The 72089-nt window shown below is 38.9% G+C and overlaps 1 protein-coding gene across 1 annotated transcript; it reads right to left on the reverse strand.

Annotated features, from left to right (window-relative positions):
* Positions 1–10075: 10075 nt before the first annotated feature.
* On the reverse strand, positions 10076–35533 carry LOC143746493 (uncharacterized protein C14orf132). The gene is made up of 2 exons (XM_077238314.1): positions 35415–35533; positions 10076–12231 (listed from the first exon to the last, which is right to left on the reverse strand). The coding sequence occupies exons 1-2, from the start codon at positions 35439–35441 to the stop codon at positions 12001–12003; spliced, it is 258 nt and encodes an 85-aa protein (XP_077094429.1). The 5' UTR covers positions 35442–35533; the 3' UTR covers positions 10076–12000.
* Positions 35534–72089: the final 36556 nt, after the last annotated feature.

A 72089-nucleotide genomic window follows, 5' to 3' on the forward strand; every position in this document is an offset into this window, starting at 1 on the left:
CTGAATTGAAATGAAGCCAGGAACGTATTAAAAAGTAGGGCTTCTGTGTTTGCTTTAGTTTTACAGTGTGCAACATTTTTGTGATTTCTCCTGCTCGTACCACCATCATCATGTTAGTGGAAAAGGAAAGTGGGTTATTGCATTTTGATTGAGAGATGAAGGCGTTTATATGGCACTGAAGGGTCACTTTCAGTAAGACTGTTGAACGGATATTTAAGCTAGATGTTAAACTTTGTTTAATTTCATTGTAATATGTGAACCTGGACCACAAAACCAGTCATAAGTCACACGGGTACATTTGAAATTGTGGCAATAGCCAACAAAACATTGCATGGGTCAAAATTATCGATTTTTCTTTTATGCCAAAAATCATTAGGATATTAGGTAAAGATCATGATCCATGAATATATTTAGCAAATTTCCTACCTTAATTATATCAAAAATGTATTTTTGTGAGTGGATGCAGCACAATCGCCCACAGAAATTGACAACTTTAAAGGACATTTTCTCAATATTTAGATTTTTTTGCACCCTCAGATTGTCTCTCAGCCAACTATTGTCCTTTTCTAACAAACCATACATCAATTGAAAACTTATTTATTCAGCTTCCAGAAGATGTATAATTCTCAATTTTAAAAAAATACCCATACGACTGGTTTTGTGGTTCAGGGTCACATTGAGTCCGTATCAGTGACATTCAGAGGATTGGACATCAGCTCAGAGCTGACGTGCTTTCATCAAAAACAATAAGAGAAGAAAGTCCAGGAAATACTGGACATATCTGGCAAATTGAGCAGGTGGAAATGATTTACAAAGTGAAATGAGTAAAATCACATTTTCAAGCTTGAATCACAAGTGCTTTGGATCGCTAACAAACACAAATGCTTGACCACAGTGAACATGTTGTGTAAATGTTTATCTGAGTTAACATGTTAAAATGCAAAAATTGTATTATGTCAGTAAATTCCAAGATGTTTTGGTCAAAAGTAAACTTCCTGTTGGATCACTGGGGACTGTTGGGTCACTTTCACTGCTCAGACTGGAAACTTCACACATACCAAATGTGTTACCATGAATGGCACTTTTTTTTAATGCCTTTTTCCCCCATCACATATTTTAGTAATCATCATAAATTAGGTATCATCCTAGCATATCACTAATCTCGACAAAGGTATGAGACTCATATTTGGTGACTGTTTTGTGATAGAAATGTAATGTTTGCCTTAGCTCTATTCAAAACGGTTAGCTTGTAATAATGTTTTTAATTCCAGCGGTACTGGTGGATTTCCGAGGGAAATTCGAGCATGTGTTTGTGTCATTACGTCACATCTGAACACATAAAGAAGAGTCTCGGCTAGTAGACTATGAGTGAGGACGTTGGAGGTGGAGATTTAGAGCCTTTTCTCACAGCACTTGATACACTTATCAGTTTGATGGCGGATCCAGAACGGTTCAAACGACAATCACCGGTGACAACTGGAGACTCACCCGCTGTAAAATGCAAAACAGAAAAAGAGAGACTGTAACCGGCCCATGCGGAAACAAGGATAATATCGGGAGGGCATTAAATGTAGTCACGCAACGCTGATGTTTTTGAGAAGAAAGTATAATTTGCATGGTTTGACGTGATATGATAAGCGATCGTTAGATTTAATCAGCGTGATTTACAGCAATGCTTTTTCCCTTTAGTTGCTCAGAACAAAAGTAGATGTTACTTACTTGTTCAGACGACATTTTCCGGTTAAAACTTCTTATGTTGGTCATACTTCCAAAAAAGTATAATCAGTGATTGCGAATTCAATTCAATTCAAATTTATTTGTGTAGCGCTTTCCACAATACTTATAGTTTCAAAGCAGCTTTACAGAATGTGCATTTCAGAAATGTACATAGAAAAAATACAGTTAATTAATCATGTAGTAATTTAGGGCATAACATATCGCCGGCATGGAGTCGTCTCTTCACAGGCGTCGAGTCGTCTCTTCACAGGCGTTTAGTCATTTCATCACAGGCGTTGGGGCATCTGAAGTCTCCTCGAGAGGCTGGATACAAACCGGAGCTGACGAACACTATTTACCTCGGGACTAGCGTCCCGAGATAACAGCAGAAAAGCAGATGGGAAATAATCAGCATAGATGCTGTTCATAATATTAATGCATTCGATCTGATTCAACAGTGGTATAAAGTAAGAACTCCAGCAGCTGTATTTTGCACTAACTGTAGCTTGTTTATTGAGGATGCAGGACAGCCAGCTAATAAAGCATTACAGTAATCTAGTCTCGAGGTCATGAATGCATGAACTAACTTTTCTGCATCAGAAACAGATAGCAATGTTACGTAGCTTAGCAATGTTTCTAAGGTGGAACAAGGCTGTTCTTGTAACATATGAAATATGATTTTCGAAAGACAAGTTGTGGTCTAGTATAACACCCAGGTCTTTTACTGTAGTGGATAAAGTAACAGGACATCCTTCTAAATTAAAGTTGTATTGTAGAAGGTTTTGTGGGTAGTTTTTTGGACCAATAAGTAATACCTCCGTTTTATCTGAATTTAATAGCAGGAAATTACACGTCATCCAGCATTTTATATCTTTGAGACACTCTGTCAATTTAGATGAGTTAGTGTTTTCATCTGTCGTGATGAAATATATAATTGAGTGTCATCAGCATAACAGTGGAAATTAATTCCATGTTTTCTTATAATATTACCAAGTAATATGAATGCCAGGATCCACACCGACGGCGACTGACAGCCACACATTCTCCTCAAAAACTTGTGTTCATCCGCACTGTGCCGTGCCGAGGCACAACCCACGGAAAGTTGATAATAACTGCTATTGCAGATTTCGAACAGAGATGGCGACAAAGAGGAAAAACTACGGACTGCAGCTTTAATAATATTAATTAGTTACTGGAAATGCATCAAAAAATTCAATGAAATGTGGGCATCGCCTGTTGTCGCTCTGTTTTTGGTACACTGCCTAAAAAAGTCTTATATTTTTGTGATATCAACCTCAAATTTGGAACACAACTTGTTTAGACATATGGCTTTGATTTTCTAGCAATTTTAGAGAAAATACTATTTTGTAAAATATATTTGTTTTAATGTAAACTTTATAACTTTTACACTTTTATTTTACTTCCGCAATAATATAGTGAGTGGCCAATCTTAGGTCTGTATTCCAAAGCATTCATGAATAACAACCATTTAATTTTGGATTGTCACATCTATGCTCATAAAGGGGGGTGACAGTTTGAATTTTTAGTTTAAGTGCATTTGATTAAAAAATCTTGTGCGCGGTGAGAGTCGCTTGAATGAGTGCTAGTGCTGCTAACAGAGTGAGTTTGTTGATTTTGTTCATTTGTTCTTGCATGAATTGTTTGTACATCAGTGACGAAAAAATGGAGATGAAAAGCTAGACGATTAAACGGATGTGGTTCAGACATAACAAAAGCTTCAGGACATTTCAAAGGAAAATGAACCCAACACAGAAATTCTGTCATTCACTTTTTGCTGGTGCTTTTGTTGTACGTTTTTTAAATCGTTTTTACAGCTCGACAGCCTCTAATAACCATCTGCTTTTAATAAACGGAAAAGAGCAGAAGGTTCTGACTGGTGTTTCTGTATGTGCTCCAGCAAACACTGTAAAATATATGGTTTAATAAGTCATGGCAACATATGTTTTCCCATTAACTTAACAAAATGATTTAACCAATTTAACTTTTATGTTATGCGTGATTCAACTAGGCAAAATTAAAAACCAAACAAAATAAAAACTTTAAAAAGACTTGTACAACTAACTGGATTATACTTATTTTAAAGCATCAACTGATTTTAGCTCTTTAAGTTGAATTAGGGGAACTTTTTTTTTTACAGTGTAAAGAAAAAAGTCATACTGGTTTGGAATGATATGAGGTTGAGCAAATGATGACAGACTTTTAATTTTCTTGGTGAACTATCATTTTAAATGAATATCAAACAAAGACAGAAATAAAAACTTTATTAAGTCAATAATCTATTTTATTTTCAAACTTTATGTATGATGCAGCTGAGAAAAATTATTAGAACGTGTAATAAATGATGATTGTTTGTTCTATTCTGTTCTGTTAATGAAAATTAATTGATAACGACAAATAAAATGAGACAAACAAGGGAAAACTGCACACAATAATCTTTATAATTATGCTGATTTTATAATGTAGCTCTATTTATATTTCTGTACAGAATGGAACATTTTAATGTGTGTTTTTGGTGTCTGGATTGTTCAGGAATATATATTTAAAGTGTGGTTTTGAAATTGTCTTCAGCTGTGGAAAGTTTTAGGGCACATCACGGCTTTCAAAACATGTCATGTCGAAACGTTAGACTTTCACACTTAGACAAACATGAAAGCAAGTACCAAGGTTATTAACTATATAGATTATTTTTTTGGCTAAAACTTGAAGTAAAACAGATAATATGAAGTATATTATCACTGAAGTCCCCCTGCAATTAATAATGTATCCGTTAAAGTCCCACTGAAGTGCCTTGAAACACAGCATTATTCAATGTTTTGACGCAATTTCCACTGAAACAGGAAAAGAGGGCGGGGCATATCAATCAGCTCCTCCCCTTTTTAAAATTAGCCAATTAGCGTTTAGTTTATATGGTAGCTCGACCAGAGCTGTTTACTTCGCCCCAATGGAAAGCATATTTACACTGTCTGAATTGTTTCCTATCCCCTATATAGTGCACTATGTGCCATTCACAACGTAGAAAATAGTAAATGTGTGAACTATTGGCAATAAAGCACTTTCTGATTCTGATTCTGATTCTGAACAAGTGACTGATTTTAGTCTATTTCTATAGATTAAATGCATACTGAGAAGCTGATGTGCAGAGTGATGTCATCTAAATCATCGATCCATATATTAAAATCAAAAATCAAAATCATTGATCCATTATTATTATTATCAGAATGGTATTGCGTTTTATGTATCACGCTCTACAAAGTCGGACACAAAACGGTAATTAAAGGGGTGGTAAAACACATTTTTTCGAAGGCTTCATTGTGTTTTGTAACATGTGTTCATGCTTCCTTTTTAAAAAATTGCATTATTTTTCATATATTTTATTCTACGCTGCTCTGTCCCTCCTTGTAAAAACGGTCAGATGGTTTCCTGGTTCTATGAAGCCAGTCCCTCAAAACTACGCAATGGGCTCAGATTGGTTAGCTGGCCAAGTGTGTTGTGATTCGCTAAACGACTAGTGCACGTTTTCCGGAAACGTCCCGCCCCTTACCTTTACCGGTAGCCTAGATTGTGCTTTGGTGTATTATAAACAATGGCGTCAATCTAACCCAGAGAATGTTAGTGAAGATGATCGAGCAGAACCTGTTCAAGAACGGCTGTTAAACGACGTTTCAGAAAGGTTTGTTTTTTGTTGTTGTTGTCTCATTACTTTTTAGATATGCTTCATAAACAAGAATTTCATATAATCGGTCTAACAAATTATACTACACCTTTTTTTGAGTAAAGGATCTATGATCGTTACTGACTGTATGGCACCGTTACTTTTGTATTTTTAGAACGATTGTAGCCAAATATTAACTATTATATTATAAACTATTAACCCAAAATGAACACTAAACATTGGCTTTAATACAGTAGCCAAATCAACACAGAACCATGTTTAACAATTAACAAACCAATTAACAATACGAATTATTACAGGAAAACACATCGACGAAAAATAAATCATACTTACAGATTGTGGACGTAAACAAAAGCTTCTGTTCTTAAAGTTGGAACTGCTCCATCTTTCAGGACAAGCCGTTGGGTGAATCCTGCATTGAACTTGCGAAGATTGTGGAAGCTTTCCTCCGTGTGCAGCACAGAGAGCGAGATTTGGGTAATAATTAACCATTGATCCCTAACTCCCGCGAGCCTAGGAAGGATGAACAAAGTGGACCTGCAATCCGGATGAAAATAACAGCAGCGTTTCGACGGCATTGCGGCAACATAATAGCACAACAACTCTTCTCCAAAGCAATATAAAATGGCCTCGCCCCCTTATTGAGTATTCTCGGGGGAGGGGTTTATTGGGGTTAGTGACGTCAGCAACCCTGGACGAATGTCGCGTAGTCCCTACCGTCCGTTTGCTGTAGTCCTTAGAAATCCTTTAAAAGCAAATATCTCCCTTTGCTTTGAACTTTGAGCGCTGTAACTTTGCAGATGTTGTTTATGCTCAAACAGCAACATTACACACTAGCTAAAGTTAGAAAAGTGAAATCGTGTTTTACCACCCCTTTAAAATTATAAACTTTTCCTAGACTATCAAACAGCTATTAATGTGTTAGTAGTGTTACACAAACCATGTTCCCGTTCAACATCTCCTTAACAATCAGCATCCGTATAAACACTTTGAACATCATAGAAAGTCCCTGTGGAAAAGCCCCGCCCACACGCGACGGGATTGGTCACATGTTTGTGATGGTAGGAGTCTAGGAAACTGGGGCGGTTCCAAACCGTGTTTTTGAGACTGTCTTTGGTTCACTGCAGTTTTAAGGAGAAAATACTGACTTTGCACATGGTTTGTCTTAAAACACCACATAAACATTAAAAACTTGATTTTTCACCCGACTATAACAAACAGGTGCTGTGCTGTAACAATGCTTAGGCTATTCTTCATAAAGGCACTCTGATTTTCATAATCCATGGAAATGGAAGGAAATAATAAAAAAAATGCATTCAGAATTGAAATATTGTCCAGACGAATGAAACAGTTACTGTATCTGCTTTAGTTTTCCAACAGTTTTCTAAGACGTTCCCCATCACTCAAAGCCACAGAGTCACATTTAAAGTCCAGGAACATGTTTGAAATGCATTATACGGGTGTGACCGCTGAACGTGCTCGTGTCTGGACGGCATGAGTCTGATGTGACGCTGGTTTCTTCAGCGTAATGATTTATGATGCCGTCTGTCTCTCGCTGAACTCCTGCTAACACAATAAGAGTCTGCCAGCTCTCCAGACCTCACCACAATCAACCAAACCTCCAGAAGAAGTTTCCACAGCACACTCATGACTGCTTTCTGACAGTCAAACCAACTTATGCAACCTATTATCTTGTTTTTGTTACATGCTACCATGGTAATACTATGGTGTATTTTTAAATGGTATTTTTTATTACCTTGTTTGTACATGCTATACCATGATAATACTATGGTGCTTTTTTAAAATTGTATTTTTGGCATGTAGCATGGTAATGCACAAGTAAAACCTATGTTGTTTTTATTTTTATTTAATTATTTTTGGTAATGCATAAGTAAAACCTATGGTGTTTTTATTTTAATTTGATTATATTTGGTAATGCATAAGTAAAACCTATGGTGTTTTTATTTTAATTTGATTATATTTGGTAATGCATAAGTAAAACCTATGGTGTTTTTATTTTAATTTGATTATATTTGGTAATGCATAAGTAAAACCTAAGGTGTTTGTATTTTAATTTAATTATATTTGGTAATGCATAAGTAAAACCTATGGTGTTTTTATTTTAATTTGATTATATTTGGTAGGCCTAATGCATAAGTAAAACCTATGGTGTTTTTATTTTTATTTTATTATTTTTTGTAATGCATAAGTAAAAACCCATGTTTCTAAAATCCTGTTTTTTCAAAACCACATGTAAAAAATTATATATATATTGTGGAAGTGTAGGATGGCAATACCATGTTCGTTTTTTTTTTTTTTTACAATTAGCATTATATGCACTCAGGTTTGCAATGATACCATGGTAAACCTGTGTAGTTGTTGTGGACATGCACCATGGTAGTTCTTCATATAGTGCCGGAGTCTCTTTTGTGTGTGTGAGCGGATCAGACGTTGTAATTAGTTTTCCTCTGCTGATTTGGTAATCTGCATATGGTCGTGACCGGAAGAGTTTGTAATGGTTGTAATGTCACTTCAGTTTACACAGACACACTCATCACGCTCCTCTCACCGTTATGTAAGTGGATATAAACAAACTCTCTAATGTCACGATGAACTCTGCAAAAATGAAGATTCTGTCATTATTTATTCACCCTCTGGCTCTGGATCGCCACCATCGGTCTTTCTAGACCCGTGTGTTTTTGTTTAAAGGGGTCCCATACTGATGTTTCATGTTCCTCTTTCTTCAGTGTGTAATGTTGCTGTTTGATCATGATAAAGTCCCTCCAGCGGCAGTTCTTCTCTATATCAGTGTCAGTGTTTCTGAACTCCTGAAACGCCTCCATGGCCTAGTCTTAATAATAATAATAGATCCTCTTTAAAGAACCATTTAATCACTCAAAGCATCACACGACTTCACAAGTCTTTTGACTTGAATGACCTTTACTGTCCATTGTTAGGATGCCTTTATGGTGTTTTTGTCCTATTTAGGGCTTTACAGTCATGATCCCCGTGAGCTTTCATTATGAGAAAGAGCCACATGAAAAAAAGTAACAAACGTGTTTGAAACGACGTTATTTTATATGTCATGCTGTTCCTTAATCATATGCTGTTGTGTTTTCTGTTTAAAACATGACAGATGTTTTATTACAAATAATTACAAATAATATTAAAATAATGCAAATCATATTTAATGGCATTGTTTTATTATTGGATAAACTGTTCCTTGAAGTGCTTTTACTTCTTCAAATCATCATTACTGTTATTAATAAAAAATTACACCTTCATTCAGCATTTGTTTGCAATAGTTATTACCATCATTAACCATTATCATTGTTATAACTGTCAATCATTTAAACCGTTATTATCAGTATTAATCATCCAGACTTTAGGTTGTGATTAAAGTTAATTCTTTAAGCATCAGCGCCACCTGCTGGATGACATCAAGTGTTGTAAATAACAGTACATAGATCTTCTGTCTTGAGCAGTAAATATAGTTACTTATTAATCATTTTAATGATTATTAATTTTTTTTTGATTTATTTACTTACTTACCTCTAACTCTTTGTATAAAACCCAAACCAATCTTTTGTTTCTCTCAAAAGCTCGACCAAAGGTGATTTATAAAAGACATCATCTCATTAAAAAGACATTTCTTCTTTTTTATTATTTATTCTCACTCTGTTGTTGTTTTGTTTGACATGTTCATTCCTCTAATGAGCTGATTATATGTGTGTTAGTTTTCATGTCTTGTTTCGTGAGGTTCTTCCTTTATCTTTCTGGATATAATTAAACCCGACGGACTGAATTTGTAGCATCAGCACATGAAACTCTTCCATCAGCTCATCAAACTGACAGCTTTAATGAATCATCCGGTCTGTATGAACCTAGAGATACGACGATGGACACATTCAGAGTTTCTTTTTTCAGTAGCAGAAGTTTCACGACTACAACTGACGAAAAGATGTTGCAATATGACAACTTAACCACTGTTATCATTATCATCAATCTGATGATATGAGAGGGGTTTAGATTGTTCAAGCTAAAAGGAGCAGGATAACATGTGTTATTTAGAGGTTTTAGATTTTGTTTTATGCACAGAAACTTGATGACCAGATTTGCTCAGGATTGCAGTGAGTTTGACGGTCTGTATTGGTTAAGTTTGGTGTGGACTCATGTAACATACAAGCTGTCAGCACAGATGCATCCTGGGAGGTTTGGAAATTATGTTAATCTAAATGATCTATAATGTATGTGGATAGTGATATCATGTCATTTGAGTGACAGCTGAGGAATATGAGAGCTTATGAATGACTCTAGATTGATCCAATGGCTGGTGCTCTGTATAAAAAGAGCTTGTTAAAAAGAAAAACATCATATTCATATGAGCTCATGAGGATATCAGGTTAATATTTCATCCAGCTGAGGTCTGAAATCATCACTGACTCCATCAGACGCCGCTGATGTAGACATAATCATCTGTGCATCGTTTCTGGATCGGGAAATAGATGACAGAGAAATTGAAGGATATTAGCTATTCAAATTGCAATAGTAAATGGCATTTTTCAGGTTACAACAGAAACAGCATCATTCAACTCTCATTTTGAAAAATCAATACGGTTCTCTTAAATACTATACACAACAAACTGAGCTTCCACTTTCTACAGATTTTCTATTATTTCCAGCCTGATTTATTTTGCACCATGAATACAGACAGGCTTTACAAATAAAGAGTCCATCAAAACCTTGTAAGACAAAATAATTATATAAAAGTTACACATTTTTGGTCGACGTTTTACTAGAAAATACTATTTCAGTCTTTCTATTTCAATATTTCGCATTTGGTTGTGTTAAAAAATGTTCATGCAAAGTAAATAAAAATAAGAAATGTTTCTTTGGAAACTGGTGAAAATGAAATTATTGTATGAAATTATAGAAGGCATTTCACTTAACACTGATTTTAAGTAACAAAAGTGTCTATTTATGTTTTTAGTTTTAGTTGACTACAATGGTTGGTGCTGCACAGAAATGCCACTACTGTTTAATGTTTAAAAATGACACTCGCTGCATTCGATTCATTGACCAGCTGAATTAAAATCTTTGATTCGTCCCCACAGGCGCCCTTGTGCAATTTTGTAGGCCCGTTTCAAAGAAATAGTCGGATAATAAACATTTGAATAAACTATTTAATGCTCATTGCGCTCCCTGGTGATCTCAGGAGACAAGCCTAGAGAGATCCCCCCCAACTGAAATTATGCCTTTTAAATTCTAATACAATTCAAATATTACTAATATTTATGTATAAAATTCGAATTTAGTTTTTCAGCCATTTTGACAGCCTTACTCTTTTATACAATGTAACTCATATTTCGCTCTTCATAGTCTATATTTATAAACTCATTCTATCTCTTTAAGCAAAACTATTGTTACAATCACAAACGAAAACAAAAACAGCATTCAGTCTTCGTCCCTCTGCTAAAATGAAATGATACTAAAACCACCAGTGGGTGGCAGCAAATCATTGTCTTAACGAGTTAGCCATTGAATCATTCAGTGGAACGATTTGTTGATTCTTTTAGGGACAAAGCAGAAGTGAGTGAGTCGTCGAGTCATTCAATAGAACGATTAGTTCAAAAGCACGGATTCATTCAGTAACAAAACTGAAACTGTGTTGCTCAGAGACACACCGTGGCTCTACTATTTCGTTGGCAAAAGAGAGGAAAAACAGACAATATTGTGTCTAAAATGTAAGTCGCCTAATATTGATTATTGACAACAATAAACAAAAAGTAAATAGTCTATTAGGTGACTTACATTTTCACATTTGCAAACGTGCTGATATTCGGATAAACAGCACTTTTGCTTGTTTGATACTGCTTATAAAATATTAACTTATGCAGAGACATTTTTTTGCACCATATCTTGGTTTATGGATGCATTTTTATTAGGAATGCACTGATATGAAAATTTTGACCAATACCGATAACCGATAATTCTTTATATTTGAAAGCCGATAACCGATATATTGGCCGATAAATCTAAATCCACATTTATATGTCATTTTGAGAGCCTGATTACAAAAACAAAAGTTTCACCATTAAAATCCATGTCTTAAGCACACAATTATGATGTTCTCATTATAATTTTATGTAGCCTATATGTCAGACTTGCGCTGCACATGTTGCACTTTACTGTATTTTCCTTTTTTGAAGTGATTCCAATCATATTTCAAGCAATTCATAATCATCATGATGAACAAGTTTCTCAGCTAAAGGAAATAATACATTATTTATCAGCTTTAATATATCGGCCACATTTTCTTATCGGGCCGATAATGAAAACATTTAAAATGAACCGATATCAGTCGATACCGATATGGTGGCCGATATATCATGCACCCCTGAGACCCTGGTGTGTGTGTGTGTGTGTGTGTGTGCTGCAGGGGACGAGGCTTTTTTCCCTTCAGTTGTGAGGCCGGTTTCAAGTGAAACAGGTTAAACATAGCGAAGGCCGCTACTCTTCGTCCCCCACGTGTGGGACTGCAGGTCTCTGGATGGTGGAGAGAAAGAAAATAAAAAGCCTTCTATTGATCCTTAGAAGGTAAAAGCATAAACGACTCCAACCACTACGATGTTGCCGATGGTGGCGATGATGGCGATCCAGAGCCAGACGGCATCGCTGGACACACGCTGCTCCTCCTGTGGTGTCGGCACTGAGGGAGCCGGCGCTGCGTTCACACTCGCGGTCGAGTTGAAGAGAGAGTGCTCTGTGCTGCAGTCGTCCACAGGAGACGCATCCATGAAAGCGCCGCTCATCATCGGAAGCTGAAAGACAGAGTATCACGCTTTACATGAGACTGAACTGAGCTGGACGATGACATGACTGTTTTCTCCAGAGCGGCTATATATATATAAACTAAATCAATGTATATTTTTTTACAACAAAAATGAACAATCACTGAATTTACTTAAGCTGGACTATGATGCTATTTTCTTCTAGATCGGCTGTAAATCAGAAACAAACTTTGTTGCAATATTTTCCTGTTATCTCTGGAAAGCTGCTTTGAAACAATCTGTATTGTAAAAAGCGCTATATAAATAAAATTTACTTGACTTGACTTGATGCTTCACTGGTTATGCTGCGTAAGGTTTTCAACTAGGTTTTTACGTTTTTATGTTGGGTGACTGCGGTTGCTTGGGTGGTTGCTATGCAGTTGCTAGGGTGTTCCTATGTGGATGTTCCTTTAATGTAAGGAATATGATTTTTTCGCCTGTTTTGCTGAGGTTTGATCTAGAGATGCACCGATATATCGGCCAATAATCGGTATCGGCCAATAAAAGCAATTAATTTCACCATCGGCCGATTCTTTAAAAACAACCAATGATCAGGGCTGATTAGATCCTGTCAACCAAAACGGGATGGATGGAGTCATTTTTATATCTGAAACTAAATACCAGTCGTCGAATATAATAGCTCTTTTTTAGTGTTAAATTTTAACCTCTAATATTATAGTAATGCACCAAATGAGAGGGTTCCCTGTATAGTTTACAGCATTATTTTGGAGAGTTTTTATTCTTTAAGCAAATCGAACTATCGCTAGATATCATTCTGAATAATCGGTTATCAGTATCAGAGAAATTTAGTATGCATCTTTACTTTGATCACATCACTAAACCTAGTAATAATGATGGTGATACTTAGAAAACACCACAAATAACATTTTTGAGTTTGTAATTTTTTTCATGTAGCTATTGCATGTGAGGAATATCTTTATACTATGGAAGCTGGTTTCTGGCTCTGGCTGTGGAAGCCACAGAAATTTTCTTTTTACAAGATAATTGCGACTTTTTATCTCACAATTGAGAGTTTAATTATTGCAATTCTGACTTTATTTCTCGCAATTTTAAGTTTATATCTCGCAGTTCTGACTTTGTAACACTCAAATGCAACTTTATATCATGCAATTCTGACTTTATAACTCACAATTCTGACTTTATATCACGCGATTCTGGTATGTAAACTCGCAAATGTGAGGAGAAAAAAAAGACAGAATTGTGAGGTAAAAAAATCGCAATTACCTTTTTTATTTTTTATTCTGTGGCGGAAACAAGCTTCCATATTATACAGCCTGACGCTGAGGAGTAAAACCATGTATTGAACCATTAAAGTACATCAACGTGAAAACTCGAAAATTCAAGCAGAATGTTGTTGTTCTGTCAGACAATGTTTCCCAGAGCATCTTCATGTCTGTTTTGAATGGCACCGTTAGGGAGAACTGTCTCATGACAACTGTTGCACATGAGATGAGTGTTTTTGGCCTCGAGTGTGTTTTCACACACAAGCACACGAGGCCTGCAGAGGGAACTGGTGCTTAATTAATGTGCCGTAAATATTTAGGAAGAGAGAAGTTAGAGTAATGTTTTGGTTGAGATACTCAGCTCTATATTTCTTCACGCCCTGACGAAACTTACCAATTCACAAAATTAATGGAATGCATAGCTGATATTAAAAACTGGATGTAGTAATTTCCTACAACTTAATTCTGAAAAAACTGAGATTCTAATTATTGGACAAAAAACTTCCTCACGTAATAATCTAGAATACCGTCTAACACTTGATGGCTGCTCTGTCAAGTCTTCGTAGTCGGTTAGGAACCTGGGTGTGCTCTTTGATACCAATCATTCATTTGAAAGTCACGTGTCTCCTATCTGTAAAACCGCATTTTTCCATCTTAAAAATATATCTAAATTACGTCATATGCTCTCAATGAGATATGCGGAACAGTTAGTTCATGCGTTCATGACATCAAGGCTAGATTATTGTAATGCTCTACTGGGTGGTTGCCCTGCACGCTTAATAAACAAACTACAGCTAGTTCAAAACGCAGCCGCTAGAGTTCTTACCAGAACCAGGAAGTACGACCATATTAGCCCCATTCTGTCAAAACTGCATTTTTATATATATTTGTATGGAAATGTGACTGTCTGAAGCTTATATTTATTTACAAATTACTATGGATTTGTGAATTCCATAGGAACTTGCTTGAATCCAGGTGATTATTGTTAACTAAAAACATATAAAAACGTTTGCGAAATTATAAACTAATGTGTTTTCTTTTTAAGCATGCATTATTAATAAAACTAAGAATATTTTATTCATGCACAATTGTAAGAAATAGAGATAGATTCAACATTAAAACTTGTTCTTTATAAAACACAGCCACTCTCAGTTTTATAATGTAATTTCAATATTTAAGCCTTTAAACCTGGAATAGAAATGTAACTTGCACACGACGGACAGACGGCAGTGGAAAGAGCTTTTAAACAAAAGCCTCATTACAGTCGTATGAAAAATGCATTTCTTTCAGAGGTGCCGTCACTATTCAGCTCTTAATGTGAATTAAATCCACACACCATTCAGCTCTCCATCACTCTAATGAGCTTTTCCAATATAATTGACCTACTTTTGTACTGAATTACTCGAGTGGAAAATACAGCAGCCCCGAAAAGTATTTTGACACTGAAGTCACCTTTAATGTATGAATGAATTAAAAATAAAGTATCAAAGAAAGTGTTTAAAAGGGACTCAAGTGGCCACTGTATATGTTGCATCATGACTTTACTTAAGGAATATATATATATATTCCTTAAGTAAAGTCATGATCAACAAGAATATATATATATATATATATATATATATATATATATATATATATATATATATATATATATATATATATATATATATATATATTCATTCTACCTCATGTATATGAGATTAAACCTCAAACCTGTTATCCTCTCTAATGTCTTTTGTCCAAGATGCTGCTGTGACTTTCAGAAGAACATTAGCCTGTGGCGTAAAGAAATGGACAGGGATGTGATGGAAAACCCTGAGCTGGTGTTGTGTTCTCCTGCATGAGCTCTTAGTGAACACACACACTAAAACTGATTCCCAGTGTCGTGCTCAGATTCAACTGAGCGTTTGTTTCCAAGGGAAAAAAGGTAATTTTAGGGCAGCGAGACCTGGACAGAACTGTAGTGACATGTATAACATTATGGCTGATAGAATACTAGCATACTAATGAAAGAGGACCTATTATGCCGTTTTACAAAGTCTTGATGTTGTTTTGGGCTCTACTAGAACAGGTTTTCCTGCTTGAATGTTGATTCTTTTCCTCATATTCTCCATTGTTGCAGCTCCTCTCTTCCCAGTCTGTCAGTAACGCTCTGTTTACTTCCTGTCTCTATGAAAGCCCCTCCTTCTGAAAAGCACATTGTGCTCTGATTGGTCGGCTGGATCAGTGTGTTGTGATTGGTCAAGAGCTTCGAGTGTGTTTGGGAAACCGAACCATAACCACCAGTTTAACACACTACTAACTAACTCAACCAGGCCCCGCCCCTTTATTCTGCGTATTAATTATTTAAATGAGGAGTATTGTGACGTGTTCGTTCCCGGAAGAAACTCAAGACTACAATGCAGGCGTTTCAGGAGTTCAGAAACACTGACACTGATATCGAGAAGAACTCAACAGCAACATTACACACTAAAGAAAGAGGAATGTGGGAAATAGCAAAATAGGACCCTTTAATGAGGAATTACAGCGCCGGCCTCTAGAGGAAATGCTATCGGGAGAGACCCGTGTTATAAAAAGCCCTAGATTTCAAAAATCCTGTTTATTGAATGACTACATCTCAACATGAGATGTGCGCTGGTGAACAAATCTGTTTTTATGGAGGATATTGCAAGCTCACAAGAGTGGATGTGGTAGATGAGTGGATGTAGTATATGAAGTGGATGTAGTAGATGAGTGGATGTAGTAGATGAGAGGATGTAGTAGATGAAGTGGATGTAGTAGATGTAGTAGATGAGTGGATGTAGTAGATGAGTGGATGTAGTAGATGAAGTGGATGTAGTAGATGAGTGGATGTAGTAGATGAGTGGATGTAGTAGATGAAGTGGATGTAGTAGATGAAGTGGATGTAGTAGATGAGTGGATGTAGTAGATGAAGTGGATGTAGTTGATGAGTGGATGTAGTAGATGAGTGGATGTAGTAGATGAGTGGATGTAGTAGATGAAGTGGATGTAGTAGATGAGCGGATGCAGTAGAGGAGTGGATGTAGTAGATGAAGTGGATGTAGTAGATGAGTGGATGTAGTAGATGAGTGGATGTAGTAGATGAAGTGGATGTAGTAGATGAGTGGATGTAGTAGATGAGTGTAGATGAAGTGGATGTAGTAGATGAAGTGGATGTAGTAGATGAAGTGGATGTAGTAGATGTAGTAGATTAAGTGGATGTAGTAGATGAAGTTGATGTAGTAGATGAGTGGATGTAGTAGATGAAGTGGATGTAGTAGATGAGTGGATGTAGTAGATGAGTGGATGTAGTAGATGACGTGGATGTAGTAGATGAAGTGGATGTAGTAGATGAGTGGATGTAGATGAAGTGGATGTAGTAGATGAGTGGATGTAGTAGATGAAGTGGATGTAGTAGATGAAGTGGATGTAGGAGATGAGTGGATGTAGTAGATGAGTGGATGTAGTAGATGAAGTGGATGTAGTAGATGAAGTGGATGTAGTAGATGAGTGGATGTAGTAGATGAGTGTAGATGAAGTGGATGTAGTAGATGAAGTGGATGTAGTAGATGAAGTGGATGTAGGAGATGAGTGGATGTAGTAGATGAGTGGATGTAGTAGATGAAGTGGATGTAGTAGATGAAGTGGATGTAGTAGATGAAGTGGATGTAGTAGATGAGTGGATGTAGTAGATGAAGTGGATGTAGTAGATGAAGTGGATGTAGTAAATGAGTGGATGTAGTAGATGAGTGGATGTAGTAGATGAAGTGGATGTAGTAGATGAAGTGGATGTAGTAAATGAGTGGATGTAGAAGATGAAGTGGATGTAGCAGATTAGTGGATGTAGTAGATGAAGTGGATGTAGTAGATGAGTGGATGTAGATGAAGTGGATGTAGTAGATGAGTGGATGTAGTAGATGAAGTGGATGTAGTAGATGAGTGGATGTAGTAGATGAAATGAATGTAGTAGATGAAGTGGATGTAGTAGATGAGTGGATGTACTAGATGAGCGGATGTAGTAGATGAAGTGGATTTAGTAGATGAAGTGGATGTAGTAGATAAGTGGATTTAGTAGATAAAGTGGATGTAGTAGATGAGTGGATGTAGTAGATGAGTGGATGTAGTAGATGAAGTGGATGTAGTAGATGAGTGGATGTAGTAGATGAGTGGATGTAGTAGATGAAGTGGATGTAGTAGATGAGTGGATGTAGTAGATGAAGTGGATGTAGTAGATGAGTAGATGTAGTAGATGAAGTGGATGTAGTGGATGTAGTAGATGAAGTGGATGTAGTAGATGAGTAGATGTAGTAGATGAAGTGGATGTAGTAGATGAGTGGATGTAGTAGATAAGTGAATGTAGTAGAGGAGTGGATGTAGTAGATGAGTGGATGTAGTAGATGAAGTGGATGTAGTAGATGAGTGGATGTATTAGATGAAGTGGATGTAGTAGATGAAGTGGATGTAGTAGATGAGTGGATGTAGTAGATGAGTGGATGTAGTAGATGAGTGCATGTAGTAGATGAAGTGGATGTAATAGATGAAGTGGATGTAGTAGATGAGTGGATGTAGTAGATGAAGTGGATGTAGTAGATGAAGTGGATGTAGTAGATGAAGTGGATGTAGTAGATGAAGTGGATGTAGTAGATGAGTGGATGTAGTAGATGAGTGGATGTAGATGAAGTGGATGTAGTAGATGAAGTGGATGTAGTAGATGAAGTGGATGTAGTAGATGAGTGGATGTAGTAGATGAAGTGGATGTAGTAGATTAAGTGGATGTAGTAGATGAAGTGGATGTAGTAGATGTAGTAGATTAAGTGGATGTAGTAGATGAAGTTGATGTAGTAGATGAGTGGATGTAGTAGATGAAGTGGATGTAGTAGATGAGTGGATGTAGTAGATGAGTGGATGTAGTAGATGACGTGGACGTAGTAGATGAGTGGATGTAGTAGATGAGTGGATGTAGTAGATGAAGTGGATGTAGTAGATGAGTGGATTATATTAGATGAGTGGATGTAGTAGATGAGTGGATGTAGTAGATGAGTGGATGTAGTAGATGAAGTGGATGTAGTAGATGAAGTGGATGTAGTAGATGTGTGGATGTAGTAGATGAGTGGATTTAGTAGATGAGTAGATGAAGTGGATGTAGTAGATGAAGTGGATGTAGTAGATGACTGGATGTAGTAGATAAAGTGGATGTTGTAGATGAAGTGGATGTAGTAGATGAGTGGGTGTAGTAGATGAAGTGGATGTAGTAGATGAAGTGGATGTAGTAGATGAGTGTAGATGAAGTGGATGTAGTAGATGAAGTGGATGTAGTAGATGAAGTGGATGTAGGAGATGAGTGGATGTAGTAGATGAGTGGATGTAGTAGATGAAGTGGATGTAGTAGATGAAGTGGATGTAGTAGATGAGTGGATGTAGTAGATGAAGTGGATGTAGTAGATGAAGTGGATGTAGTAGATGAGTGGATGTAGTAGATGAGTGGATGTAGTAGATGAAGTGGATGTAGTAGATGAAGTGGATGTAGTAAATGAGTGGATGTAGAAGATGAAGTGGATGTAGCAGATTAGTGGATGTAGTAGATGAAGTGGATGTAGTAGATGAGTGGATGTAGATGAAGTGGATGTAGTAGATGAGTGGATGTAGTAGATGAAGTGGATGTAGTAGATGAGTGGATGTAGTAGATGAAATGAATGTAGTAGATGAAGTGGATGTAGTAGATGAGTGGATGTACTAGATGAGCGGATGTAGTAGATGAAGTGGATTTAGTAGATGAAGTGGATGTAGTAGATAAGTGGATTTAGTAGATAAAGTGGATGTAGTAGATGAGTGGATGTAGTAGATGAGTGGATGTAGTAGATGAAGTGGATGTAGTAGATGAGTGGATGTAGTAGATGAGTGGATGTAGTAGATGAAGTGGATGTAGTAGATGAGTGGATGTAGTAGATGAAGTGGATGTAGTAGATGAAGTGGATGTAGTAGATGAGTAGATGTAGTAGATGAAGTGGATGTAGTAGATGTAGTAGATGAAGTGGATGTAGTAGATGAGTAGATGTAGTAGATGAAGTGGATGTAGTAGATGAGTGGATGTAGTAGATAAGTGAATGTAGTAGAGGAGTGGATGTAGTAGATGAGTGGATGTAGTAGATGAAGTGGATGTAGTAGATGAGTGGATGTATTAGATGAAGTGGATGTAGTAGATGAAGTGGATGTAGTAGATGAGTGGATGTAGTAGATGAGTGGATGTAGTAGATGAGTGCATGTAGTAGATGAAGTGGATGTAATAGATGAAGTGGATGTAGTAGATGAGTGGATGTAGTAGATGAAGTGGATGTAGTAGATGAAGTGGATGTAGTAGATGAAGTGGATGTAGTAGATGAGTGGATGTAGTAGATGAGTGGATGTAGATGAAGTGGATGTAGTAGATGAAGTGGATGTAGTAGATGAAGTGGATGTAGTAGATGAGTGGATGTAGTAGATGAAGTGGATGTAGTAGATTAAGTGGATGTAGTAGATGAAGTGGATGTAGTAGATGTAGTAGATTAAGTGGATGTAGTAGATGAAGTTGATGTAGTAGATGAGTGGATGTAGTAGATGAAGTGGATGTAGTAGATGAGTGGATGTAGTAGATGAGTGGATGTAGTAGATGACGTGGACGTAGTAGATGAGTGGATGTAGTAGATGAGTGGATGTAGTAGATGAAGTGGATGTAGTAGATGAGTGGATTATATTAGATGAGTGGATGTAGTAGATGAGTGGATGTAGTAGATGAGTGGATGTAGTAGATGAAGTGGATGTAGTAGATGAAGTGGATGTAGTAGATGTGTGGATGTAGTAGATGAGTGGATTTAGTAGATGAGTAGATGAAGTGGATGTAGTAGATGAAGTGGATGTAGTAGATGACTGGATGTAGTAGATAAAGTGGATGTTGTAGATGAAGTGGATGTAGTAGATGAAGTGGATGTAGTAGATGAAGTGGATGTAGTAGATGAAGTGGATGTAGTAGAAGTGGATGTAGTAGATGAAGTGGATGTAGTAGATGAGTGTATGTAGTAGATGAGTGGATGTAGTAGATGAAGTGGATGTAGTAGATGAGTGGATGTAGTAAATGAGTGGATGAGTGGATGTAGTAGATGAGTGGATGTAGTAGATGAAGTGGATGTAGTAGATGAGTGGATGTAGTAGATGAGTGGATGTAGTAGATGAAGTGGATGTAGGAGATGAGTGGATGTAGTAGATGAGTGGATGTAGTAGATGAAGTGGATGTAGTAGATGAAGTGGATGTAGTAGATGAGTGGATGTAGTAGATGAGTGTAGATGAAGTGGATGTAGTAGATGAAGTGGATGTAGTAGATGAAGTGGATGTAGTAGATGTAGTAGATTAAGTGGATGTAGTAGATGAAGTTGATGTAGTAGATGAGTGGATGTAGTAGATGAAGTGGATGTAGTAGATGAGTGGATGTAGTAGATGAGTGGATGTAGTAGATGACGTGGATGTAGTAGATGAGTGGATGTAGTAGATGAAGTGGATGTAGTATATGAGTGGATTATATTAGATGAGTGGATGTAGTAGATGAGTGGATGTAGTAGATGAGTGTTTGTAGTAGATGAAGTGGATGTAGTAGATGAGTGGATGTAGTAGATGAGTGGATGTAGTAGATGAGTGGATGTAGTAGATGAATTGGATGTAGCAGATGAGTGGATGTAGTGGATGAGTGGATGTAGTAGATGGAGTGGATGTAGTAGATGAGTGGATGTAGCAGATGAGTGGATGTAGTAGATGAAGTGGATGTAGTAGATGAGTGGATGTAGTAGATGAGTGGATATAGTAGATGAAGTGGATGTAGTAGATGAGTGGATGTAGTAGATGAAGTGGATGTAGTAGATGAGTGGATGTTGTGGATGAGTGGATGTAGTGGATGTAGCAGATGACTGGATGTAGTAGATAAGTGGATGTAGTAGATGAAGTGGATGTAGTAGATGAAGTGGATGTAGTAGATGAACTGGATGTAGTAGATGAGTGGATGTGGTAGATGAAGTGGATGTAGTAGATGAGTGGATGTGGTAGATGAAGTGGATGTAGTAGATGAGTGGATTTAGTAGATGAGTAGATGAGTGGATGTAGTAGATGAAGTGGATGTAGTAGATGAAATGGATGTAGTAGATGAGTGGATGTAGTAGATAAAGTGGATGTTGTAGATGAAGTAGATGAAGTAGATGAAGTGGATGTAGTAGATGAGTGGATGTAGTAGATGAGTGGATGTAGTAGATGAGTGGATGAGTTTATTGTAGTAGATGATGTGGATGTAGTAGATGAAGTGGATGTAGTAGATGAGTGGATTTAGTAGATGAGTGGATGTAGTAGATGAGTGGATGTAGCAGATGAGTGGATGTAGTAGATGAAGTGGATGTAGTAGATGAGAGGATGTAGTAGATGAGTGGATGTAGTAGATGAGTGGATGTAGTAGATGAGTGGATGTAGTAGATGAGTGGATGCAGTGGATTTAGCAGATGAGTGGATGTAGTAGATGAGTGGATGTAGTAGATGAAGTGGATTGTAGTAGATGAAGGTGATGTAGTAGATGAGTGGATGTAGTAGATGAAGTGGATGTAGTAGATGAAGTGGATGTAGTAGATGAGTGGATGTAGTAGATGAAGTGGATGTAGTAGATGAGTGAATGTAGTAGATGAAGTGGATGTAGTAGATGAAGTGGATGTAGTAGATGAAGTGGATGTAGTAGATGTGTGGATGTAGTAGATGAGTGGATTTAGTAGATGAGTAGATGAAGTGGATGTAGTAGATGAAGTGGATGTAGTAGATGACTGGATGTAGTAGATAAAGTGGATGTTGTAGATGAAGTGGATGTAGTAGATGAGTGGGTGTAGTAGATGAAGTGGATGTAGTAGATGAAGAGGATGTAGTAGAAGTGGATGTAGTATATGAAGTGGATGTAGTAGATGAGTGTATGTAGTAGATGAGTGGATGTAGTAGATGAAGTGGATATGGTAGATGAGTGGATGTAGTAGATGAGTGGATGTAGTATATGAAGTGGATGTAGTAGATGAGTGTATGTAGTAGATGAGTGGATGTAGTAGATGAAGTGGATGCAGTAGATGAGTGGATGTAGTAGATGAGTGGATGTAGTAGATGAGTGGATGAGTGGATGTAGTAGATGAGTGGATGTAGTAGATGAAGTGGATGTAGGAGATGAGTGGATGTTGTAGATGAGTGGATGTAGTAGACGAGTGGATGTAGTAGATGAAGTGGATGTAGTAGATGAGTGGATGTAGTAGATGAAGTGGATGTAGTAGATGAAGTGGATGTAGTAGATGAAGTGGGTGTAGTAGATGAAGTGGATCTAGTAGATGAAGTGGATCTAGTAGATGAAGTGGATGTAGTATGAAGGGGGTGGATTGGAATCCACTGCTGCTTCAATGTATATGTAATGATTGATTATAATTAAGGTATTAATCAATATTTTTCCTTCTAAATATCAAATGAATTGAATGACTTCTCTGGAGATTTTACTTTATTTTTATAAGTTACCAGTGTGATTACTGAAATGTTCTTTTCATGTATTCTTTAATGTCTGTATTTGATATCTGAATGCAGTGCTTGCTTATTTAACACAGCTTCCAGAAATGAAATAGGGACTTGCTTTGTGTTTGAGAAAGGTCTTCAATGTGTTAAAACATATAGGGGTCATTGAAGCCAATAGTTTAAGGGCCCATTTCTTTGTTGAAGCCTTACTTTCCAGTTAGACTAAAGTTTAGCTATCCTTGAGAGAAAGAACGCATTATCTTGATGTTTTGAGAGGACTCTCCTGTTTATAGTGAGAGCCTGGCCAAATCCAACCTTGGAAAAGCTGTGTGTCGGTGTGTGTGTTAGTCTTCTTGGTTACAGGTTAAGGAACCACTGGCATTATTGGAGATTGACTGAGTTGCTGTTCTGGACATGCTGGCGCCCAGCAACCCAAATCTGCGACCTGGAAGGTCATGACGTGCCTAACTTCAGCTGCATAATCGATGGAGATATGCTTCAGTCTATCTGTATATGTGTGGAAAATTACTGTGTTTATCTATTTCATAGCCAATGAGAATCATTCATCCTGTAAGCAATGACGTAGCTTAGACCTTGGAAATCGTATAACTGCTGTGATCTTTGTAACTGTAAGCGGGGCGGCCTACGAACTCCTGGGCGAGTATTGAAGCTGACTTCTGCTGATGAAACTGCAAACTATCTTCAGTAAATATTTTCTATAATTTTTTATAATTCTGACTCTGGGTCTTCATTCTTCATATCTGGTTCTGGGTCTTTAACTGTACACCCCTTACAAGTAGATGAGTGGATGTAGTAGATGAGTGGATTTAGTAGATGAGTGGATGTAGTGGATGTAGTAGATGAGTGGATGTAGTTGATGAAGTGGATGTAGTAGATGAGTGGATGTAGTAGATGAAGTGAATGTAGTAGATGAGTGGATTTAGTAGATGAGTGGATGTAGTGGGATATAGTAGATGAGTGGATGTAGTAGATGAAGTGGATGTAGTAGATGAAGTGGATGTAGTGGATGAGTGGATGTAGTAGATGAGTTGATGTAGTAGATGAAGTGGATGTAGTAGATGAGTGGATGTAGTAGATGAAATGAATGTAGTAGATGAAGTGGATGTAGTAGATGAGTGGATGTACTAGATGAGCGGATGTAGTAGATGAAGTGGATTTAGTAGATGAAGTGGATGTAGTAGATGAGTGGATTTAGTAGATAAAGTGGATGTAGTAGATGAGTGGATGTAGTAGATGAGTGGATGTAGTAGATGAAGTGGATGTAGTAGATGAGTGGATGTAGTAGATGAGTGGATGTAGTAGATGAAGTGGATGTAGTAGATGAGTGGATGTAGTAGATGAAGTGGATGTAGTAGATGAGTAGATGTAGTAGATGAAGTGGATGTAGTAGATGAGTGGATGTAGTAGATACGTGAATGTAGTAGATGAGTGGATGAGTGGATGTAGTAGATGAGTGGATGTATTAGATGAAGTGGATGTAGTAGATGAGTGGATGTAGTAGATGAGTGGATGTAGTAGATGCAGTGGATGTAGTAGATGAGTGGATGTAGTAGATGAGTGCATGTAGTAGATGAAGTGGATGTAGTAGATGAGTGCATGTAGTAGATGAAGTGGATGTAATAGATGAAGTGGATGTAGTAGATGAGTGGATGTAGTAGATGAAGTGGATGTAGTAGATGAAGTGGATGTAGTAGATGAGTGGATGTAGTAGATGAAGTGGATGTAGTAGATGAAGTGGATGTAGTAGATGCGTGGATGTAGTAGATGAGTGGATGTAGTAGATGAAGTGGATGTAGTAGATGAAGTGGATGTAGTAGATGAGTGGATGTAGTAGATGAAGTGGATGTAGTAGATGTAGTAAATGAAGTGGATGTAGTAGATGAAGTGGATGTAGTAGATGTAGTTGATTAAGTGGATGTAGTAGATGAAGTTGATTTAGTAGATGAGTGGATGTAGTAGATGAAGTGGATGTAGTAGATGAGTGGATGTAGTAGATGAGTGGATGTAGTAGATGACGTGGATGTAGTAGATGAGTGGATGTAGTAGATGAGTGGATGTAGTAGATGAAGTGGATGTAGTAGATGAGTGGATTATATTAGATGAGTGGATGTAGTAGATGAGTGGATGTAGTAGATGAGTGGATGTAGTAGATGAAGTGGATGTAGTAGATGATTGGATGTAGTAGATGAGTGGGTTTAGTAGATGAGTGGATGTAGTAGATGAATTGGATGTAGTAGATGAGTGGATGTAGTGGATGAGTGGATGTAGTAGATGGAGTGGATGTAGTAGATGAGTGGATGTAGCAGATGAGTGGATGTAGTAGATGAAGTGGATGTAGTAGATGAGTGGATGTAGTAGATGAGTGGATGTAGTAGATGAGTGGATATAGTAGATGAAGTGGATGTAGTAGATGAGTGGATGTAGTAGATGAAGTGGATGTAGTAGATGAGTGGATGTTGTAGATGAGTGGATGTAGTGGATGTAGCAGATGAGTGGATGTAGTAGATGAGTGGATGTAGTAGATGAAGTGGATGTAGTAGATGAGTGGATGTAGTAGATGAAGTGGATGAAGTAGATGAAGTGGATGTAGTAGATGAAGTGGATGAAGTATATGAGTGAATGTAGTAGATGAAGTGGATGTAGTAGATGAAGTAGATGTAGTAGATGAGTGGATGTGGTAGATGAAGTGGATGTAGTAGATGAATGGATTTAGTAGATGAGTAGATGAGTGGATGTAGTAGATGAAGTGGATGTAGTAGATGAAATGGATGTAGTAGATGAGTGGATGTAGTAGATAAAGTGGATGTTGTAGATGAAGTAGATGAAGTGGATGTAGTAGATGAGTGGATGTAGTAGATGAGTGGATGTAGTAGATGAGTGGATGTAGTAGATGAGTGGATGTAGTAGATGAGTGGATGTAGCAGATGAGTGGATGTAGTAGATGAAGTGGATGTAGTAGATGAGTGGATGTAGTAGATGTAGCAGATGAGTGGATGTAGTAGATGAGTGGATGTAGTAGATGAAGTGGATGTAGTAGATGAGTGGATGTAGTAGATGAAGTGGATGTAGTAGATGAAGTGGATGTAGTAGATGAAGTGGATGTAGTATATGAGTGAATGTAGTAGATGAAGTGGATGTAGTAGATGAAGTAGATGTAGTAGATGAGTGGATGTGGTAGATGAAGTGGATGTAGTAGATGAATGGATTTAGTAGATGAGTAGATGAGTGGATGTAGTAGATGAAGTGGATGTAGTAGATGAAATGGATGTAGTAGATGAGTGGATGTAGTAGATAAAGTGGATGTTGTAGATGAAGTAGATGAAGTGGATGTAGTAGATGAGTGGATGTAGTTGATGAGTGGATGTAGTAGATGAGTGGATGTAGTAGATGAGTGGATGTAGTAGATGAGTGGATGTAGCAGATGAGTGGATGTAGTAGATGAAGTGGATGTAGTAGATGAGTGGATGTAGTAGATGAGTGGATGTTGTAGATGAGTGGATGTAGTGGATGTAGCAGATGAGTGGATGTAGTAGATGAGTGGATGTAGCAGATGAGTGGATGTAGTAGATGAGTGGATGTAGTAGATGAAGTGGATTGTAGTAGATGAAGTGGATGTAGTAGATGAGTGGATGTAGTAGATGAAGTGGATGTAGTAGAGGATGTGGATGTAGTAGATGAGTGGATGTAGTAGATGAAGTGGATGTAGTAGATGAAGTGGATGTAGTAGATGAGTGAATGTAGTAGATGAAGTGGGCTTAGTAGATGAAGTGGATGTAGTATATGAGTGGATGTGGTAGATGAAGTGGATGTAGTAGATGAGTGGATTTAGTAGATGAGTAGATGAGTGTATGTAGTAGATGAAGTGGATGTAGTAGATGAAGTGGATGTAGTAGATGACTGGATGTAGTAGATGAAGTGGATGTAGTAGAAGTGGATGTAGTAGATGAAGTGGATGTAGTAGATGAGTGTATGTAGTAGATGAGTGGATGTAGTAGATGAAGTGGATGTAGTAGATGAGTGGATGTAGTAGATGAGTGGATGAATGGATGTAGTAGATGAGTGGATGTAGTAGATGAAGTGGATGTAGTAGATGAAGTGGATGTAGTAGATGAAGTGGATGTAGTAGATGAAGTGGGTGTAGTAGATGAAGTTAATGTAGTAGATGAAGTGGATGTAGTAGATGAAGTGGATGTAGTAGATGAAGTGGATCTAGTAGATGAAGTGGATGTAGTAGATGAGTGGATGTAGTAGATGAAGTGGATCTAGTAGATGAAGTGGATGTAGTAGATGAGTGGATGTAGTAGATGAGTGGATTTAGTAGATGAGTGGATGTAGTGGATGTAGTAGATGAGTGGATGTAGTTGATGAAGTGGATGTAGTAGATGAGTGGATGTAGTAGATGAAGTGGATGTAGTAGATGAGTGGATTTAGTAGATGAGTGGATGTAGTGGGATATAGTAGATGAAGTGGATGTAGTAGATGAAGTGGATGTAGTAGATGAAGTGGATGTAGTAGATGAAGTGGATGTAGTAGATGAAGTGGATGTAGTAGATGAGTGGATGTAGTACATGAAGTGGATGTAGTAGATGAGTGAATGTAGTAGATGAAGTGGATGTAGTAGATGAACTGGATTTAGTAGATGAGTGGATTTAGTAGATGAGTGGATGTAGTGGGATATAGTAGATGAGTGGATGTAGTAGATGAAGTGGATGTAGTAGATGAAGTGGATGTAGTAGATGACTGGATGTAGTAGATGAAGTGGATGTAGTAGAAGTGGATGTAGTAGATGAAGTGGATGTAGTAGATGAGTGTATGTAGTAGATGAGTGGATGTAGTAGATGAAGTGGATGTAGTAGATGAGTGGATGTAGTAGATGAGTGGATGAATGGATGTAGTAGATGAGTGGATGTAGTAGATGAAGTGGATGTAGTAGATGAAGTGGATGTAGTAGATGAAGTGGGTGTAGTAGATGAAGTTAATGTAGTAGATGAAGTGGATGTAGTAGATGAAGTGGATCTAGTAGATGAAGTGGATGTAGTAGATGAGTGGATGTAGTAGATGAGTGGATTTAGTAGATGAGTGGATGTAGTGGATGTAGTAGATGAGTGGATGTTGTAGATGAGTGGATGTAGTGGATGTAGCAGATGAGTGGATGTAGTAGATGAGTGGATTTAGTAGATGAGTGGATGTAGTGGGATATAGTAGATGAGTGGATGTAGTAGATGAAGTGGATGTAGTAGATGAAGTGGATGTAGTAGATGAAGTGGATGTAGTAGATGAAGTGGATGTAGTAGATGAGTGGATGTAGTACATGAAGTGGATGTAGTAGATGAGTGAATGTAGTAGATGAAGTGGATGTAGTAGATGAACTGGATTTAGTAGATGAGTGGATTTAGTAGATGAGTGGATGTAGTGGGATATAGTAGATGAGTGGATGTAGTAGATGAAGTGGATGTAGTAGATGAAGTGGATGTAGTGGATGAGTGGATGTAGTAGATGAGTGGATGTAGTAAATGAAGTGGATGTAGTAGATGAGTGGATGTAGTAGATGAAGTGGATGTGGTAGATGAGTGGATGTAGTAGATGAAGTGGATGTAGTAGATGAGTGGATGTAGTAGATGAAGTGGATGTAGTAGATGAGTGGATGTAGTGGATGTAGTAGATGAGTGGATGTAGCAGATGAGTGGATGTAGTAGATGAAGTGGATGTAGTAGATGAGTGGATATAGTAGATGTAGCAGATGAGTGGATGTAGTAGATGAGTGGATGTAGTAGATGAAGTGGATGTAGTAGATGAAGTGGATGTAGTAGATGAGTGGATGTAGTAGATGAAGTGGATGTAGTAGATGAAGTGGATGTAGTAGATGAGTGGATGTAGTAGATGAAGTGGATGTAGTAGATGAAGTGGATGTAGTAGATGAGTGGATGTAGCAGATGAGTGGATGTAGTAGATGAAGTGGATGTAGTAGATGAGTGGATGTAGTAGATGTAGCAGATGAGTGGATGTAGTAGATGAGTGGATGTAGTAGATGAAGTGGATGTAGTAGATGAAGTGGATGTAGTAGATGAGTGGATGTAGTAGATGAAGTGGATGTAGTAGATGAACTGGATTTAGTAGATGAGTGGATGTAGTAGATGAAGTGGATGGAACATCAACTTAGCATTTAAATCAACAGCAAAAGAAACAATCCTCAAGCTGACAAAAACACAGGAAAGTTGGTATAACTTTGTGCATTTTAATTTTACTGTCTTTTTCTTCAGGGAAAATAGGAGCACTTTTGGGTCGTCTTTTTTATCATTTGTGTTTGAAAAGCCATTATTACGGCAATTTCATTTGCAGAAGGTGTAGTTTTCAACCTCACTTGATCAACAGCAGGATCTCTAGTGAGGCGTTGTGATGTTTGTGACAGGAGACTACAGCGGGGAAGAAGAGATGGAAACAGACCTCAAGCCACAACATGACCGACTTCCACTAGAAGAAGAAACGAGGTTTGAGGGTAAAAGTGATATTTCCTTGAACGCACATCAGCTCAGTCAGACAGAGGCCATGCGACACATCTGTGAAGCATCAGGAACTTTTCCAGGGAATAAGATCAGTTTCAGAGGTTCATGATGTGGTTTATGCTTTGAATATGGCAGAGATCAGTTCTGATAGTCGTGCTTGTTTAATATGCTTATGTTTTCAAGAATTTATTTTTAATATCCTGTGCATCATCAGTGAAAACGGAGGATAAGTTGAACACTTTTCTGAGTGTTGCTGCACTTTTCATGGATAGAAAAGCATTAAATAAGTGCTTGAGATTTTCAACTGAATTATGTGTAAAATTTTACTCGCGTAATCTTTTAACGTCATTAAATATTCGTATGCAACCCACTGAAAAACAGAAAACAGATTATTCAATTGGGAAATTGATGGGATTATGGAAAGTGTCTCTATGGCAGGTCAATGAAAAATATCTGCCAAATAGGACAGTCTTAAAAGGAAAGATTAGATGATTTCGGCACACGACTCGACAACAAGAACCCGTAAAGCTCATATCTATGAATTTTCTATCCATTATTGATGTGTGTGAATGAAAAGCGCCTGACGTTGTGGGAAGGTCTGCTGTGAATCTGATGTTTTGTCGCCGTGACTCGACAGAGCTCTCGCTGATTCTATTAACTCCAGAATCGTATGAATCAGAGGAGAGAAATATGATTGGAATAATAACTCCATTTCCTGCTGGCCTAATAATGACTCTATTTCCTTCAGTTTGTCATTACGGGCTGTTTTTACAGGCGTTCGTGAAGTAATTTACCGCTCAATTTACCGCTTTTCAGATGAGATCTCAGTAATGTCTCAAAGCTCAGATTTGCTCAAGATACCAAAGACAGAAAATTTAGACTTCTCAATATGAGCTCGAATATTTCTCATTACATGATCTGAGCTGCTCTCCGAATTCATTTTATAGCTTTAAACTCTTACTGTATGACAACTATTGACTCATTTGTGTCTATTTTTAATTGTATTTTTAAAAATTTAAAAATTAGCATTTATTAGTAAAACAAATACCATCATGATAAAGATTTAAAATTGATTTAAACATTTATTTTTGCACTACATTAATGAGAATTTAGGTGTAAATATGCTTAATTTTTTATAAAAATAATGCCATAAATGAATAAATATAAAATATTTTTGTAATATAAACATTAAAATTTTATGTAATTTTGCATTATTAAAAAGTCTTAATTCGCCCCTTACACAATTTAAGGTCTTAAATCAGAGCAGAAAATCTTATGGCATTATTGAGGTTTTGTCATTAAATGTTGCATGCTGAATTGCATTGTATTTTTAATTTTATTTTCCAGTACCGATATCTAAACATTTTTATATCAAGATACATTTACTTAAGATGCATATGTAAAATTATGTCCTGAAATATTTGACAAAACTATGTGCGTTTATGCTTAAAACATGTACAAATACAGTATATGAATCTCTTGAGTTTGAAAACTTCCCTTTGAATCAAGCTGTTTTTTTTTAGCTCTTTGCCAGATATTTGTTCTTGTTTTAATCACAAACTTGCTCCATTTTGACAAATTTCACAGAGAACAAGACTTTATATTTTATGCAATTTTGCATCTCCAGTAAATATATTTTGATTTAAGAATCTTTAGACATTTGTAATGGAAAACAAGACAGAAATAATGAGGATGAACAGCACTTTTGAGCAGTATGATCAGAAGGAACAGTAAATTATAAATGATAAAATATTTATTTCAATATTCTAGTGGATGGAAGGTATTCAAGCTACTTTTTTTGTAAAATGAATCTGTTAGAAGTTGTATTTTCAAACTCTGAAGTGTTTCTCATAACTCATTGTGTTTCTCCCTAGACGTTTACATTTATATAACTTATTTAACTGTTTTCATTCATTTAATTCCTTAAATTTACTTTATTGGTCTTCAAAAGGTCCAAGTGTACCTAAATAAACCCATAATCCAAAAATATTCTGGGGTAAAAATAAATAAAAATACCTCTGAGATGTGATACTGATTTTTAAAATATTTTTAAAAATGAATTTACCATGGTGGTATTTACATGTCATTGTTAATGTTGTATTTGTGATACGAGCTTCAAGCCAAATAAAGTATAAATGAGTAGTGTTGAGTGCTTATGTAATGTATGTGGACGCTCCTCTTGAGATGTAAAATCAAACCTCAGGTGGTTTTAGCTCGAAGTAAACAGTCTCCCAACATCACGCCACTGAAATACAATTCATAAATTACTAAAGCAAGCAACTCCTGTTCTCGTGGCACTCCGTTCTCATTTTTCAAGCGCTGGATTCATGGTCAGCTCATAAATAAACTTGACAGCATGAAATGCATCAGTTTACATGACCCCTACATTACTGTACACTGTACAGTGACCGCTAGGCAAATTAATAATGTATGAATGCCATTGCATTAGATCATTTACTCACTTGGAAGCATGAACACACTTTGCAATTGAAACATTTGACCAAAAGAAAGTTATTTTTATATTAAAATGCTAAAATAATCGATGTAGTTTTGAAAATAAAGACATATTTATAAGTGTCCATATATTTCAGATTTCAGTTGAAGCATTAAAATGAATATATATATATTAACCTATAAATAAATGAAATAAGTGAAAAGTAAATTTAACCTAAATAAATGAAATAATTTTACTGCAAAATAAATAAAATTACTTTTTATTTTATACACTTCACAAAAATTAAAGGTGAAATATAAATAAACGTAACCTAAATAAATTTAATAATTTCTAGTTGAATCACTAAAATTGCTATCTAAAAATAAATCAAAAAAAAAATGTAACCTAAATAAATGTAATAAGTTTAAGTTGAAGCATTAAAATACTAACTGGAAATAAATAAAAATTAAAACTGAAATTAAAATAAATGTAACTTTAAATGTAATTAAATAATATATATATATATATATATATATATATATATATATATATATATATATATATATATATATTAATTTAATAAAAATTACAAAAATCGAATCACAAAAATATAAAACAAACAAAAACAATTAGAATAAAAATGAAAATATAAAAATAAAACCTGATTCAAAATAGTAATAAAAACTATAATAGTAAATAAATAAATAAATACTAAAATAACACTTTGCTAAGAAATTGCTTTTTCAAGTAACGCACTGAATTAAACATGCCATTTTGTAGTAGAACGACTGAAATAGCATTTTCTTGTGAAACACTAATCTTTTTGTTGAAAATCCTGCTGCTGTAATCGTTCCTATATGCTTTCATACACTCATGTTGTTATTTATCATGCACTTTCTGAAGAAAGAGTGAAACAGTGATTGTGTTGTGTGCCGCTGGTAAACAAGCGCAGAGGAAAGTGGCACTGAGGGTCACTGGTGCCACACTGATGCCCACTGATGCCCGCCGGGGCCGAACTGACACCAAGATTCCCTCCCGCCGCGTGAAACGTGAGCGCCGGCCGCTGCGAGACCTTCTCTGAGTGATGATGTTGGAGAGTTGTGATTATTCAGCATCTGCTGTCCGCTTGTGTTGCTCATGGGAGTTGTGTTTATTTGTGCCCGTCTCAGAGAGTTTGTGAATTACAGCGTTCGATTCATGAATCATGTTTCCTCCAGTTGGGTAATGGAGTGTGCCACGCTCATTTGCAATCACTTTTGTGTTATCATCACATTCAAAAATAGGTGCATTTGTTTAACCGCGTCTGACGTGCATTTCAACGACTATGATCAAACAATCACACATCTGAAGTGTCTAAAAATTAGCATTTTTCTTCTTCTGTGACATAAGGAGTGTTTAATCTTTTACACGTTCTGTCTTCACTGTGATGGACGTGGAAAAATCATTTTTAATTTTAAGTTCATCAAATAAGACATAAATGGTGTTTGCAAAGTGAGTTCAAATACAGAATTGGTTCAGCTGTTAAAGGCAGGAACACACCAAGCCGACGGTCGGCTGTCGGGCAGTTTTTGTGCGTCGGCCGACTAATGCTGCGTCCCAATTCGCGTACTTATACTACGACCTAAAAGTACTCTTTTTGTGAAGAAAAAGTACATACTTTTGAGTGTGTAGCAAAAGAGTAGGCAAGCTTTGGGACAAACTATCACGTCATCTTTAACGGACAGATCTGTCGCGTGCATCCAGTCACCCTAAACTGCCCTGTCAATCATCTTGTCACAATTAAAATCCTCCATTCAATCGAATTTGATTTCCTACCGTTTCGGAGAGAAATGTAGTCGCACATTCATCTGCCAGTCGTGGGTCTTTCATGCGGAGACTCTCCTCATGTGTTTGCAATTTGAATATAATGATGCATTTAAAAGGTAATGGCTAAACATATCTTTACAAAAGTTCACAATGCTGCTGCAGATGCAATATAATGTAGACAACATTGAATAAATACATTTTCGTCAGGTTAGATACTGATAATTAATCACTCAAACACCTTTATCTAAAACTCTCAACATAACCGCCGGACTCGCCGGACCTCCATGTCCTTAGTTTTTAACACTTTTCACTCGTGTTTGTAGTTCTAACCGATTCCTCGTCCAACGTGCCATGGGTTGTGGGTAATATTAGCCGTTAGAGTGTGCATCGATCTGCACTTCGGATTCTGACCGGAAATAGTAGACCATCCGGGTATCTTTGGAACACTCATTTCAACATACTACGATTTGGGACGTACTAATTCTATTTTCGAATACTATTTAGGACGGATAGTATGCGAATTGGGACGCTGCATAAGTTTCCTCAGTGTGTTCCGCACCGTCGGCTGAAATTGGACCTCGTCGGCTTTGTTTCGGCCGAATCGACATGTTGAATCGGCGTCGGGCCGTCGGGGAAAGAGAGGACTCTGATTGGCTGTTCAGCTTAGTGAAAGAGTCAGTGCAAGAGAATAAAAGCAAAACAGCGAGCAAAGAAGTCAAAACGGTACAGATAGAAGGCTGTTCTTATGTTACGTCATGATCGTCATCTTACCTGAGTGTTCCTTGGCGAATATTTTAATATTAACATGAGCGGAGTGGAATAAAGAAAGTGTTTAGCAGGATTGATATTCAAAACGGTAAGCACGCACTGCTTTGTTTACGGTATGTGTATCTGCAGCCGGCAGCGTCGGTTTCCTTTTTTGAATGACGAATATAGACTAATATATCTGCAGAAATAAACAGTTGTCTCATTTACACGCAGGCGCAGAACGCGCCTTCTAGCTGACAGTCGGCTGTAGTTCTCTCGATGTGTTCAAGTGCAGCTTTTTACCCAGACAAGAGGCGTCAACCCAGTCGGCTTTCATCGGCGCTATTTCGTCGGCGTCGGCTTGGTGTGTTCCTAAAGAACAAATGCACTTGTTCATTTCAGTGAGGAAGACTGTGATATAATCTGACCCAGGAATTAAATCAATTTATATTTATATTTATTTATATTTATGTATGGCTTAGTTGTATCATTTATAATGTTCATTTAACATTTTTTGTTTGTTTTTTCTTCCCATTTTGATATTATTTTAAATAGAATTGTCTTCCCCATTCTGATGCTCAGATGGAACTTCAGCAGATCGTCTTGACAATGTGTCACACACACACACACACACACACACACACACACACACACACACACACACACACACACACACACACACACACACACACACACACACACACACACACAGAATGAGAATGTAAGCCAGTAAAGTAAACGAGTGGTTAATCTGCACAGAAAGACATAAGATCAGGAATCATCTGAGCTCTAAACTGTCACTGCACTGTTTCAAAGTGAACAGGTTGATGTGCACATAAAGGGTGTATCTTTAAAATATAATGTCAAACATCTCATACCTGCGCAGCCATAAATGAAAGATCCATGACGATCTGTGTGTTTAATTCCTGAATGAAGTGTTTCTTCAGTTCCTCATGGGATTTTCACAGCAGGTTTGCTGACGCTCACAGAGTTCATCCTTACATATCCAGAGTTAAACACAGAAATCATGAACGAGTCGACGTGAAGAGAGAGAGGAACAGAGAGAGAGAGAGGAACAGAGAGAGAAAACAACAATGTTGTGGCAGTGAGAGACTCTCTCTCTCATAGTCTCTCTCTCTCTCTCTCGTTCTCTCTCTCTCTCTCTCATTCTCTCTCTCTCTCTCATTCTCTCTCTCTCTCTCTCTCACTCACTCACTCACGCTCTCTCTCTCTCTCTTTTATTCTCTCTCTCTCTCTCTCTCTCTCTCTCTCTCTCTCTCTCTCTCTCTCTCTCTCTCTCTCTCTCTCTCTCTCTCACTCACTCGCTACCTCTACCTTTCATGTTGTGTCACATCATACGTGATCACAAATGGCTGAATGATTTTAGTTGTTGTTAAATGTGTCAAGAAAATGTCCCACTCATATTTCACTCCAGGACCAAAGGAAAAATAAGAAAGTGTACTTTGAATAAGAAAATATGTGGCCTATATTTATGCCCTAAATTATTATCGCTGTAATGCAAAAAAAAGAAAAATTTTTTATATATGCTATTTATATTTTATTTTTTTAATTAATATAGAACAATTTAAAAATATTATATTTTGCTTTTTATTTTTCATTATTAATTTGAATAATAAATATAAGAGACCAGAAACATTACACTAATAATTTGAATTATTAATGAAAATATATTTACAATTAGACTAATAAATGAACACATTATACTATAATATCATAAAATGAATGTCTTAATACAAATCTTTCTTAACGGTTTTATCAGTATTTTGTGGTGTGTAAACAAGTCCGATTAGGAGATGACGGAGGTCTTGATCTGAGGAGGAACATCTGATATAAGCAAGAGACTCTCAATCGAATCTCACAGATGTCTGGAGAAACATTGAGATATTGAAGAGATGTCATGTGTGTTTTGGGTTTGGTTCTGTCGGGTCTGTTGTGTTTGACATGTTGGTCATCATCAGTGTTGTGTTATTGTGTTCGCTCTCCGGGAAACTCCACACGATGAGTAACGTGTGGAGCGGATTTCATGCTCCAGTGCTCCTCCTGTGGCTTCAGGTTTATCTGACCAGTTGCTATTATTTGAGGTTGTACATTAAATCTGCAGTTTGATCTTAATATCATCAACTTGTTGATATGTTAAATTATGAAGACACAATTTTAAATATACTATGCCAGTGTCCCAAATTGTCCATTTTCATCAACCCTAAATTCACCCTATATACAGTCGTGGTCAGAATTATTGGCACCTTTGATAAATATGATCAAAATAAGGCTGTGAAAATAAATCTGTATTGTTTATCCTTTCGATCTTTTATTTAAAAAATAAATCACAAAAATAAAACCTTTCATTGTAGTAAAACTGATAAATGTGGGGGAAAATCACATTATGAAATAAATGTTTTTCTCCAAAACACGTTGTCCACAACTGTTGGCACCCCTAAAAATGATTATGGGTAAAAAATCTCAGAGATATATTCCCATTCATATTTACATATTTATAGTACACCAGAACATAAAAGTGTCTAGCTATGACTTCTTGTTTCACAGAACTATAAATATGAGGAAACACAAAGCCCAAATTCCCATAATCATTCTTCACAATGAGTAAAACCACAGAATATAGTTCTGATATGCAGCAAAAGGTTGTCGAGCTTCACAAAATAGAAAGAGAATAATAACAGCTGAAGCATTGAAAAATCTCCGTTTCCACCATCAGGGCAATAATTAAGAAGTTCCAATCAACTAAAGATGTTCTGAATCTGCCTGAAGAAAACATGTGTCTATATACCGTCTTAATGCGAGAGTTTGAGTGGACAAAGACTCGCTGAGGATCACAGATGGAGAATTGCAGATATTAGTGAGTCTTGAGGTCAGAAATCCTCAAATATATCAAACAGCTTCTACATCAGCACATGCTATTCGGGAGGATTTCAAGAAAAATCCTCCTCGCTCATTCAAAAGCTCCAGCATATTCAGTTGTCAGACACGACTGGAGCTTCAAACGGGATTCTGTGGTCAGATGAAACTAAAAGAAGAGCTTTTTGGCAGCAAACCCTCCAGATGTGTTTGTACAAACAGGGATAAAAGTCCCCCATATACGGTTAAATACACAGTTGGATCTTTAATGTTGTGGGCCTGTTTTTCTGCTGGAGGTCCTGGACTTCTTCAGATTCAAGCCATCATGGATTCTAGCAAATACCATCAGATACAAAATCAAAACCTGACGGCCTCTGCTGGAAATCTTGGATCTTCCATCAGGACAATGATCCAAAATCAACACACAAATGGGACTGAAAATGAAGCTTCTGCCATGACCATCCCAGTTCCTGACCTGAAGCCTGTAGGAGACTGAAGAGGAGAGGGAATCAACATGGATCTGGGAATCTGAAGGATCTGGAGTGATCTGGAATGATCTCTGATCTCCAAACTCATCAGGCATTATAGGAGACCAATCAGAGCTGTTATCTCGGCAACAAGTATTGAATTAAAGGGTGCCGTTAATCGTGGCCAATGTATATTGGAGAAAAAACACTTGTTTAATAATGATATGTTTTCACGAGTTGTTTTAGCAGCAACAGACCTTCCTTATAAAATAACGTTAAGGCACTTTATGAACACATGCTGAAATGTGTTTTCTCAAACTCAAATGTTCTTGAATCTCGTACTTTTAATTGAACGTCCATCGTTTGTGTTTGGTGTTCAGATAACTCATCATTATAGGCTGGTTCTGGTTTGGTTCTTGCGCAGTCAGCCGTGACCTCACCTTTCACTTCCCATTTAGTGTTTGCAGCTCAAAGCCACTACATAGTGCTGACTGCAACAAATGAGAGCATGTTTTCATGGCATGTTACAGCTCCACATTCAGCTGGCCGAAGCCCTGATCCCCAGTGACAGGAATTATTTATTGAACCGGATCTGACCAGCGCTCTTCTCAGATGCGAGTCACCTTCATTTCAGCCTGAATCTGTGGATGCCCATTCCCTGGAATCACATTTGTGTTCTAACGTGCTTTCAAACGTTCTATTTTAGTTGTTGGAACCGTATTATGTCCAGTTTACATTCATGCATTCGGCATGCAAACTGTTCAAACGTTCATTCACACACTTCAGCTTTAAAGGTCCCATATTGTACAGCTTTCTGAAGTTTTATTTTAGGTTTTGATGTCCTTAAGAATATAAATTTGCTGTATAAGTACCAAAAACCATGTCAATATCTTTTTCCAGCTCCTTTCTCAGGAGCTCTGCCAAGAACAGGTCGATTTTGGCCGGCTCGCGAGCCGCGATAAAGAAGGAGACAACACGTTGGATATTGCTCAAAAGAGTAACAATAATTAAAGTAAGAATAATGAACTGAGAAGGAGACGAGACGGAACGCAAACAAGACAACGGAATCCAAGACACGGCACGAGGATGGAAGAGCGGGCGCCCGTCACAGCTGAAGGGAACTGCTTTTAATTGCCGGCTTCAGCTCCAACACAGGTGTAACTCCTTAATCAATAATGACGTCACTCACTCTAACTCCCTCCTGCAAACCAAACAGAAAGAAAAACACACAACCCACAAATATGACCCATACTGGGTTCATAACACCCTCCCCCATAGAAAAGTGTTTACACTTAATGAAACCCAACCTAAACACTTCACCCGATAACCCCCCACATTACTTTATAACACCATCTTCATCTTACCCCCAATGTCCTCAGCAACTACGGGCCCTGTAGAAGCAATTTAAAAGTAAAGGAAAGCAAGTCAAAACATTGTTCGTAAACAGTTAGGAAGAGTAAGGAAAACTAGACAATGCGTCTGCCACCACATTGTCAGAACCTTTGATGTGTCGAATTTCAAGGGCGTATGACTGTAGGAAGAGGCACCAACGAGTCAAACATTGATTTGGGCACCGCAAAGAGTGTATTTGGGGACACACAATAAAAATGTTGGCGAATGGGCTCAGCATCCCCAACATCAACATCATGCTCCGCCCAATGTGTACACGAAGGTACATCACCAAATAAAGAGACATGATGATTAATAAGAGCAGTCAAGCCGGTGCGTTCACTCGCTGTTAAATGGATCAGCATTTTATGCACATTTTTCAGAGTCTCTGAATTTTTAAGACGTCCCAACAGCACCGTTTGATGGGGGAGGGTCCTCGGGGAAAGAAACCCCTTCATCAATTACTTCTTCCAAAGGAACAGATGAAATACTCTCAACTACCAGTGCAGGTTTCACATCTGTTCTGGCCTCTAACGCTTTAGGAGAACGACAATAATAGGACTTCAACAAATTAATATGACACAGCTGTGTTGACTTCCTTCTCTCTGGGGTGGCAATAAAACAATTTAAGTCAGTAACTTGTTTCACCACTACATACGGACCAGTAAAACGAGCTTGAAATGGTGAGCCCTCCACAGGTAACAGAGCCAACACTTGATCACCAGGCATAAATTGTCGTTTCTCAGTTCGCCGATCATAAAGTGACTTCATACGTCCCTGCGAAGAATACAATTGTTCTCTTGCCATCTTACCTGCTTCATACAATCTGCGCTTAAAGTCGTTCACATAACTTAACAAATTCTGAGGCGGTGTACCTTCAGTCCGGTTATCGCGGAGCACAGCCAACGGTCCACGAACGGTGTGCCCAAACACCAAATCATTGGGAATAAAACGAGTACTTTCCTGGCTCACCTCACGCGCTGACAACATCAACCACGGCAATCCCTGCTCCCAATCACCCCCCAGCTCTGTACAATAAGCACGCAGCAGGGACTTCAGCGTCTGATGGAAACGCTCCAAAGCCCCTTGACTTTGACCATGATAAGCACTAGCTTTATTGTGCTTAATATGCAACAGTTTCAAAACCTGCGAAAACAAATGAGACGTAAAATTAGAACCTTGATCACTTTGCACAATCTTTGGAATGCCAAAAATAGAAATTAATTGAGTCAAGGCCTTCACCACCGATTTTGCAGTGATCGTGCGGAGGGGATAGGCCGCAGGGTACCGAGTCGATGCACACATCACAGTGAGCAAATAAATGCTACCTGATTTTGATCAGGCAGTCGGCCTACACAATCAATAATCAAGTGCTCAAAAGGTGGGCTAACAGCAGGAATAGGAAACAGTGGAGCAGGTTTGATCTTCTGATTCGGCTTTCCTGTTAGTTGACAGGTATGACATGTCTTGATATACTTTGACACATCCTTCTTCAATTTAGGCCAAAAAAAAATTACGAAGGATTCTGTCATAAGTCTTCCTTACCCCTAAATGTCCAGCAAGTTTATCATGAGAAATCTCCAACACCAATGATCGATATTTCTCTGTAACTACCACCTGCAAAATAGGGTACCCAGCAAAGTCACTTGCATGAGGAATCCATTTCCTCACCAACATTCCATCCTGCAAAAGATAACCCTGAGCAACATGCCTAATTTCATCAGGAGACATCAAACAATGTATGGAGAGAAGAATCAAGTTTCTGCTCCTGGATCAAATCAGAAGAGGAAACAGAAAAGTCATCAGGCACGGAAAATGCTGGTCTACCCAAAGAATCAGATGTTAACCTTGGCTGTGCAGAGGTCATGGATCGAATTACAGCACAAGCAGTAAATACCTGTGGAAAGTTCTTGTTGCTCTCATCAGGACCTGGAAGGGGGAAAAGATGAAACCACAGGAGGTGAAAAGGTACCAGGCCAAACCTTACCCCCAGCCAAATTATTTCCCAGGATGATATCCACCCCCTCCACTGGTAACAATGGACGCACTCCAACCACTAGTTCTCCATTCACAAGTTCAGATGACAACATAATTTTATGTAATGGGACAGATAGGATATTTAACCCCATTCCTCTAATAAGACTATAGTCTCGGTATCGCTCACAGAGGAAAATGGCAGCACATCCTGCAAAATAAAAGACTCCGATGCTCCTGTGTCCCTCAGTATCGTTACTGGAACATTTGTCTCTTTACCAACAAGCGACACGTGCCCGTAAGTAATAAATAGGTGCATAATTTCGATCCCTTAACTGGTTAACTGCTGTAGGAGATCCTTCAGAAGACAAGCTAACAGAATTCAACCATGGTGCCACATGGCCTGCTGGTTTAACGCGAAAAACCGTTCCTCCTTTACTCTTAACTTTAAGCACAGGGCACTCATTTTTCCAATGGCCTTCACCACGACGATAATTACAGATCAGAGATGAATCCCTGGGCATGTGATCTACTTTATCTTCAAAAATATCACCCCTTTTCCGAAACTCAAAACTACTCTTGTGCGTTAAAATATATTCATCAGCCAACTCAGTAGCTTTCGCAGTTGTTTCAGCTTTCTGCTAATTTATGTATGTTGCTATTCGAGCAGGAACAGAGTTCTTAAACTGTTCAAGCACAATTAAGTTAGTCAACTCTTCAAACGTGGTTACCTCAGATGCCATACACCAGCGATTAAATGCAGTAGTGAGCTCTCTAGCAAACCCCACATGAGCCTCCTTTACACCCTTAGACAATGTTCTAAATTTTTGTCGGTACACTTCTGGTACTAACTCATAAGCTTTTAAAACTGCCGCTTTAACGGTACAGTAATCGTTGCAGTCCGAAAGTGACAGGGCAGAATAAGCTTCTTGAGCCCTGCCTGTGAGCACACATTGTAAAAGCAGTGTACGTTCCTTACTAGGCCAACCTCTTGCCTCCGCTATTCGCTCAAACAATATAAAAAAGGTATCTGTGTCTCGCTCGTTAAATTTAGGCATTAACCTCAATTTTCCAGCAGTGTCAAACACTTGAGGAGCACCCTGCAAAGCATCAGTTGAACCATTTAGTCGACCTTTCCTCATTATTTCCAAGCGATATTTCTGCAGCTCAACATTAGTATGTTCATTTCTAGTTTTCTCACGCTCTACTTCCAATTTCAAACGTTCCTGTTCAAGCTGTAACAACAATAATCGTTCCTGTTGTTCAAAAGTTAAAGAGCCAACATGAGGTTTAACTTGAGAGGTGGTAGCTGTGTCGGACATTTCAAACAATACAGCCTTTTTTATTAGTCTTGATTTAAGTACCTCTCTAATTGTACTATCCTTTAACCTCTTATCTCCAAGTTCAATTTCGTAATAATCCACAATCTCGAATAACTGATCTTTTGTACACAAATCAAGCAAACCTTCAGAAGGAGATCTAATAAACTCTTCGACTAGATCAGACATCTTTCCACCTTAAATGCACATTACAAATAGAAAAAGTGTTTTTACAAACCACAGCAGGAGGAATAAAGTAGCTCCCTCTAATAAATCTAAATCAACCCAATAATCTTCATGTGGTTACTGGTGAGAGGAATTTTAAGCACCAACTCCCACTAGTACGAAGAAAAGCAACCAGGACGCTGGCGACTCACTCATACCATGGATATGCACCCGAGACAACTGCTCTACTCACGGTCGCCACACAAAAATAAAAAAAATGACATTACATCCACTCGTTCCAAAAGGGAACGAGCAGCTAAACCTAACCAGGGAACACAAATATTGTTAAATATTCCTCCTACAGCAGGATCTGCAAAAATCACTTACCTCCTACAAAAACAGCATGGGACAGCCAAATTACAGATAGCCTACAGTATTCCACTCATTCCGTTATCAAAAACTAAACAAACCCAACGCGTATATCCTTCAAAGTACGATGTATAAAAACATCCCAAACAATAACGCTAAACAAACAGTCTTACAATTACATTCGGATATTTAGCACGCCAATTTACTTTCAAAATAACCGAACGCAAAAAAAATCTAAAACAAAACCAAAGGGCTTCCAAATCATGTTGAAATACAACCAGAATTTTCAAACGTTGAAGGATGGACGAGCCCCCATTTGTCAATGGCCGGCTCGCAAGCCGCGACAAAGAAGGAGACAACACGTTGGATATTGCTCAAAGAGAATAACATTTATTAAAGTAAGAATAATTAAATGAGAAGGAGACAAGACGGAACGTAAACAAGACAACGGAATCCAAGACACGGCACGAGGATGGGAGAGCGCGCGCCCGTCACAGCTGAAGGGAACTGCTTTTAATTGCCGGCTTCAGCTCCAACACAGGTGTAACTCCTTAATCAATAATGACGTCACTCACTCTAACTCCCTCCTGCAAACCAAACAGAAAGAAAAACACACAACCCACAAATATGACCCATAATGGGTTCATAACACTACTTAATATGCATGAGCCTCTCTTCTGATTGGCCTGTTGTTTTCTGAGTGACCCACCATTGGTGACTGAGTAGTTCTGACATCACATTTATACGGAAGTCACAACAGCTTGTGAAAAGGCACAGCTACTTTAGGCAGGCTGTGTGCATTTGTCTGTTTTGAAACTTGTACGGTAGTTTCATAGAGCCTAGACCTCTGTTATCATGAAAACAGCCAGGAAATTTCAGTTTTGACAACATGGGACCTTTAAAGGCTTCTCAAACAAGGCCGTTGGTCTCAATGTTTTCTCTGAACATTGTGAGAGCCAGTGCAAACCAATTCAGTAGTAATTGTAGTTTTGAACTTTCCTAAAGTTTCATTTGTGTCACCTTGACATCTTGACGTTCTGTACATCTCATCCCAACCTGTTCAGTGGTCATGTGTGTGTACTGAAGGGGAACATTCACTTATGAGATTGGTGGCAGTTACTTCAAAGTCACCCTGTTTCTCAGCTGATTTCCCTGAGGATGCTGAACTCAATCCCAGATGGCACTGTGAGAGAAAGCAAACTAAACAAGACATTCATTGTTTTCTCATTTAGTGGTATTTCGACTACACACACACACACACACACACACACACACACACACACACACACACACACACACACACACACACACACACACACACACACACGCGCGCACGCACGCACGCACGCACACACACACACACACACACGCGCACACACACGCACACACTGTCCATAAAACACATTTACATTTATGCATTTAGCAGATGCTTTTATCCAAAGCGACTTACAAAATAGGAACAAGAGCAATTTGTCAAAGAGCCAAGAATATTTGTAATTTTTAAGTGTTGCATTCTGGTGATTTTAAATGGCATTTAGACAGAAATATGGATATTAATCAATCTAGTTTTAACAACTTCTATTTTTATAAATGCATATGCTGCTTTCACGTGCTATTGGAATTATTGTAAATACGAGTTTCCTAGTTGTAAATTGGACATGAATGCCCTCTTAAGACGTATCACTGGGAAGCTCGGGATCATTTTATCATAATCTTTAAATATGCCAGAGGGGAGAATGATTGCTGCTGTGACTTATTATTTATTCGTTTTTTCACAACAACATCACCTTGTTTTGTCATTAAACTGATGCATATTTACATATATGGATAAAAATTTGAAGCATGATTTATGAACAGCAAAAATAGCCTGTATTTGAGAAAATTCCAGAATCACCAGAATGACTATAGATAGCAGTGATTGTTTATTTGTTTTGTCAAGGAATGGGACGCTAAATATCCTTTTGGGTTTAATAAGATTTCCTCAATAAATAGGCAGGAATAAACCTGTAAACCATGATTCCTGTTCTTTCCAACAACGAAGCAATAATCACGACTTCAGAAGAGGGAAGTAGGAAATTTCAGCATTAGTATAAAGACATTATAAATAAGTGGTGGTTACTTTTAAATAGCCACACCGTAAAACATATTGTTGCAATTAGTTATCTCAACTTAAAAATTACGTTTGAATAACTTTCCTGTTTTAAACTGGAGATAGCTCAAACATCTAAATTGTTACTTAATACAACATCATTTTAACTAGAGGGATGCTGCTCGCGTGGCCGTCAAAAGGTACAGAATTTATATTTTTTTTGTGTGTAGCGTACTATATTTTAGTTCAATGATGTTTTTTAATTTAATATTTTGTATTTCTAGCTGATTTTATGGTACTAAATTATATTTATCCAGAAGTTATAATTAATTTTGAGCATGGACCTGTTTGACCTGAAAATTATATTTCCAACTTATAAGCACAGACTCTTGGGAGATTATTGCTGAAGTCAAAAGTTTAAAAAAGTGAACTTAAAAAAAGTTATATCATTTTAAATTTATTGTTATGAAAATTTCACAAAAACTATTTTAAATGTTTATATGAAACATGTTTCCAAAACATGTTTTACTCTAAAACTGTGAGAAAATCAAAGCCACATCTAAACAAGTTAGATGTACGAGGTTGATATCTAAAAAAAAGAGCTTTCACTGAGATTTTGTGTAGTGCAGAACAAATGTTTTCAGTAGGTTCAAATAATTTCCCATTACAGTAATTTCCAATTCAAATAATTTTTAGCCGCAAAAACATACAAGTGTGATTTTTGTATCTTTGAGTCCCCACAAAGAAGGCGAACCAGACGTGTGTGTGTGTGTGTGTTCAAGTGCCAAAACTGTTACCAAGTTTCGTACAATTCCGATGAAGTAATAAATTCTAAAAACAAAACGTAAAATCTTTCGGTCAAAAATGTCTGACGAGCACCAGATGGTTTAGTTGACTAAACATAACATGTCAAGGCAGCATGAACACTTTCAGTTAAAACAACAATTTATTTCACAGCACATGATTCTGTGTGTAGTTCAGCATCGTTTGCGTTAAAGCCTGTAAAAGAACGATGCCTCAAATTGAGCTTTATTTGATCTCACTGATGATTATGATGTCTGATTGTGAGACTGCGTTGCACTTCACTCCCTCTGGTCTGCAATGTGAAATCCAGGACGACTCTCTTGTAATGTCTTCATATTTCAAGACAGGATTGCTCTCAGTCTGTTCTCTGTTCCTGGAAAAGCCAAACTGTGTTCTGCTGCTTCTCCAAACACATTGTTTGTGCTCATTAGAGGAAACCTCAGCCAACCTGATCTTGACCTCAACCAACCCGGGTTTACCCGCTCCTGGCATGAGCACCAGTTACTGCATCAGGTTTCTGACTCTGAACAGCATTAATATTTAAGGGATAAATATTGATTTGATCTCTCTTCTGGCTCAAATGCTCAACGTGGGCCGTCTGATTGAATCAGGGCTCGATTTATGAGCGAGCTTTAGTTTAGCGTTCTCTAAAGGCCTGTCAGTGTTTATTTGCAGATATCATTGTGATAAGGTCATCTACTCACGCTCTCACACAGGTCTGCTCAAGTAAACGCATGAAAACTAAAATCATCCCAGCTTCTCAACGTTATGAACAAACCTTCTTCCAGTCATGTTAATACAAGTTATCCGGTCTTTAAAAATGTTCTCAAATGTTAGAACAAATTTTTTATAAAAAAATAAATATATACTGTATATTTTTTAACATTTTACTGAATCACTTCAGTTGGACATCTAACGTTTTTGAAATGTTACTTGTTTTGGAATTTTCAGAGAACATTTAAAAGTAACGTTCTCATGTTTGCAACATGATGAAATGGAATGTTTCCTTAACATTCGCATAACCAAGAAAAAAAGAAAGAAAAGTTCTTATCAGAAATAACGTTTTCATACTGAAAGGGAACATTATAGCAATACATTAAATTAAACCGCTGTGCGATGCTGTGAAATATATATAAAAAAATCTACAAAGTTGATACATTTATAAATCTTTATCATTATTTTTTTTATTCAAATGTCAAACGTTCAGATACTTTTATTGAACACATTATCAATATTAATGTTTCGCAGGTGAATTGTTGCAATACTAAAAATGCTTCAAGTTAACTACTTATTACTTATTTAAACAAGGGGAGTTGACTATTGTTCCCTCTTACTCTTTATCAAAAGTGCTACACAAAAACAGCATGATTGCAAAGACAGCAAAGTCCCAAAAAAACATTGTATTGGAAATATAAAAGCAGGTTAGACCCTTGTAAGGCACACGCAAACATAACATAAAACGGTTGTATAAAACTCAAACAAAATAGTCCTTATAGAGAAAGTTCAAGAGTAAGTCCGTGCATGCAAAATATAAATAACAAAGATAATACTCAACAGTCCTATCTCAGTCCTTTTCTGCTTTGGGGTAGGCAGACAATTTAAAGTCTGGATGAAAAAAACAATGTCCCCAAAAAGAGAAAAAAAGTGTAAACCCCCCCAAAAAAACAGGTTATCCTCCAGTTGAAAAAAGTCCCCAGAGTATAGTCCACCACCTATATCTCAGACCAGAGCGTGCACATATGAAACGGGTCCAGCGTCTAATACCCTGTGTTCCTCTTCCCAGAGATCATTTTGGGCCTTCGTACTCTGAGCTAGGTTAGGCACTTCAGGGATGCGTTGTCATCGTGTCCGGGTGATGGTCCTTCCTTAGATCTGGATATGGCCTGGATCTGGGCAGTTTGCGGTAGACCTCGGGATAAACAGAGAGACTTAATATTAGCGTAGACCCCATCCTTCTTATGATCTACAAAGTACATCAGGATTTATCGGAAGTGCTCCCGGTTCCGGCTGATCTAAACTATACAGCCTAACATTGAATTATAGCAATCTATAATGTGTTATGTGTATGCTAAGCCAAAGAGATGTGTTTTTAGTCTAGATTTGAACTGACAGACTGTGTCTACTTCCCGGACAATGTTAGGAAGATTGTTCCAAAGTTTTGGTGCTAAATAGGAAAAGGATCTACCGCCAGCAGTTGATCTTGATATTCTAGGTATTATCAACTGGCCAGAATTTTGAGATCGCAATAGACGTGAAGGACTATAATGCGTTAAGAGCTCGCTCAAATACAGGGGAGCTAAACCATTTAGTGCTTTGTAAGTACTCAGCAATATTTTAAAATGTATACGATGTTTAATAGGGAGCCAATGCAGTGTTGACAGAACCGGGCTAATATGGTCGTACTTCCTGGTTCTGGTAAGAACTCTAGCGGCAGTGTTTTGTACTAGCTGTAGTTTGTTTATTAAGCGTGCAGGGCAACCACCCAAAAATGCGCTTTTACAGATAGTAGACACGTGACTTACAAATGAGAGATTGGTATCAAAAAGAAAACCCAGGTTCCTAAATGACGACGAAGACTTAACAGAGCCATCAAGTGTTAAACAGAATTGTAGGATATTGCCTGTGGAAGTTTTTTGTCCAATAATTAGAATCTGCGTTTTTTCAGAATTTAGTAGTAGGAAATTACTAGTCATCCAATTTTTTATATCAACTATGCATTCCGTTAATTTTGTGAATTGGTAAGTTTCGTTGGGTTTTGAGGAAATATAGAGCTGAGTATCATCAGCATAACAGTGAAAACTAATTCCATGTTTCCTAATGATATCTCCTAATGGTAGCATGTACAGAGTGAACAGCAGCGGTCCTAGTACTGAGCCTTGTGGTACGCCATACTGAACTTTTGACCGATAAAGTGCCGATAGTTATGACGTCACTTTGTAGGACAACTCGGAAGTTAGCAGCGCATGGGTTCCCTCGATCGAAAAGCTATGCATGTTCCCCATAGACTTTTGGAAAATTGCAAAAAATAAGATCTGTGTTCAACAAAGAGTTGTGACCCTTACACGTTTTGTCTATCAAGATAATCTTTACAAGTTAATTCAAAATTGATACATTTTGAAGCCTATATAAAGTTTTAAAAACCACAAGCAGGCACAATAAAGTTTAAAAAACCACAAGCAGGTTATAACTGGTGGGTTTTATGTCATAGATCAAAACGTGAAAATATTTAGAGGCTTTGTTAACCACAGACCTTATTTCAGGCGATTTAGCAAAAACCCATTCAAAAAACCCATAGACTTTAGGGCGAGAGAACCGGAAGTGCTAAAATGCTAACTCACTTCCGCGTTTTGGCCTACAAAGTGACGTCATAACTTTGGCACTCTATGGAGGAAAGATAGCTGGTAGGGTTTTTAAAGCAACATCTCCAAGAGTGTCTTTACATAAAACAGAAAGAACAATGGATTAATCTTTAAACAAGTGCATTATATTATAGACAAAATATTATAACTTGACATGAAAGTACAGAGCTGTTGTGCAGGATTTTCTCACCAGAAGAAATGTTAGTCTGAACAGGAAGAAGATCCAAGGCTCTCTTCTCAGTCCTGCAATATGAAAGGATTCGCTGAGATGCATGTCCCCAAATTTCAAAAAGTTTATCTTTGGCATGTGGGTATAAAATACCAGAGTCCTGAGCAATCTAAAAATTAATAAAGAAAAAGAAAAGTTAAAATCACACCAACACCTCATATGTAAGGGATAATGTAGAGCGAGGCGGTTGTTATAGTGAATACAACCCCGACAGGCTAATTATGACCCCGACGTGAAGCGGAGCTTGAATCAGCCTGAAGGGGTTGTATTCGCTATAACAATCGCCTCGCATTATCTCACTTATTACATGGATACCTACCAAATAAATCCATAATTTGACACAAAATATTGATTTAAAAAGGAGTTTATTGATTTAAAAACGATTGTATTGCTTCCGCTAAAGAAAATAGTCTGTTCCGTGTCTACGGTTAAGCCCAATTTATACTTCTGCGTCGAACTTACGCCGTAGGCTGTGCGTACCCTCCGGCGTACCCTGACGTGCACCTCTCCAAAAATGTAACAACGTGTCTATTCTACGCGGACGCAAGCGCTGTGATTGGTCTGCTCAAACTGCTTCCTTGGGTTTCACATGCTCCCTCTGCGTGCGTCAACGCGGACAACGACGCAGAAGTATAAATTAAAACCAAAGCGTAGTCTACGGCGTAGAGGCTCCGGCGTAGGTCCGACGCAGAAGTATAAATCAGCCTTTAGAATCCTGCGTCCATGGCAACGCTCTGTTTTTCATGGCAACGGTGTGTTATACTTAGCAGCGGTCTGTTATCAAGAAACAGACCGCATTCTACATTAGAATTCAACCAAGCCATGTAATAAGGTGCAGTAACAATGAAAGTATGGACATCTGTTTATCAATATAAATATATATTATTATATTTTTTATTATTTATATTATATTATAATATAGAGCTTCTGCAATTGCCATGTATTGTGGTAAATGACCTCCATTTAAAATGTCCTTTTACTGCTATGTGTCATTTAAAAAGTAATAAGTTAAAGTTTATTATAAAGGAATAAAATCTCAACCAACCGTCATTTTATTTAATGGGCATGTGGCGATCTGAAAAGTGTTATGTAACTCAACTGACTATTGTAATAACTTACTATCTTATTGAGTAGTTATCTTTTATAACCTTTAATCTTTATAGAGTTGTCTAGATAAAACGTTTTTTTAAGGCGGGATCTAAAGCAATGAAAAAAAAAAGCACACAATGAATGGCGTCCCGTCCGGCCGCATTTTCTTTAGGTCCGAAACAAGGACATGTCCGGGAAAAAGAGGACGTATGGTCACCCTAGTTTAACACTTTGTAGTATTTTAAATTCACACTGTAGTTGGGATAGCCCAAGTAAACATTTGCGCTACAATGTAGGCCTTTATATAAGGATAACACAGCATAGGGGAGCGCGGGGCACAACCTAACGCGGGGTTAAATGTAACGCGGACCTTTTACTTAATTAGTCAGGATCAAGCGGGGTGTGTTTCCGCTCTTTTTCTCCCTTGCTGCCAGAAGACGATCTCCCGCGAATTTGTGGAAAGTTTTGATAAGATTTCGTGAAGATACTGGACAAAGAGTGTTTTGACACCATGCAAGTACATTTTTTCATCATAGGTTTTTTTCGGTTTCTGAGTGTGGTGTGTACGTCACCAAATCTAACTTTATCTGACATTAATCACTGTCTTGTTGGCAATAACATAGCACCATTTTGAAACATGTCAGCAACTCCTAGCAACTGTTAGCTAGGCTTAAAATATTTTTTACACAGCGGGGTTAGTTGTAGCACAGTGTTACAACTAAGCCGCCAAGTGTACAATGATAATCAAATGAAAACGAGAGCCACCCAACTTTTCAGGTTTGAGTAGTTATTTATATATTTAACTTTGTTGGACTTCCACAAACAATGTTGGAATTATTTTCATTTTTTAGTTTACTATGCATTGATCACTTGTTTAGCCTGTTTTTAATGCAATAAACCATTAAAATTTTTATTTTAAGCTCATTTTTATTATTTTTACTGTTATTATTATTAATAATAATAATTTTACATGCAGCTGCCACACACAAATGTAATTCAATTGCAATTACAATATTTGATGATTTTATTTATTTATTTATTTATTGCAAAACTGTGCAGCCCTTTCCTATATCTCTATCCATGATATTGATCCATAACAGAATGATGATTGGATTAGGGATGGATGTATGGATATCTATCTATACAGATGCACAAACAATATCAAACTATACAGATACAATAGTACCGAATGATGTGTGTTTCACACAAGTGTTACAACTAACCCTTCTGTCTGTTACAATTAACCCCGCACATGGGGTAAGTTGTAACATTTAGACTTCTGTCACTTTCAGTGCAACTGTACGACAATGGTAGGTCCTAGAAAAAAAACTTTAAGTGTTCATTTGTAGCAGAGATGTGTATGTTGCTTGTGTAAAAAGAAAGATTAATCAAACTTAATTATTTTTTTTAATAATTGAGCCAAAACCAAAATGTGTTAGGTTGTGCCCCGCTCTCCCCTACCTTCTTCCTGTAAGTGACTGCGACACAGGATGGATGGACCAGGTTTCCGCTGCGTCTTGAAGCCGAGCGCGCCGGTTAATATCTGAAAATATTGATAACTTTCCCAAAAAGTATTGGAAAGAACATAGAAAGTTAGGAAGAGTATCACAACCGAGTACTAAGAAATTGGCTCGCTATATGGCCATATTGGTGTCGTTAGTCGCAGATAGCGGACAAAAATAGTCATACAATGGAGATATAAACATACAAATAATTGGCTGAACATTTAGAATGAAAGACGGCAATAATACTATGCACGTCATGTTATAACGAAAAAAATAATAACATAGGCTACAATATGCATAGGCCTACTGTGTAGTGTAATATTAACTCACCCGTGTATCTTCTGTCAGCTGTGGTGGTCAACCGTTGAAATTTGAATTTCAACCTAACGGGCTGCGTTGTTATAGAAACAACCCAATAAATGTTCCGAATAACCCAACAGAACGACCCAATATTTTTAACCCAGCTATTGGGTACACAATATAACCCAACGTTTTTTAGAGTGCAGTAATGCAATAAAAGTCAATGATATTTGGTAAATGTTGATTCTCAGTCTAATAAGACAATCATATAACAGTGATTTAAATATTTACTCTTTATTGACAAGTTCTCATAATAATTCACAGGATTTTAAAGCACACTTTGAAAAATGATATATAAAGAATTATTTGGTATAGAATTCTGCGTTGCAATCTCTGTTTTGTTCACTAGATGTCAGGAGTACTTTATTTATCAGTACAGGTGAATCAGAAGAGGGTGAAAATTAATTTAAATAAATAATGAAATGAATTATGAATTATTTTTTTATTCCCCTAATCATGGCAAATGCATGTTATATAGACAAACGAAAATAATAATAAAGCATTTCATTCATTAATAACTTATTGTACATTAATTGGAATTACTAAATTTGCTTACAAATTAATTAATTACACTCTAAATAAAGTAATTAGCTTTTTTGATATTTTAATTTGCAATAAAAAGTATATATATAAATGTGGGTTGGAAAGAGGGTAAAGTAGATATGCAAAAATATTAGTAATTTTAATGGAGTAAAGAATTATTATGTTATGAAGAACAATATTGCCTTAGCAGTTAAGAAGTATCAATTACCTTTTACTGTATCTATATCAATATCTTAAATGATATTGCATTGTCAGTAAGCCACAGCTGCCTGTTTTTAGACTTTTATTAGACATTTATTTATTTATTTATTTATTTACAATTAGACTTAAAATCATTTCTACAGTGTGCATGCTGATAGAATTAATGTATTTTCCTGCTCAAATGCATGAAACATGTTTATTTAGTTTGAGTTACGGTTCTTCTCTGAGCTGAACGTTTTGCATCAGTCTCACTGTTGTCTGGAAAGCTGAAATATTGATGAACAGCAAACAAGTGTGCTCTCCATCAGTGTGAAGCGCTCCAGCAGAGGGCAGTGTGTCACACACACACACACACACACACACACACACACACACACACACTGAGAGACACAAACCTCAGCATCTTCTGAAGACGGTCAAATCAAGGACACATCGAAGTAATCATACTCATTGTACAAACACACTCTGTTGATGAACACGGGTGTCTCTTTCAGTCTCCGCTGAGCTCATTACAGCCAGAGCCAGTGTCACTATTACAGCTTCATATAGCAAACTAACGCTGATTTTTCCAGGTTGCATGCAACTTCTGCACACGTATATATATCCTTTATGGTTTTATTCCAAATGCATGTTTGTTTGTTGAAGATTACAGAGAAAACAAATCACCATCCCACTAAACCAGTGTTTCTCAAACTTTTTCAGCCCAAGGACCACTTTATCTTCCAATTTTTTCCTGAGGACCACCTAACAAAATCCCACTCTAACACGCCCCCAAAAAACAACAAAATTGAATGTTTCCATGGTGACGCGTCATTGCTTGTGACACAGCACAACCACAACACAGCGCAAAATTGTAAGGATAAGCAAAATTGAAGTTTAATATGCAACTGTTTCACTTTCAAGTCAAAAACGAATTATTCAAACACAAATGCAATGATATGATCAGAAATTATTATATGAATTTTATTTCATTTGAAAAAGTAAATGTGAAATGAGCTGCAGCTTAATATGAACAACAAATTGCACATGTGGAAAAAAAATGCAATTAAACATACTGTAACAGCCTAGGTCCCACTTAATATCATTCCAAAGAGCCATTAGTTTAAAACTGAGGTGGTGGGTATAGGAAGTCTATGATTGTAACTATGGTAACAATAAAATGCTGGAAAAAAAAATCCCCTTAATGTCCAATATCACTGAAATCACATGAAACAAAAACTAGTCCATTACAAAACTAATAGATCTGTGGATTTTATATTTTGAGATTTCCATCTAAAACTTAATGTGAATATTAATGAGACGAGTGGTGCTGATTCTCACACATCTCTGAATGTCTGGCTCCGAAGAGGAGAGTTTCAGTTTCATACTAGGCTCCACGTTTAGTCTGTTGCGCTGTTTTGTTTTCAAACCAACCAGTGTGGAAAACCCAACTTCACAGTTGTATGTAGTTGGGAAGGGCATGAGCACTTTGAGGGCAGATTCTGCAAGCTTTGGAAGTTCAGCGGTGAATGAATGATGATCAGCTTTTATGTCATTTTTCCTTTTTTATTCAAAATATTCACAAATGTATTATCTATAACATGAAACACTGATATTCCGATTGTCAAATATGTGCAAGTGGATGTGTTTTGTTGTTTAAACACCTGTATAACGATCGCGTTAGTTGAGCTGTAGCCTATGTGCGATGGGCGGCGTCATGTTAGTATAGGCTACAACACGTCAATTCCTCAACTTCTCACGAAATACATGAAAGTAAGTGGCTGGTGAACTAGGAGAAGAATAGGGTAAAATGTAAAGCTACTTACACAATGTGTATCTGATAAGAATAAAACGTGTCGTCTTTTTATAATGGAAAGGATTATTATTGCCGCTTCCATAGACATCAGTGTACGAAAGTCTGTCCTAGAAACCAAAGTTGTTTGCCACACGGACGGATTATAGTGGTACACACAGGAAGCAGTGGCGTAGCCACGAGGGGGCCTGGGTGGGCCTAGGCCCCCTCATTTACATGTCCGGCCTCAGATTTCTGATTGCTTTAAAAAAAAAATTGTTGTTTTGTTAGGATTGATAGATTGACCAATCAAAATGCTGCGCGGTAAAATGCGGCTTATTTTCAAACTTGATTTGTTTATGTCACGTGTTGCGCGTAACGTACGCTGTCATCTTCGCGTGAGAGTTAATATGCAGTGGCAATGGCAGGCGCGCAAACTCAAAGTACAATATTACACTTTTTTAAAAAAGCACGGAAAGATGAACTTGAAGAAAATGCGCCATCTACATCAGACTGTGCTTCAGCTAAAAATGAGGCGACAGCGAGTGAAGCGGCACCTGAGGCTTCCCAGGACACAGAAACCGAACGACCATCACAGGAGTGTAGCGGTGAGACTTCCACACAGATCGGCACAATGCCCAATGATTTGTCTGCAATTGATGAACCGCCTTCACAACCAGTGATGACCACATTTCCTTACACTGAGTTTGCCGGAAAGAATCGTTGCTTTTCCCCAAAATGGTACAGTGAATTCACATGGCTTGAATATAGTTCAACAAATAATGCTGTGTTTTGCAAAGCATGTCGGCATTTTCCTGATCCATGCGCAGAAAAAGCGTTCATTTGCGATGGATTCACAGACTGGAAACACCTCCGCAGGTCATGTATCAGACACCAAGCCAGCAAATCTCATTCCCTTTCCATTTGTAAATATGAGGCATATAAAGCAACCCGTAAAACCCAGGGTACTGTTTTAAACCAGCTCTTTCGGGATGACCGCACGTTTGTGGAGAAAAACCGTGAACACGTGAAAGTGGTCATTGACATTGTTATGTTCTGTGCAAAACAAGGCATTGCTTTACGTGGCCACAGGGAAAATGAAGAGGCCTTAAATAGGGGCAATTTTTTGGAACTGTTTAGCTTAATTGCCAAGCATGACCCAAACGTGCAAAATCGTCTCCAGGAAATACCAAAAAACGCCAGACTAATGAGTGCAGAAATTCAGAACGAGTTACTTGAATGTGCAGCCTCACTACTTCTACGAAAGATCAAGTCTGAGTTGCATGAGACACCATACACCTACTACGCAATTATGGCTGATGAATGCAAGGACATTTCCAAACGCGAGCTGGTGGCTGTGTGTGTAAGATACGTTCATGCAGGCAAAATTAAAGAGAGAGCGGTTGGATTCGTTGAAACAGGAGATATGAGCGCTAATGGGATTTCTTCTAAGATTTTGCAAGTCATTGAGCCATTACAGTTGGATCCATCTCTTTGTGTTGGCTTTGGCTTTGATGGGGCTTCTGTGATGTCCGGCAACAAGGGTGGTGTGCACTTGATTTTAAAGCGTACTTTTCCAAATGCCTTTTATGTGCATTGCAGCTCGCACAGGCTTAATTTAGTTCTCTGCACCGCAGCGAAGGTATCTGGCCATGTCAATACTTTTTTTGATACTGTGAACTCTTTGCACACTTTCATGACTGGTGCGCACAGGCATGCCCGTTTTTTAGAGATCCAGAAGGAGCTCTATCCTCACAGAAGGTGTCTTGAACTTGAACGATCTACAGATACAAGGTGGAGCTCGAAATCTGGCTCCATCGGCAAAGTACTGACGTTATTTGATGTAATTTTAGAAACGCTGTCGGAGTTCTCCGAAACAAGTGGCCAAACAAAACTGGAAGCTGATTCACTCATGCATCAAATTCAGACAAAAAAATTTGTATTTCTGTTGGTGACATTTGGGAAATTATTTGATACCAGTGACGTTGCTACCAGGGCTTTACAAAGCAGCACAATATCAGTCACCGACTGCCTATCGCTGATCAAAAATCTAAGGGATATGTATGTACAGTTCCGAGGAAATGTGCAAAATGATTTCGACAAAGTTTTAAAGTTGACTGATGAACTGATGGAAAAGAATTCAATTTCCAACTGGGATGTCACCAGCACCAGAGTAAGAAAGCTACCGGTCCGACTGAAAGAGTCTCTGGTTTCATGTAGTTTAGGCAAAACCACAGCCATAAAGGAGAATGCTGATCTCAACAAACTATGGGTTGATATTTTAGACCGACAAATCACCGAACTGAACAGCCGCTTTCAAGAGGATCAATGTGGATTAATGCGTGCAGCAGCTGCGTGTCTGCCCGGCTCTGATTTTTTTTCAAAAGGCGAGCTACTGAGGATGCCCTGCGAACACTATGGCGTTTCATTTGCAGAAGCCGAACTACACATTTTCTTTCAACTTCTGTGCAGGAAAACAGACGATGGCCACTCTTTCTCTTCCCTCATGGAGGTTTTGGACACCTGCGCCTCTGATGTCTTCCCAAACATAAGTAGACTCTTAAAAATAATGGTCACACTGCCAATGACTTCTTGTAGTGTCGAAAGACTTTTCTCAACAGTAGGAAGAGTCAAATCATCTTTGAGATCACACATGACAACTGTGCGTTTAAATAATCTTTCCCTGCTGTCTTTTGAACGGGAACTGGTGGATTCTTTGGACTATGATGACATCATTGACATTTTTAATAATCGCCCCCGTAGACTCCGCCTTGTCATGTAAAAGGTAATCCCAAGGTTTGAATAGACGCTGAGCTATGTTTTTGTTTTGCTGCTAAAAATAGTAAAGTAAAAATGCTTTAATTGTATGCTGTATATTTGCTTTTAAAACTTTCCATGATGTTTTTCGAACGTGAATTGGTGGATTCTCTCTGGACTGAGTAGGCCTATGTAGTTATGTAAAAAGGAAATAAACACCGCTGTTTTAGGCTGTTATGTTATGAGTGTTCTGCTGAAACGGTGAAGTAAATATGCTGTTTTAAATTTGTGCAGGTGTTAAGCTGTTTTATTTATAGGTTTTAAGATTTTATTTTTATATATATATATATATATACAGGGTGCGATTTGTGAAAAAAAAACAGGGATGTTTTGAAAAGGTTTTATTAAATCATGAGAACATGAACTTCATCACTGCATTTGCAGGAATTGTAAAATCATTTTTCTTATTAACTCATGAAGTAGCCTAACGCAATATTTTTTACTCTAATAGCTTATATGAACTGTGATCACGCACAACGAAAAAACACGCAAGAATTAAATCCCCCTCCCAGCACCATGGATAGTGCCACTCGGCTTGACATGTCAAAACACTTATTTATGAATGGCACAATTAAATGGCACAACATAGTGTCAACTTAAACATAAATAGGCTATAGTGTAGGCCTTTGCATCATACTAGGAAAACAGTCTTTTTCTGCTTTCCTGTGGGAAAATCCGCAGCTTTTGAAATGATAGAAAAGACAGATGCATTATCTGTGTCAATTCGCGTCTACCGCGCCGCGCTAAACGCCTCCGACACACAGCTCCACTGCCCAGTCTCGCAAGTGTTGATAGGCTATTACTCGTGAGGAGTAACCAATCAGATAGCGCCGTGGGCGGGACATTGAGCAAGTCTGCAGAGAGGTGATTACAGAGAGGCTGCGGCCGCTATACCAGAGCCAGCCGAAGGAGCGCATTTTAAAATAAAATTGACTTTAATCAAACCACGGACCCGTGATAAGTTTTGTGATCCGTCTCGCCACTATTGTAGTAGCACTGATCACTTTGAGGGGGGTATAAATTGATCCCCACCGGGGATAAAAATAATTAAGCAGAGGCAGGGATACTTTGACCAGAAAGGGGGGAATCCCACGCATCCCCCCCGCAAATCGCACCCTGTATATATATATATATATATATATATATAATGTTGCCCCCTCATTTAAAGACGGGACCCCCCAAAAATAAAATTCTGGCTACGCCCCTGACAGGAAGACTGTCTTGGGGAATGTTCACCTCTTCACGCTCATTTATGTTTGTTTAATGCGTTTATGCCTTGATGTAAGTACATTTGCATATGTATGTTTATTGTATGTATGTGTTTGATGTCCCGCGATCGTTCTACGGTTGTTATCGGCGCGTTTGGAGCGCCGTAGCGGCCGTAATTTGCCGCGAGATAAATCCGCTAATCAGTATTAGCATCGGCAGTATTCTCAACTGTGTAACCAATGTGTTTTATATTAGTAACATACCATGGTACAGTGTATTATGTTTATCGTATTTGTTTATTACCATGCCAGTGTGTAAATGATTCTCAGAATACAATTTTAATTATATTTCTTTATTGTTCCTTTAGACCATTAATACAGACATCATTGGCAAAGAATAACTTGTTCAGATGACCATCCAAAGACTGTTCAATAAATACATCTTTGCGAAGAATCTATTCTCCGCCCCCTGATTCTCTGTCCGGAATCCCGTCCATATTTGGCCGCCTCAATCAGCGTATTATAAAGTTGTAGCACACTTTGCTACAAAAGTGGTCCTTCGAGCCGGATTGAGTGCAAACTGAACCAATATGGACAAAGCAGAAAGTGACCTATCTGAGGCAACGTCCAGACCTCGACGCAAGATTAATCTGCCTACACATCTGGATGATTATGATGTTGGATACCACCCTGCTGGGGACCTTCCTCCAAAGGCTTCCTCTCACTGTCCTAGTCAGCCCCGAAGCAGCTCGAGGAAAACGTCTCGCAGTGGTGTCAGCGCTCAATCCAAGACCAGTAGGCGTTCCATTACGTCCGCTGGCGTTTACGTCCCACCAGAGCTCTCTAGCGTCCAAACGGCTATGTTGGAGGAAAAGATCAAACAGAGACAGTATGACAGTCTAAAGCAGCAAGTAGTAGAGGACTCGCTGATTGATCTGGAATACCAAAGACTGCAGGTACAAGCAAAAGAAGCCCAGCGCATGCAAGAGGAAGCGCTAGCCGCAAAGGAGGCTCTGTTGAAACAACTAGAACGACAGCGCAAGCTTCAAGAAGCAGAGACTGAACTCGAAGTAGCTAAGCTTGTATCCTCTATGCTCTCTGTAGACTCTAGATCGACCACTCTAGTCCCTACAGACTCTGGTTCTCCAAATGTTCAACAGCTTGCATCAGAGCGCAGCCAGGCTTGTTCACCACAGCTTATGTCTTTCGAACCTCAGCAGCTCCCCTTCCAGTCACCCGCTGTGACGTCGACGCTGCTGCCCTGTTTTACAGCACTGCCTGATCCTGAGGTCTCTGCAGCGAAACCTAGACCGCCACATTGGGCCTCACCTGCTCCGCACTCATCGGATGCACCCATGCCCGCTGCACGTGACCCAGGGTCACAAGCATTCTCCTTGCCAGTCCCTGATATTGCACCATTGGCTTCTACTGCCGTGCCAGTACACTGTGTGTCATTACCGTCGAATGTGGCCCCTCAATCTTCAGGAGTGTTCACCATCCCAAAGTCCACTGCGTACCCCATGAGTAGCGGCATGCAGCGTGTGACACAGCAGCCTGATACTGCCACATTACCTACCCATCGCTACAGGCTACAACAGACAGCGACAGCGCCGGTGACAACACTTCCAGGTCCATCGCAGCTCCCGGTCTTCAGCCACCAAGCATCGGCGACGGCACCACAGACTCCTGGTTATGTCAAAGCATCTGTGCCTCTCCCCCCTACTGCCTACTCACCTCAACCGAGTCCAGAGCTTCTGATCGCATTAGCCTATGGCATTCCACGACCCACGTTACCCGTTTTCGAGAGTGGTGCTGAGAGTGACTTTGCTTTGTTTAAGTTAGCATTGGACAATTTGTTGAGTAATCACCATCATATCAGTGAACAGTATAAATACCATGTTCTCTTAAGTCATTTGGAACTTCCTAGTGCACATCAGCTAGCTAAATCCTTCATGTATCATCCACAGCCTTACACTGCTGCTCTGCAGGCACTTCAAGACAAGTATGGACAACCAAGACAGCTTGTTCAGTCTGAGTTGGGTGCCATCATGAGCACCCCACCTCTTAAGTTGGGTGATACTAATGCATTCGACTCATTTGCATTGTCAGTACAGTCTTTAGTGTGTATGCTGAGAACTCTTGAAGGCCCAAATGGTTACGAGCTTTTGTGTGGCTCGCATGTAGACCGTCTCTTGAGTAAACTGCCACCAGCCTATCGTGACAGTTTTGTTGAATACTGCCTAAGTCGAGGTATTCTCCAGACCGGCACAGACAAGACCTACACATTACCTGATTTCGCTGACTGGCTCCAGATTAAGTCCCAAGCGAAACGCATCTTTAGCAGAGCAGTGGCAATGTTCCAGAGTGAAACTCCGAAGCCTCTCGGTAGAGTTCGAGGAGTACTTTATCCAAGAGGGCAGCCAAGGCCAGTTCTCCTGACACGTGAGAGTGTAGCTAAAACTCCTGAGCCAACAGCCCTTAAGTCCAGCTCCAAGCCTAAGCCATACTGTCCTCATTGTGACAACAGGGATCACTACCTCAACGCTTGTGAGGCATTCAAGAAGTTGACGACCTCCCAGATTGTATCTTGGATTAGAGATGGTAAACGATGTTGGAGATGTGGACGGTCCCATGCTGTAGAGTCTTGCAACCTCAAACGTCCATGTAGAACCTGTAAAGAGCTACATCTCACAGTTCTTCACGATTCCATCAAAGACAATACCAGTGCTGTCCTCACCGTCAGCCTCCCATCAACCCGGGTTTACTTGGACAGACCGAACCGTACACCCAGAGTCATGCTGAAGGTCGTCAAGGTCCTCCTTCACAATGAACACCACACAATGGAGGCACATGCAGTTCTTGACGATGGGTCAGAGAGAACACTCGTTCTTTCCCCGGTCGTGCAGCAGCTCAAGCTTACCTGTACCCCAGAGGTACTTCATCTACAGACTGTTCAGCAATCTCCCACAGAACTCGCAGGTTCGTCCGTTTCCTTCGAAGTCTCCGCAGTCACCAAACCCATGCAGAGGTTCACTATCTCCAATGCCTTCACTGCGACTGGTTTGAGTCTTGCGGAACATAACTATCCAGTGGCTGCACTCCAACGAGCTTATCGTCATCTGAGAGATCTTCCTCTTTCCCCTGTTGACAGAGTCAAACCACTACTCCTCATTGGTTCTGACATGCCGCACCTCTTAATGCCGATACAGCCTGCATGCAGAGGACCAGACGGAGGTCCAATAGCCATCAGAACACAGCTGGGATGGTCTCTTCAGGGTCCCATGAGCCCCAAGCAGCCCTCACGGTGTTATCAGCAGTGCCTTCATATCACCACCACTCCGCTTCAGGATGATCTGATTCGGCACGTCGAACGTCTCTGGCAAGTCGACACCTTCCCATACAATGAGAAGATGGTCACCAGGTCCAAGCAGGACAAAGACGCTCTCGCTATGCTCCAGAATGCCACAACCAGTGTGAACGTAGATGGCGTTCAACGTTATGCCACACCATTGCTCCGACGCATGCCCATGACCACATTCCATACAGACAAGAGTGCTGTTCTTCCTAGTCTTCGAAGTACCGAGCGCAGACTGGCAAGAGATCCTGAATTAGCAAAAGCCTACTGCACTGAAATCCGCAAGTTGGAATCTGCTGGATATGTAGCCAAGATAACTGCCGAAGAAGCACACAATACCTCGGAGTCCTGGTTCATTCCACACCATATCGTACAACACAATGGAAAGAACAGGATCGTCTTTAACTGTTCATTCCAACATCAGGGCCAGTCCTTGAACAGTCAGCTGCTTCCTGGTCCGATGCTGGGATCCTCTTTGTTAGGTGTGCTTCTGAGGTTCCGACAACACACAGTAGCCGTGAGTGGGGACATAAAAGCTATGTTCCATCAGGTACACTTGTTGCCCAAGGACAAGCCAGTGTTGCGGTTTCTTTGGAGGGACATGTGCAGAGACCAGGAGCCTGAGATATATGAATGGCAGGTGCTTCCGTTTGGAACTACATGCAGCCCTTGTTGCGCCATTTACGCCCTCCAGCGCAGTGCCCAAGACCAGCAGAACGACCAGGTCAGTCTGGTTAACATAGTTGAGAATTCCTTCTATGTTGATAACTGCTTGCACAGCACTTCGAACTCTGGTGAAGCTAAGGAGGTAGTTGATGGACTTCGTCAATTACTGTCTGAGGGAGGCTTCGACCTCAGACAGTGGGCCTGCAATGTACCCTCTGTAATCGGACATCTTCCTGCAGAAGCCCGGTCTGCTAACAGTGAACTGTGGTTGACAAAAGCCAGTACAGACCTACAAGAACCCACTCTGGGCCTACGGTGGGACTGTCTCAGTGACACCCTAGGCTATAAGTTGCGATCAACCGAGCATCTAGAGCCTACCATGAGAAACGTGTACAAGACCTTGGCCAGTCAGTATGACCCGCTGGGCAATATCATCCCGTTTACTACCCGGGCCAAGGTTCTCATCCAAGACCTCTGGAAGCAGAATTTGGGCTGGGATGATCCAATAACACCTTTACCGCTAAGAGAGAAGTGGCTAACTTGGATGCGAGAGATTCCTAATCTCCTTCAGCTGCAATTTCCCCGACCTTATGCCCCAGCCTGTGCTGATTACCCTAGTGCCATCCGGGAACTCCACATATTCTGCGACGCATCAGAAAGAGCATACGGCTCAGTGGCCTATTTGCGTACTACTGATGATCAAGGCCACATCCATGTCGCCTTTGTTCTGGCCAGATCCAGAGTGGCTCCCAGAAAATGCCTCTCCATGCCTCGTCTGGAACTGAGTGCAGCCTTGACTGGCGCCCAGTTAGCGACAGTGATCCAGACGGAGTTGTCTCATCATTTCCAGACAGTCACCCTCTGGTCTGACTCGACGACTGTGCTGAACTGGCTCACCTCTGAGTCCTGTCGCTACAAGGTATTTGTAGGGACACGCATAGCAGAAATTCAGACCCTCACAGACACGGCTGAATGGCGGTACGTTGATTCAGCTCACAACCCCGCTGACTACATCACAAGAGGCCTGACACTGACCTAGATAGCAGGACCTCACCCGTGGAGTTCAGGACCCGACTTCCCCCTTCAACCTTCTGACCAGTGGCCATCTATACCCGTCACTAAGGTAGAATCGGAGATCAGTGAGTTGAGAAAAACTGCATTCATCGGCACTGTCAAAGTTACCAATCAGTTACTTGTAGACCCCGATCAATTTCGCACATGGCTAGAGCTTGTTGAGGCCACTGTCAGGTCCCTACACGGGGCGGCCGCTGCAGTAAGTGACGCTTCACCGCAAGCTGATGACTATGTTGAAGCAGAGAAACTTATCCTGGCCCAAGCTCAACAGGACTCATTCCCACTAGAAGTTCAAGCTTTGAAGACTGGACAGCCGATTCCAGCTACCAGCCGTTTGGCATCCCTTGCACCAGAGTACGATAAAGACACAGGTCTTATCCGAGTAGGGGGACGGTTACGTAGAGCTATTGACCTTGACCTTGATGCTATTCACCCTATACTGTTAGACCCTGGTCATTCTACAACGAAGCTGTTAATTAAAGAAATGGACAGCCGGCTTCTGCATCCTGGTTCTGAAAGGGTGCTAGCGGAATTGCGTCGCCAATATTGGATACTTCGGGGTCGGGAAGCCGTCCGTAAGCATCAACGCAAATGCCCAGATTGTCAGTTCTGGCGAGCCAAGCCTGAAGTCCCCCAAATGGCCGATCTTCCATCCTGCAGGCTGCAACTTCACCAACCGCCGTTCTATTGTACTGGGGTGGATTGTTTTGGCCCCCTTTCAGTCAAGATTGGTCGTCGCCATGAAAAAAGATGGGGTATCCTTTATAAGTGCATGACAACCCGTTGTGTGCACCTAGATCTGTTGGAGCACCTTGACACTGATGCATTCCTGCTCTCTTTGCGTCGCTTTGTAGCAAGACGAGGTAAGCCCATGGAATTGCTCTGTGACAACGGCACCAACTTTGTAGGAGGAGACCGCGAACTGCGTGACACTTTTGATGTCATGGCACCCAAGCTTCAGGAGCTGCTTGCTCCACAGAAGATCAGATTCCGCCACATTCCACCTAATGCTCCACATTTCGGAGGAACCTGGGAGCGTGAAGTCAAATCTGTAAAGACTGCACTACGGGTTATTCTGCGAGAGCAAACGGTGCCAGAGCCAGTGCTGCGGACGTTGTTAGCGGAGGTTGAGGGTATTCTAAATGCCAAGCCTCTCGGCTATGTATCCTCCGATGTAGCAGACGTTGACCCAGTGACGCCAAACCTGCTCCTTATGGGCCGTCGTGATGCCTCCCTACCTCAAGTCTTTTTCGACTCTACCAACCTGCTCGGAAGACGCAGATGGAGACATAGCCAGGTGTTGGCGGATCATTTCTGGACTGCCTTTATCCGAGATTACCTCCCCAGTTTACAGGATCGGCAGAAGTGGAGAAAGGATGGAAAGGAGCTAACTGTGGGTCAAGTGGTTCTCATTGTTGATCCCCAACATCCTCGTGCCCTCTGGCCTGTGGGCACAGTGACTGAGACGTTAGCTGGACCTGACGGGAAAGTTCGCACTGCTCGTGTCGGAGTTAATGGAAAATCCTATACTCGCCCAGTTGTTAGGTTGATTCCACTTCCTCCCTTTGAGGAAGAGCCTTAGATTTTCAGACTTTCTTGGTGTTTACAATTATCCTGTCAGATAATTGGGGGCGGCTGTGTACGAAAGTCTGTCCTAGAAACCAAAGTTGTTTGCCACACGGACGGATTATAGTGGTACACACAGGAAGACTGTCTTGGGGAATGTTCACCTCTTCACGCTCATTTATGTTTGTTTAATGCGTTTATGCCTTGATGTAAGTACATTTGCATATGTATGTTTATTGTATGTATGTGTTTGATGTCCCGCGATCGTTCTACGGTTGTTATCGGCGCGTTTGGAGCGCCGTAGCGGCCGTAATTTGCCGCGAGATAAATCCGCTAATCAGTATTAGCATCGGCAGTATTCTCAACTGTGTAACCAATGTGTTTTATATTAGTAACATACCATGGTACAGTGTATTATGTTTATCGTATTTGTTTATTACCATGCCAGTGTGTAAATGATTCTCAGAATACAATTTTAATTATATTTCTTTATTGTTCCTTTAGACCATTAATACAGACATCATTGGCAAAGAATAACTTGTTCAGATGACCATCCAAAGACTGTTCAATAAATACATCTTTGCGAAGAATCTATTCTCCGACCCCTGATTCTCTGACCGGAATCCCGTCCATATTTGGCCGCCTCAATCAGCGTATTATAAAGTTGTAGCACACTTTGCTACAATCAGTGTGTATTTTACAAACTCAAAATAATTTTTTTGCTAGTACTTATGTGTATTTAAATGTCTGAAACCTAAAATAAACATTGTGTGGTTGAAAACACTGAATAGTTGTGAAATATGACAGCACTGAGTGCCGTCTCTGGCTCAGCTCCAGCCAACGCGTAGAAAGGACATGTTTATATCCATAGACATACTAAATACATAGACACCCTATTGGCTGCTGGAGTGTACGTCAATGGCGCCGCCATATCAAGGAGGGCAACTTTCCCTTACCTCTCATTATGAGAATTGAGAAAAATGCCTGTTTTGTGCGCTGCGTGGGGCTGTACAAGTCGCAACACAATTGAAAACAGGTCTCGGGGAATTACCTTTCACAAACAAGACTGACATTTTTTTTTGGTTGTATTTGGTCATTATATAATTAGTAATAGAAACGTACACCAGGTAGAAACCAATGAGATCGGCTGATTAATGTAATCCTAATTATTGTTTTTATCCAGGAAAACCGCAGCTCACCCGTTTACTTGCATTTGTTTACAGCGCAGTCTTGCCCTCCGCAAAATGGCGGACACGTTGACATATCGCAGCAACGTTCCAAAGCGGCCAATAGGGCGTCTATGTATTTATTATGTCTATGTTTATATCTATGATTTGAATTTAGCAGTTGATCACGTGATGCATGGACCGTTCTAATCACACCGTACCCTGCACGGACCAGCCAAGACTGATCACACCGGTGTGATCGTGCGAAAGAGTTAAATAAGTGACGATTTTGTAAACACTTGCCTAGTTTAGGTCATCTTTTCGCGGACCACTAGGGGGCGATGGCGGACCACACTTTAAGAATTACTGCACTAAACTGACAGAAAGCATCTAGCCGACTTCATTAGCGTAGTTGTTAAACTGATGCCGATCAGCAGTGATGTGTCTGTGAGCGTGTGCATTATATAATATAATGAACTCATTCAAATTAATCTCTTGGTGATTTTGTGGCACAACCTTTTGAGGTTTGTCTTGCATGACACAAATTGTTTTTTGATAATTAAAGGTATAGCGGAGGATTTTCTTTTTCCGGGTGGTTAGCCTATTCTATTGATCCACCTAAGTGTCAATCATTCTGGTGATACGGTACGTGCTCGTCCCTATGTAGTTTTCGCTTTCTAAGCATGCGCACTTTCAGGTGTATTGTGTGTGATGAGTTACGGTTTCAGCCATTCCTTTGAAAATGGCTGAGGGTCGAAAGAGAAAAAATCTATATGAAGTGTATGATAAGAAGAGAAAGGCCGCAGAATATAGAAACAAGACCAGAGTGATTTTGGGTGAATATTTCACACGCTGGCGTGTGCTAAAAGCACAGGTTGTGTTCATTTTCGATAATTACAATGTGTTCAGCATAGTATTTATTACACAAATGCAACAAGCTACTTCTCCATTACATATCATGTCTTGAGTCCTCGGTCACTCAACACGTTTAATAGGCGTTCCCTCTCGGGAGCAAATAGAGTGTTGCGCATGTGCATTTTTAAAAAAATTGGAGAGGGCGGGTTTTCTCTAAAATTCGGAAAGATCCTCCGCTATACCTTTAAATCCAACATTAAATCAAAATATTATTATTGTGGTTATTAGTATACCACAGCACTGAATGAGTACTTGATAATCCAATGTATTGCAACGATTACCATAGAACATTGACAAAAGAACTATTAATACCATGGTATTTTTTATATTTTTTGTTTGTCTGTGAATACACAAAAAGATTTTAGAAAAGTTTAGATAAGTTTGATGATCTTTTCACTGCTATTAACCTAAGCCCCATATCAGATTGTTTTTTAAAAATATTAATTTGATAACACAGATATACTGTGTATACAGTATGAGACAAAAGCTCCTGCAAACAAAAGGATTAAAGTAGCACTATGCAGGATTTCTGTTTTTGTCAAACAGCGATCCCTAGAGTCGCTGTAGAGTACTTGTATTTAACGTTACTGTCGCAAATACAACTCACGCAGAGCGTATCTGCACTCACGGCCTCTGCACTTCATAATAATAAAGTAGCCTACCACGTTAGGCTAACCTGAGCCTAAATGCCAGATGACATAAATAAAGTGTTCGTTATTTCGTAACAATGTCCGTTATGATGTTGTTAGACATGATTATTGCAATTTATCATAATAGTTTGCAAATTGCGCTCATTTACACTATTTACAACGTGTAGGCTTATTTATGTCCTGATAATTATGTGAGATATTGACAACTGTTCTCATGATAATCGCAGGAATCAACTTTAACAGTGAAAGCCTGATCGAGTGGGACTCTTGTCCGGTTCCTCGCGCTGTCAGATTCTCGTTACCTTTTTCTAGACTCTTCCGACAGCGCTTTCTTAATTTTTTTCGCCATTCTGAAAACGCAAGTCCGATGTTTACTCGTGTCTGACTCCTCGCTCGGTCAGTCTGCCGTTTCCTCTTTCTCTGTTCCTCCCACAATGCTTTTCTAGCTTTCTGCTTCTTATATGCCAGCTTTGACATGGGACGATAGTTGTTCTTATAGCTAGCCGGATCCTGGATGGGGGCGTGTACGCGTGCAGTGCCGTAAAGCAATTCGTTACATCGCGAGAGATGATATCACGCGATACTTCCTGACGGCGGTCCGCCGGCCCAAAGTTGCAAGTGCAGTTTTTTCACTCACAGGCACCAGGGTGGGCGAGATGACCACCATTCAACACGAAAAGAGTCATATAACCATTCCAATAACCCGAAGCTGTTCAGTTAAGCTAAAAAAAAATACATAGTGCCGCTTTAAATAAGTTGATTTGTACAACATTTAAATGGCACATATGTAGTTAGAAGTTTTAAAATGATTATTTCATTTATTTTGTATTTTATCTATTTGTTTTTCATTGCATAATGTATCTACAGTAGTCAACGTTTGAAGTGGCGCCAAAAAAATTCATCAAAGTTCTCAAAAAACAAGAAACAAGAATGGGTTTTGTCCAAAAATAATGTATAACTTTGATGAAAGGTTTTGATCCACGTCAAATGTTAACTACTGTGTATTGCCTAGCTCTTTAATATAAATTAGTATATAAGTATGTACATACATTACTCGCATAAAGCAAAATATACTTCTTTGTAAAGCTGCTTTGAAACAATGTGAATTGTGAAAAGCGCTATACAAATACATTTGAATAAAGAAATTTGAATTGACCAAAAGTGAAAGCTGAAGTTCCTGTGCGTGAGTAAATATTACCATAATTAATCACTGTCCAAACGTGAAGCTGAACACAAGCGCTCCCATAAGAGTATGCTTCACTCGCTTAGAGCGAGTCAAGGTTAGTGGATCTGAGAGGCTTGTGATCCGACCTGTCAGATGTGTGACCACTAAAAGCTTTCAGCATCTGCTCTTTTGTCTGCTTTGTGTGTTCAACATCTGTGCATCTTATTTAAAGTTGATTAACACACGTGTAAGACGTTACACATCACTGCAATCACAAATTACTCTACTAGAAAACACTTTAATAAACAGAGTGTCTATTACACTAAGTGCCAATAGTCTGCCTTGTTGGCAGAGGCTATTTACACTGACTCCGCCCACTGACGTCTGATTGGACAGAGGCAAAAATTCCAGACAAAATTTAAATCCGCCTTTTGCATAACTCGTTCTTCTCACTTTTCCCATCGCAAATCAGATTGGAAAGGCATTCATTTTCAATAAATATGAATAAAATATGTAAAAAGTGGAATTAAAGTGCCTAACGGTTATCAGGGAGGGCTTCGTTGTCCCAATAAGGTGGCATTTATTTAATAAATATAATAATTTACTCTCAATATTTTTGCATACTGTTTTATAATGTACTCAAATACTGAGGTGCAAATAGCATCTAACTACTATTTACACTTATTGCAAAGAAAATAGGTATTTCCACTTATAAAACGGGGGCACTCAAACTTTTGCTACAGTTTGCTACAGTTTTGCTACAGTTTCCGGGTTGAACGACTTGTTTCCTGGAAATGGTGTGTAACGGGGTTTGAGATATGTTTTCTCTTGTTTGGTGGGTGTGTCAAATGTCAGCCCAATCAGCAGCAACATGCATATTAACCACACCGTATTCAAGTCACAGCTCGCACAATGGGTCCGAGTAAAGTCGTTTACATATGTGTCCTGCAGCTCGGTATATGCAACAATTGAAGATATTAAAAGACATGTTTGTTGTGAGAGTTTTAAAGTAAAAATATTGCATATCAACAGTGATCAGCAGTAATGATAGGCCTAATACTCACAATAAAAATAATAAGGTTATATGGATGATAACACAGTCTCGGAGGTAAGAAGTGGATTATCCTTCACCTGAAATGTTTGTCTTTTCATCTTGAAATGCAAGGCAAATGTTGGATCACAACAATTAGGAACCACAAATCCCTTTTACTCTGGACGGCAAAGGCAGTGACTGTAACATTGAGCGTATTTTACGGTATTAAACACGTATTTATACCAATTTCATCAGCCTGCGAAGATTCTTCTTAAAGAACACAAGAATGGCCTTCTCAGTTGCCATAATTGCAGCTCTTGCGTCATCAGAACAGGGTGTTCAACGCACCACCGTTTCCGTTTAAAAAACGTTTTGCAAGTTTTTGCCGGGGCTGAACGCAGCGCTGATAGTTCCGGTCCTTGATTCTGATTGGTTGAGAAGCCGTTGTAAATTACTCTACAAACGTACACCTGTGACCTCATTACATCAGTATTACTGCGCCTCTGCATCTGTGTGTTGCTGCGATTTCCATGTTATGTATTTTAGTTAAACTAACAGATTATTATTTATGCAATGAATTTTGAGTGATCCCGTTATCTTGGATCATTCACCTTTAATTTTGAGACGACACCCTTCCTGTCAAAGAAAGTCTTCTCATACGTGAGATACGTTGATGTGCGCAGGCAGGGACTATTTTTCTAGCGGAAGGTTGGCAATTAATGATTTAACTACATATTTAAAGTAACATATTTATCCACATATTTTGCCTATTGTGTGATAAACCTTTAATACAAGCAACACGCACCATGAAGCCGTGGTTTTACAGTGAATTTAGACCAACTAAAGTGGTTTAGCTGTTCAAAATTCACTGTAAAGCACGACTTCTCGGGGCTTGTTGCTTTAATATCTGTCAATGGGGTAAAAAAAAATAAGCTTAATTCAAAGGGAAAACAAGTTTAGTTTTCTGACTCCACTGGCTGATATGTGTTCTTGTTTTAAGCATAAACTTCAGAAAACAAGACTGTCATTGTGCTCCTCAAGTAAATCTATTTTGATTTAAGAATAGATGTTTGTACTGGAAAACAAGACAGAAATAGCCAATCACTGTTTGCAGTGTGAGGCCTGATGTAACAGTGACCCATGTCGTTTGTTTTCTCCACATTTCCAGCCGATCGATGTCAGGGGTTGGAATGACAGGGATAAACACGAGGGAAAGAGGTGACAGAAACACAGACGGACAACATGATGGGAAGAGGGTCAGTGCTTCTATTTTTGGCATCTTAGAAAATACAATGAATGTACTTGGGATGTGTGAAACAGTGGGGGATTTTCAGCTGTTAGTTACAATATGTATTGTATATTTGCAGTAAAGCAGCAGGTCATTTGTGTCACTTGTATAATACAGTCTCACAGTAAATCTGTCACAAACAC

The sequence above is a fragment of the Siphateles boraxobius genome, unplaced genomic scaffold (assembly GCF_051911475.1).
Source record: "Siphateles boraxobius isolate OS27281-9 unplaced genomic scaffold, OSU_SipBor_1 22, whole genome shotgun sequence".
Classification (NCBI taxonomy): Eukaryota; Metazoa; Chordata; class Actinopteri; order Cypriniformes; family Leuciscidae; genus Siphateles; species Siphateles boraxobius.

What these genes read in the sequence shown, in the direction of transcription:
- LOC143746493 (XM_077238314.1), bottom strand. Translation starts at nt 35,441, where the DNA reads ATGGATCTTTCATTTATGGCTGCGCAG. An exon ending in TTTCATTTATGGCTGCGCAG is followed by an intron (nt 12,232 to 35,414) that starts GTATGAGATGTT and finishes TCTGTCTTTCAG; the next exon opens with CTTCCGATGATGAGCGGCGC.